Here is a 70,548-nt window from a genome sequence, read left to right as displayed (position 1 = left end):
GTGTTGTGGTAAATGTAAAATATAATGAGGATTTGGCTTGTTTTACATCTGTTTTGGTGTTACTTGTGATGTATAAAATGTTAAAAGGGAACGCTTTGTGTTCCTCCCGATCTCTGGGTCAGTATATAGTGCAAACTCTTGTTCCTTATGCTTGATTAAGTGGCTTTATACAAGCATGTGTGTGATTGTAGAAGTATACGAGGAGGGGAAAAAAAAAAGTAATTTGAAAAATATACCACCATTGGGGCCCCGAAGCAAACAAACATTGAAGTGGGGAGGGAACTAGGATGAGGGTTGGATTTAAAATAAAAATTAAAAAAAAAGCTTAATTCCGCAGGGCCTCTTGTACTCCTTAAATCAAGCCAAACTCAGGAGCCATAGAGTCTAAAGCCCCAAGGGTGTTTCTTAGTGCAGTGTTGTGGAAGGGGCACTCGTGAGCTGCTAGGCTGGGTCAGATCTTGTCTAATCCAGGGTCGTGTCTCTCATAGCAGCCAGCAGTGATTAGAGAGAATGTAAGACCAGGGCAACAAACCAGGAGAAATTCCATGTTAAGCTTTTGTTTATTTTTATTTTCATATTAAAAATGTATTGAGCCCAGATGACCCATAGTCTACTGGCTCTACTCCTCTTTTAAAAATTCACGTTCGGGGCTAAAGGAGTGTTGGATCCTGTGGTGCGGCTGTCCCTCTCTGTCCCCTCTGCATCAGCCTCGGTTAAGGTGCCTGGTTTTTATTGTCCTTATTCACGTTTCACACACGCTACTGCTTTTGCTCTAGTCAGATACAAAGGAATCACGTTGGAAAAAAAAAAATCAGACTGTTTATGCAGGCAACAAGTCTTGAAGACAGCTCCCTGTCAGACTTTTCTGAGGTCTGCTGAGAGAAAGGAGAGTATTCCTGCTGCTTGAGACACTCTCAATTGGATTAGATATAAACAAAGCAGGGGGGAGGGGAGAGGCATGATCCTCCACCAGAGAGGAGTATTTAGATGACCTGAGATATCTTCTGTTTCTTAATGTTCCTTGAATAGAGATGATTGAAATCTCTCATCTGAGCAAATATGCACAGAACACAAAATACAGTAGCAGTGACCCTAAATATATTAGAGCGCTCCGCTTCTGATCACAGCGGTACATCAGCTGGAATAGTAATAGGGAATGAATGGGTTTTGCCTACATGGACAGCACTGTTCTTCCATAATGGAAGGGGAAAATTGGTACTAAAAATGGCATTGGATCAAATTTTTGATGACTCTCAGTACACCTGCCTGTGACCTTTCCATCTTGTGGTTTCAGAACACTTTGCAAACCTGAATAAATTTTTTTTCTTTTTCTCACTGTCTCCAGAGGCTGGAAGTTACTGTCCAATACTGCATGTCTGAAAGGACTAGGACCATGTTCAATAGGATAGGTTTCTATTAGGCAGCAGACATTTTGTCCTGCACAGGAGTATGTGGACGTACGCATTTTCTCCATGCAAGCACTCGCACCTCTCAAATACTTGCCCTTCCCCTTCAAAGGAACCAAGATGTGGTCGGTACGCGTGTATTTGAAATGCCAGGTCGTGCAGAGCAGGAAAGAGGCTTGTAAACACACACCCACGGGAGGACGAAGCTCACCTGAACGTGTGCTAGTCCACTCGAGCCACGGGCAAGGAGAACATCTGCCCGAATACCTGTTTGGTGGGACCTTGCTCTGCGCGCTAGACCATGCTGCTCCTCCAGTGCACATAAGATGAATGATCAGGGTGCAGCGCGTCGGGCTAGACACAGCATGAAGTGCTCCTGTGTCCCTTTTCCTGGGGAAAAATGAAATAGTGCCTCTGTGGAGGGGAGCAGGGGGATGCTGGCAGAGGGCTGGTACCCGTACGCGTGGCAGGAATTTCCTTTCATGTGGTCTGATGTGACGTTAGCGCTTCCTAGCTGCCTCGTCAGTGCCTTTGTAATGTACTGGATCGACAAATAAATGCTAGTTCAGCTCAGCGTGGCTGTCTTCTCCAGAAAGCATGACAGAGAAAGGGAAGTTTGAGACGTCTGGCTGCAGCCCTGTCTTGGTGTCTTACAGCGCTGCTGGATGGAGTTGCTGTGAAGAAACTTTTCGTCTTGTCCCTGGAGGAGTTACTAAGCCCTGGGATGCGGGGGCGGGCGGCACTGATGCTCCCTGGTGCTGCGTGTGGACCGCTGGCATTGGTTATAGGATGCTGGAGGGGCTGGGCAGGGCGGAGGGGTTTGGTTTCAAAAGAGGGCAAAGCAGCAAGGTAGACTGGGGGGAGAGAAGTAATACTGTGAAATGGATTTGCGTGGCGCCAGCTTCCTATCTGAATTGGAGCTGTCAGGGAGAATGAGATCCAGACTCGGTGCTGTTCTCCAGAGAGAAGCGGTTATGGAGCGATTGCTCTGTTAAGCGCTGGCTCCACCTCTACGCCCCGGGTCTGGCTGACTTCTGCAAGGAGAAAACCGACAAGATCTGGCATGATCCCTCCTCCTTTCCCACTGGCTTTTCCTGCCTTTCTCCAGGCACTGATTTACCTTCTTTCACTTGCTGATTGCTTTCACCACCTGAGCGTCTCCCACTGCACCCTTCTTCTCCTGGCTGAGTTGGTTATCTTCATCCCACCCTTACCTGCCTCTCGGGTCCATCACCTTGCCCTCTTTTTCATCCTCAAGACTTTTCTGGCTCCCACCATTCAGCACACAGTTGTACTCTGATATTCTATTCAGTAAGTGAACACGCGTGTGTGTGTGTATTTGTCCCATACAGTGCAGGAGGGGGTGCGTGTGCGTCTTCGACATTTAACTCCCCGTGTTTTTTCACGCACTACTCCGTCCTCTGTTCTGGGACTTGTCTTTGGGGGACTCACAGCATCTCCTCCTGACATTCCCGTCCTCTCCTCTTTTCCCGGTGACTCTCCCCTGCTTCACAGGGGAGCAGGAGGAGAAGATGCAGAGCGACTCAGTTGCTCCTTTCTTACTCTGATGGAAATAACCCTGTCCTCCTGGTCAAAGCCCTTTTCTGGCCAGTCTGAACGGACTGGGAAGTACGGAGGAAGATTTTGCCTTTGGTCCAGGCCTTGCCAAGGTCTTCAGGGTCACTGCCAGATGCTTCCCCTCACCTCCTTCAGGCAAGAAAGAGTTGATCTTTACCTTAGCAGGAAGAAGTGAGGAAAAGCAAGGTCACGGTCTTCTCCTCAGGTCCAGTATGGAGGTATGCGTCTTACCTATTTTTCATCGCTGTTTCCGACAGGTTGACCAGCCTGGATCACGGCGCTAGGGACCTGAAGCAAGCATCCTGACTGATGCCTGTTTAGTACGACCTGACTTCTTGAGGAGAACAAGTATTTCTCTGAAGGCCTGTCCTCTCAAAGCAGCAGGCAGGTAAGGCAGACGGAGCTCCCAACGCTCAGGCGCTGCTGGGCTCTGCGCATCCCGCGGTGGGCTCAGGAGGGGATTTTTGTCCCTTCGTTTGGCTCAAGAGGGGCTTTGTCACCTCTGCCTGCTATGCCTGTAGGGGTGGAACCTTATGTTGTGTTTAGAGCACGGGGAACGTTTTTCGGCAGAAATGTGCTTTCAGAGGATCGAGACTGCTCGTGTCTTTGAGATGAATGCAGGCTAAAAGTGTGGGAGGAGTATGCTGAAAAAAGAAAAACGTTACATGTGAGGTATTAAAGAAACAATACTTAGACCTCTTGTTCTAAGATAACTTTATATTGAAAATTACCTTAATTTAAGCAGAAAACTTTTTAAGAAAAGGAATAAAGAATTGTATGTTGGGGGGAAGGGGTTAAGTACAAAGTTAATTTAATCATTTAATTTTCAACTGGGCAAGATGTTTCAGGTCATCCAAAAGTGAAAAAAACAAACAGAAAAGCCTTGCAGTTCTAATCGCTATGACTCATGGAAACCAGATCTAGAAAAGATGAGGCCCTTTAGTCCAAACCCTTAATCCCCTACTAGTATGTAACATCGTTCCCAGCAGCGTCTACCAGTCCTGTTTTAAATGATGGGATTTTCCCTTGTCCCCTTGGGATACTATTGCACAGTCTAATAGAATTAATCTGCTTACTTCTCTTTGAACCCCTGACCACTGCAGATGCAATTAGTAGTAGGCAATGGGAGGATTCTGTTTCCTATGCTGTATTATGAAGGCTTAGGGCTGTATTGTGCTAAACCAGACATCAGTTGCGAGCGTGTACGCATGAGTGTGGCTTATCTGTCAGTACTCATTACAGCCCCATAAACGTCTCTGAACTACAGAGTTCTCAGACTTACAGGAGCTTTTCTACAATCGTAATTCAGGATCTGATAAGGCACAGACTAATGTATTTGAACGCCTGTGAGAAAGATAGCACGATTGGAAACTAAAGCGAAATGCAAAGTCATATGCTGCTTGTGCTAGAGACTCTCGGAGGCAATTTACTTCTCTGTTTCTGGAGCATTCTCTGGCCTCATTTTTTAATTCTCTCTCAGGCAGCTTGGTAGGAACTATGTGAAATAGCTTTTTGCTGTGTATGGTGCTGCTGTGGAAGTACCGCCGCACCTTTCCATCTGTGAATTTCCTTCTTGTTTTAGATGAATGTTGTGGGCTTCTGCTGATGTTTACTGAAAGGCAAATAACCAGATGAATATAAAGTCAAATAAATTGGAGCTGGAAAATCGTATCTGGTCTTATTTAGTCTTGTCTCCACTTTACACAAAGTGGAGCTTCCTTCTGTGACATTTCACCTGTTTTGCTCCTCAAATTTGGAAGAGTTTTAGTAGTGAGAACTGTTACTTGGTTTCTAAAGCACATGGATGGGGTTTTGACCTGTTTACACCTGGAGACTACAGCAACAGCTGATCTGTACAAACTCTTTGTGTGGACGCTTGGATTCATCCACTTCCAAAGTGAATTAAAAAACACGTCCTAGCACAGAAAGTGACTGCAGTATAATTGCTGGCGGATGCTTGAATGAGGCTGCAACGTGAAGCAGGGGCAGAAGTCCTCAAAACCAGGCACGTGCCAGCCTTCCACGTGGGCACTGGCACTAAAGGAGAAGGTTACAATCCTGTTCCTCCTCCCTCCCAATAAATCCCTGGCTCTAATGTGCCATAGCTTTTCTGGAGTATTTCCTCAAATAGAAAGCCTAAATGTAAACTTAGCCACTGGTCCAGTGTTTCATTATCAAGATAAGTTAATTAAGCCTATTAAAATTTGACTAGATTGCCTGTGTTTGTCGGATCAGAATTTCCTAAATGCTGAAGATTGAGTTGCAAAGCTTTGATGTGTTCAATGAGTCCAGTGCTAATTTGCCCATTGTTTTTAATCAGTTGAAATTCTTTTCCAGCTTGGTGCTTGGCTGCTTCGTGTGGTTTTGCAGCATACTTTAAAGGATGACTGAAGCAAGGTGTAATGATCCGTAGCGCTTTAGATCATCTGCAGTTTATGTTCCCTGTCCCTGCTTTGCTAGTCAAGCTTTATGCCAGTGAAAGTGTCAGTAAACCCAAGGCAGATAGATAGGTACAGCTTCTCCTCCACTCTCCCCCTTTTTTTTTTTCCTTGAAAGTTTATCTTGCTGCTTGCTTTTTAAAAGCTCTGCATTAGCTGGGGGGGCTGTGAAGTAAAAGGCATGCTTTAAATACAGATGCTGGTGATAGTCCTTTCAAAAGCTGCATTTCTCAAGCTGGGAGCTATTGACCCCTTTCAGTGCAGTCACAAAGAAATCCAAGAGGAAATGGAGGGTGAGGGCCAGCAGGGAATATATATATAATTTTTTTTCCCCCAAGTCCTCGTCTTACTCCACCCCCTGCCAGGCTGGCTATTGTTTGAGACTCCACATGGGATACCAGTTGCCATATAAGGAAAATGGCATCATGCTACATTCTTTCTAAAAATTGATTTTTTACAGTTGCCTTTTTTTTTTTTTTCTTGCTGAAAGTTGTTCTGCTTTTGTGGAAGATCTGGGCAAAAGGAAAGCGGTAGGCTACAGCATGCATGTATACAGTCTTGGTCTGTGCAAAAGATTGCTTTGGTTCTGTTATCGCAGTTTAGGTGATTAGGCAAAGCAGAAATAGCAAGTGAGGTTCAGCTACTATGACAGGAGCAGAGGATGTGGCTGTGCATTTTCCTGCATCCCGAACTCAGTAATAATCCTCATCACCTCTTCCTTTTCTTGCTTAAGAGGATGCTCAGGCAGTGGGACAGAGGCATGGAGTGCCCTTCTGTGTCCTTCTTTATTCACAGTCTACCATTTATTCAGTCTGTGTTTGCAGTCCTGATGAAAACACACCTGGACTCTTACAAGGGGATCCTGCCTTTTGCTCCCAGGGTGTTCCCTACCAGATTGTCCCCATTTCAGTGCTTGAAATTTTAAGGGGAGAAAATCTCTTTCCACCAGTACTTTATGATTTGTGATCGAGAGCTGGGACAAAACCAGTGCTGCTGAACTGGAACTTCTGTTCTGACACCTGTGTTATGCTGAGGTGTGATTACAGAAGTGGAGAAAAGGAAAATACTTTCTATAAACACTTTTTTTGCAGAAATTAATTGCTTGATATTATTATTATTATTATCTGTGTATGCATTGGCAATATACACTTTTAAAAATGTTGAACAATTTGACAACTTTTAAAGAAACTGCAGTTTTGTGAAATGGAGTAAGGACTTTTTAAAGGTTCAGTGTTTTTTTATAAAATCCTGGAAATGGAGGCCACACCGAACAAAGGAAGCAGATATCATATTGAGAAAGTTCTAATTTTCTTTGATTTTTCTTTAGGCTGTGAGTTAAATTGTTTGGAGAAGCTGTGCTACTCTCATATCACTGCAAAATGAGTCTCCGAGAGACTCTTCCCGTATGATAAATTGTGCTTATACTAGAGATACAAACGCGGAAGCCTACTGGGCTTTGCTAAGGTGCTTGAGTTTGCACCAGTATGGCAGGGGAATGTCCTCACGTAGCTTTTTCTGCGAAAAAAGATAGTTTGGTGCCTCCCACACGCTGTCCGCTGTGGTATCAAGAGGAGATCTCACTCAGAGCGAGCGGTGCGGAATGATGCGATGCCCCATGTGCTCGGTTCTCAGATTACCAACGAAGCAGCTAACGACTTTTGACACGTACGTGGCTGTCGCTGGACGTCTGAGTTGACATTGTGCAGATAAATGGGACGCTCCTCACCCGACAGCTATTGTTCCAAGCTCTCTGCAAACGCCCAGGCCTTGTGTTTTGGTCACAGTCTGCTCACATTTATCACTGTCCTAAATCAACGGGCAACGATGATACGTTTGTCGTTGGGCGTGTTTATAAGTGAAGGACGAGCGTACGGCGTCGGCGATGGATCCAGAGGGCACGCACAGAACCTGCTGCCAGCGCCATTTCTCCAAGAGTCTTGCTCCCAGATTGCCCAGTAAGGACCAGCAGCCAACCTACGGGCTCCTGGAGCTGAGGAGCCCCACTCAGGATCTCGGCTGGAGGTTTCAGCTCTTTAATTTCTGCTGTAAGCTAATTTGTCAGGCTGTGAAGTGGCTGCTGACGATGCGGTGGGTGTCTCTGATGGGTCTGGAGGTGACACAAATGGCCAGAGGGCTCAAACGTTGCTGCAGCTCACTCTGCCAGAGGTGGATGGACCTTCGGAGAAGTCTTGCCCCAGCGGCTTGGAGTTGGTGCTTCTGGCGTCAACTGTGGCATGTGCGGCCACTGATTTTGGCTGTGCCTGTTTTCCTGTGGAGTCGGGAGCTTGTGACACATGTAAATGATAACGAAGGAGGAGGAAATACATTGTCATTAGAAATACATCTCTGTCAGTTCCTGTCCCTTAGTTCTAATCCTACAGTGGTAATTTAAAGCTTTTTTTTTTTTTGCCTGACTCTATCACGGGTGAAGTGCTTTGTCAAGGGAAAATGGGGTTTACCCAATGTGACAGGGCAGGAAAGCAAAGCTGCCTTTCGTTGCTGTGCTGAGTCCTGGATGGAGCGGCTGAGATACGGTGTCGCTCAGGACGGCAGCGAAGGCTTTGCATCGCTTATTTTGAGACCTACAGAAGTACATTTGCTTTTGATTTGTGAATTTTGAAAAGTACGGAGTGAAGCTGGGGACTTAGTTTAAGAGCTGCTAGAATTATTCTCTCACTGTAGAGATTTCTCAGGAAGCAGATACTTAAGAGGGGTGTATGTGCGTGTATTTGAAGCTTTTTTCCTTGGGCTTACGAGTAAGAGCTGGGATCAGTGAAAGGTGATAACTATGAAAATCACTAATAAGGACAGTATTACCCTGTAAGTACTGAAGTAGGTTTGGGGAGTTTTGCATTCAATTATTAGCTCTGTGCCTAGCCTGCATTCTGACAGTGGGAGTAGCTTGATACCCATCTGCCTTTTTTCCCCATCTGTATAAGGATGGTAATACCGCTGGTAAGTTTTGTCTTGTAGAAAAAGGTGATAGAAGTATTTTACTTTGTGCAGGAGCTGGCTTTGTGAAACTTTGCATTCCTTTTCAGAGAAACCTGAAGATGAAAAAGTTTTCATTCTGGAAGGTTTATCTTAATTTTTTTTTTTTTTCCTGTTGCTTCTCCTTTCTGTGACAAAGCAGGAATGGGGAAGGGAAGAAAAAAAAGAAAGAGGTAATCCAGGAATTCCCTCTCCTTACATGAAAAACTGCCCATCAAAAAATGTCTATACATCTCATGTGAAAAAAAATGGGAAAACAGTTGATTTTTAAACTTTCAGAATGTGAAAAAGGTTATTATTACTCTTGAATGCCCTGACAGGTTTTAAAGCTGAGGTTTCTTGCTTGCATTGCTGTGGCTATTTAGTGCAAAATCTTGAGAGCTCTTTTGTGAGAGGAGCCTTACACGTAGGTCAGCTGCTGGCCAGGCTTGCGCAGAGTAAAAATAATGATAATGTAATGGCTGATTTGTCCTTTGTAAAATGACTCATTCTCCGGCTAGCTTCTAACTGCTGTGAGCTGCACCCTTGGCAGACATCACATTTGTTGGCAGTACGGGCAGATAAGAAACTAGGGACTGAGCAGCCTTCGACGTGCTTGTGCTGGACCTTCGGGGCTCTTCTCCGCGGTCGCGTGTGGCAGGAGCTGTCAGGTAAAGATGACATGCGGGCGTTTTTTGGCCAGATGACATGGGGGGATGTAGTGGCAGTGCCCTGCCTGTGTTTTAGCATCAGTGCCCAGCGTGGGGAGGTCTTCAGCTGAACAGGGGACTGTCTGCAGCTATTACTGTTGGGAAAAAGTGGAGCGCAGCGCATCTATGAGTGGACCAGCCCCCCCCAGCAGCATATGGAAGAATAAATAAATTCCAAAGAAGTATGTTTAAGCAGCGTAAACTTCCTTTTTTAATCATTTGTGGAAGGTTTATTTTCAAATCCCCCAACACTCAACCAGGTGCTAATTTTCAGTTGGGCTGTAGCACTGGCTTGAAATTTTGAAGTATATAGGAGCTTTAACAAGCTCAGTCCCTCCCTGCGGCGTGGCACGAGCCAGCGCCTGAGCCCGGGGGGGTAGAAGGAAGCTTTTCCTGGGAACTGGCTGTTCCGTAATTGCCATCTTGAACTTTTTCTGGCACCCTTCCCTGGAGACTGTCGATGACAGGATATTAGAGTATATATCAGCTACCTGACCCGCTGGTTTCCCCATGTTCTGCGTCAGGGGTGGTTATCAGGCTGGGGCATTCCTGCATCCTGTCTGGATAGCGCTTGTTGATGCTAGAGACAGACAGACAGACACCCGCTGCGATGCAGATGACGTGTATGCTGAAGCAGAATTTGTCACTGACTCCTCAAACTGACCCGGACCATTTATAACCTTTGTGGCTGCAAAATACATCCAAGAGTACATTTCAAGGAGGCTAAAAATAATATGCTTAATTTTAATTTATTTCTCCCACAAGTATTCAGTCAACAAGAAGAAAAGGAATCAGTCTGTCCTTTTTTTTTCCATGCTTAAGTGTTCAGCTTTCAGAATGGAGCTGTAAGTTTATCACAAGTTATTGGCCTGTTAGTTGAGTTGGCTTGGTGTATGGATCACGTTACTGGAAAGTGGAATGACTTGCCAGAACTGCCTTTGCTTTTCCATTTCCCTTTCCATCTCCCCATTTTGCATGTTATCTGGTAGCAGTGTTGAAGGCCAAACTCTCACTGAACTGATTGGAACCAGGAGTTGGCATTCCTCTATTCCATCTCCTTCTGCCAAAAGCCAGTGTTTAAAATAAAGACTATACTTCAGACTACTTACACAAATACAATTTATGGTCATTTAAAATACCTGAAGATCAGTACAGCAAAGCTCTGATCTCCTAGTGACTTAGTATGACCACATGGTGGATAAAGTTGAGTACATTCAACAGGTCTTCATCCCAGGAAAAGGGGATAAGTGATGGTGGCTTTTCAAAAGGAGTAATGAAATGTTTTTGGGGGGGGTGGGTGGTGGTGTTTTGGGTTGTTTTGTGGTTTTGGTTTGATTTGTGTTTTTTTTTTTTTAAGATGTGCTTGGAATTACTCATTTGGAAAACTTAAAACTAGCTAGACGTAAGTGTAGACCTGAATCCGGATGTTTAGGACTATTGATATAAATCAATATTTAGGGATACTTAATAATCTTGAGTATTAGGTGTACAAAGCTAAAAGTGCTGCCTTAGCTGCTTGAGATCTTGGTCTTTTGCTATGTGTTTTTTCTGTTGATCAAGAAGAATGATGATGGAAAATGTAGTGATCTGATATTTCTTCTCCTGTGAACAGAAAATCAGCTGTGTGTATCAAGTCTGTGAATCACATCTCTGTAGTAGATCATATTTATGAAAGAAATTACACGCACATTTTTTTTCCAAAATCTTCACAAAGACCATAAATCTTCATAAAATCAAGTTGAAATTAAGCAAATAGTTTCAGTGAACAGAAGGGTTACATATATTTTTGTAAACATCAAAATATTTCCTTCCAGATTTTTTAATGCAACATATTTTTGTTTTAGAAAAGCCAAAGCTGATCCTTTCAACGTTTAAAAATGAAAACCACATTTTCCTATTAAAATTTGATCCAAACTTTTTATAAAAAGACGTTTTGGTCTGTTTGGTGTGGTGTCTTGCGGGGGCAGTGTGTGTGTGTTTTGTTTTGGTTTTTAAGTTAGGAAATGTAAAAAAAAACGTTTTATCTTAGATTGAACAAAATTTTGGGGAGTTGATGTGAAGAAATACTTTTGTATCGCTTTGTCTCAGAAGAAAAATCTTCCAGTTCAAACTGAAGCAATTCTACCCCTCTGGGGTTCTTTTTGTTTTGTCACCCAAACTAAAATATCTGTCGATCATCTTGCTATGTTCTTTCTGATGATACTGATGCAGAGTAATTTTCTTGGGTTTTGCTAATATAAAATTTGCTCATGCTCTATTGCTAGAAGAGTTTGGGGGTTGTCTGGCAGGAGAACGACCACTAGGGCGTTACTCTTGGTTCTGCAGGTGAGTTGCTTTTGTTGCTGGTCGTTGCAGGTAACCTGTTTGCTGTAGCTTTTCTTGTTCCTATTTTCTTATTCACCTCTGAGTTACTGAATACTCAGCTGCAAGTCAAGGAATAAAGCATGAGTGCTCATAGTTATCATTAAATGTTTTCTTTGCTAATTTTCTTTTATTATGTGCCAGCGACGTGCAGCTGAGGATTAAAATAACTGCCCTCAGCACCAGCAGTGGGCTCTGTTTGAAATCTCCAAAGGATATTGTTTATATTTTGCCTGTCTTGCCTGTATCCCTCGTATGATGCTTTCCCCAATGAGCAGCTCTGTCCTCCCCATCCCAAGTGATGCTATTACTGAGGAATGTTGGACAGATACCATGATACGCATACTGGAGGTGCCCCCAGATTTGGGGTTTGAGCTTGATTTAAAGGGGAGGAGATGTGGGAAGGGAATGTTGTTTTTAGTAGGGACCCTGGCTGTAGCGCTTTGCAGAACTGTTTTAAATATGCTCATCAGGCAGGGAGGTCTGTGGGTGCAGGGGAGGGCTCGGCGAACTTTTCAAATGTTTCCATGCGCTGCTCAAGGCTGCTGTCCCAGGCACGTTCTTCATTAGTGCTTCTGGGAAAGGCATTCTGGGAATAATCAATCAGCACCGCTTTGGGTTTCTTCTCCATCAGAACCGCTCTGTCGTGTCTCTCAGTGCTGCTCATTTTGGTTTTAGTCTCTGAACGAGGGATCGATTTGCACAGACTAGCACCAGGCAGGAGAGTTTGGTCTTGCAATGGGCTAAGCCATCTGGCCTGTTTCCTCTAAAAGCACTTAAATTGGTGTTTAAAGTTGGAGGTCCTGAAGAAGCCAGTGGTGGTAGGGCTTTGCTGAAGGGTGTTCTGAATGTCTCAGTGGTTTCTAGATCAAGATTAAGTTGTCCCTTTGGATCTTTGCTGTCACCTCTGATCTGGAGCACTCCTTGTCTCAGAAAGGACCTCCGTGCTTCAGCTTTGCGGCAGTGCCGTATCGCTGACCTGCGCCTTTCACTATCTTTCTTCTGTCTTTCCTCTGCCTCCAGATTCTTTGATGCAACTCAGCTCTGCTGCAGTCAACTGCTTGTTGTCTTCTTGCTTTTGCTGAGGCAGTGTTGCAAAGGGCTTTTTGCAAAAAGGGCATGTTAGGGAGGGAAAGGCTGTAAAGAAGATTTATGTGATTCAAGACAGTCTTTATATGTGTAAGAATTTGGGGGGTGGGAAAGCTGGTCTGATGATAGAGAGAACTTTGCCTTCCCTCTGAGTGAATCAGTGGGCGAACTGGGATTGAAATCCAGAAGCACCTGATACCCAGGTCTCAGCTCACACTTCTGACTTAAGCAAGTTGTAAAATTGGTGTAGTTGGCTGGGGAGGACACACCTTGTGTTGCAAAGGATCTGGCTTACTGGCACTAGAGCTGCCCTTCACAGGAGTAGTGGGGATTGCATGCTATGAATTAATCAGCTTGAGGACACCTGTATAATGTGCACTTTTGCCAGTCCCTTTTGGTGTTCCGTGTCATTGCTCACAAAGGAGCAAAGAAGGACTGTACTTATTTTTCCCCAGAGTTCAACTGGCGGTGACGCTATATACCAGGGAGGTAGTTCTTTACCTCTCTTAATGAGTAACTTTATACTGTCCTGTCTCCTACAATAACAGCTGTCGCTACTAGAAGGAAAAGAAGCTATCTGCCAAGACAGTGAGGCTGTATAAATTGTTAAGAGAGGAGGGAAGGCACGGACAGGGAGCTGAGATTAGAGCAGGAGCCATGCAAATTCCCAAACTCCAAAGAGTGATCTTAGCATTTCATGCACCCCTAAGCAGTGTTTGTTGAATGTTTCTAGTCATGGTGAATGAAAGCAAAAATCCTGACTGGATGGTACATCACTACTGTGACGATGAGGAAGGTTAGACTATCTGTTGTGTTTGCTCTACAGTGTTGTATCACGAATGATGTTTACGGCCAAGATCCTCAAATGTTGACACAGCTTCAGGTAAGGTGGGAAGGGGCCATCGTGACCTCTTTTTCATACTAGACACAGGGTTTCTTTGAATCAAGTCTGGTTTGAATCAGAGCATCTTGATGCAGCAATTTGTCATACGCTTCTTTCTTCTATTCATGATCGTTCTTCCCTGTATATCTGCAATTATGTAATGTCCATATGGCAGCTCCAGCAATTGTTTGGGAGGCAGCCGAACGCTGCAGAAGCTCTATGAGTATACTTCCAGTTCTCTGTCAAATAACTTCGTCCTCTTCAGTTTGTGTTTTGCATACCAGTGGCCTGGAGATCATCTGTGAACCGAAGATTCTCAGGGACCAGGTTTGTGTGGTTTTTAGCTCTTGTCCGTAACTTTCTTAGTTCCTGGTGTTCTTTGGTCTTTCCTCAAATACTGAACCTCTGCCAAAGTAAGACCATCCCAATCTGTCAACATCAGCTGTACAGGGGAGGAGAGTGGCACAGGGCGTCATGAGTAAACCTGCCCAAAGCACCGTGAATGAAATCTGGATGTCACTGAAGTCAGTGGTAATGCTCCCACTCACCTCCCTGGCACTAGAAGTTTATCCCCTTACCGATTAAGAACTTTTTCCCCTTGTGAATGTAAGGATTAATGGATTGTTTGTTCTCAGCTGACCTTTTCTCCCACAGACCATCTTTGAAGCCCAGTGGTGTGTGCGTGTGTCCGTTAATCCTGACATTGGTAGGTTTTGCCCAGCCAAAACACAGCTCCAGGAATTGAGACTGCTACCTATAGGTGGCTAGTAAATTTGGAAAGTTCCTGCAGCAGGAAGAGGTGGACCTAGGTGAGAGCATCCACAGCACTGAGAAATAAAAGCAAAAGTCACAACAAGTTTTGCGGACTGTCCCCGGCACCTTCCCAGCGAGCAGTGCTGGGAAAGCAGGCAGCCCCAGGGAGACCTGGGGACGTGCTTTCGTTGTCAGAAGGTAGTTAGAGGTCTTGCTTTACTCTCTGCCTGTATTCTTTAAAATTGGGAAGGCTCCTTCTCTCCTGCACTCTGTGAAGTCGTGGGGGGGTACCTGCCCCAGCTGGTCCTCCTGTGCCTTGCAGAGGTTTGCAGAGCCGCAGCGATGCTGTTGCCTGGATGCAGGGCAGTTCTGCATCTCAGCCCCCCAGCCAGGACCGGGGGCTGCAGGGGGAGAGGTGGGGGAATTAAGCCCTGTGTGCTTGAAGGCAGGAGCATTAAGTCCACCTGGTGCAGCTTGTAAGCTCAGAGTTTCCTTTTACTTTGCTATCATTATTATTATTTATCATTATTATTGATAAGAGAAAAGTGCAACCCAGCTGCTCGGTGCAGAGATCTGAGGGCTCCCGCAGGGTGAAGCGCTTCATGCTGCTTAGAAAACCAGCCATTGTGCTGTCTCTTGAATAAGCATTTTATTTCACATGCTTGTTCTGAGCCTCCTGCTGTTGCTCACACTACAACTGCTGACAAGTAGCCTTCCTGGCAACATGGCATCAGAGCCCATGAGCTGCCTTCCCTCTGGCTGAGACCCTGGGAGAACAATATGAAGAAGACGGTGACTGTTGAATATTTGAAATGAAGTATTTCCTCTTAAACATGAAACTGCTCTTTGTGCTTCATACACATCACTGCTTGGTGACAGCAATTGGCCAAGTCATGCATTATTCCTGTGTTCAGATAGGACTGTGCTAACTGCACTGCAAGAGCTTTCTCCTCTCTCCTTGGCCGAGCACATGAAACCTCACCGTCAGCAGGACACCCACTTGTATAGCACATGTGTAAAACGTCCGTGAACTTTACTAACTAGGATCAGTCAAATTTTAAGCTCAGTTACTTTAAATTCGAGCTAGTTCATATTGTAACACAATGTTTTTTGCTGTGTATGTCTGTAGAGCACTGTGCTGTTTCAAGCAACACTTGGGAACTGTGTCAGTGAGCATTAGTAAAACAACGGTAATTAACCTTTAGATTGAGGTAGCACGCAAGATCTCTTATAATGAACCAGGGTCCCCTGGTTCGAAGCACTGTAAATTTGCATGACAGAAATACTGTCTGGTCTAAGAACACGTACTTTAATATAAGATGAGAAAATTTAATGTAAGATGAGAAAACAAATGAGTATAATGCAGTGGCGGGGGAAATAAACGCCTGAGCAAGACCACACTGAAGTCGATGACCTTTCTACTGACCATACTAGGCACTGGGTTTGGTCTTAAATAGATTCCATGTCAGGCTTCTAAAAACACATTATCATAATGTCCATGGCATGGAGCTCAGCAATGGACAAAGTTTGTCCTACATGAAGATTGGCTCATCTTCATTGCTGAAGGAGCACAGCACCTAACTTTGAGCTACTATTAGAAACAGAATTGTTGGAAGACTGAAAACCTGGAGGGTTTCAAGACAGATAGTAGAAGGTTGGGAAACTTCGAGCACTTTTTCCGAGGTCTTTAGAAAGTATTATTTATGAAGGTATTTGCATCTCTGCAAAATGAGTGCAAAGCGATCGATGACACAAGCGTATTGTTCTGATGTTGTAGTTTGCACTTTTTGTATTTCTATTTGCACATGTATGAAGAATGGCAGAGGATGAAAGATGTGTCTCACTGAGACTCCTTGTGAGGCGACTATTGAAAGGCCAGGCTGGAGGTTGGAATCTGCTTTCTCTTGGCTCTGCGTGTGTGTGTATAAATATACATATATACAGACATATATATGTATGAAAATACACACACAAAGCCACTGATTGTCAGCAAATAACACTATTCACAGGAGCTTAGTATCTGCTGTAAGCAGAAAGGACAAGCCCTTCTCTCCCCTACTGAAGGCAGTGTTAGACATGAAATTGCTATAGACTGGTACAGCGGTTTTGTCATATAAATTGTTTATTCCTCTCTCCTTCCTGTCTTCATAAATAAATTTGTTAGGTGTTTTACCAGCTCATTTGTTTAGATAAACCAAGTACATGCTAACTAAGGGTATCAATAAAATGCTGTATCTTAATCAGATGTTAGTATTAATATCCCTCTGGCCTGTTGGATTAAGCACTTTACACCACATAAATTTTCCTATTTAGAAGTAAAACCACACCCCTTTCTCCTCCCTGATTGTTTTTTTTTTTTTTCTAACGTATACAGTAGGCAAAAGGGCTGCGTAATTTCTGGAGTGAACAAATAGATGCGAGGAGCGGGTGTGCACTCTGGTTCCTGCTGAAATGAAGAGTAGAGTAACATTTTTGGGAACTGTATTAGCGCGAAGGAGCTTTAAAAGACAGTGACCTGAATGGAGATTGAGATTCTTACCTCTGTAGACAGGTCTGTGTGAATGGCAATGGCGGGCTGAACATCAGTTTTATTGAGAGAGTAAGGAATCATCGTTACTTAACTACCTCTTTACTGGGGGAAAAAAACCCCATAGCTCACAACATAGAGGAGGACAAATAGTTGTGGAGCTGCAACAAATTCTGACTGAAAAAAATGTTTGAAGGAATTCCAAACCAGAGTTAGCTATGCCACACCACCTCCTCTTCTAGCCAACTTACAGTAATAAGTGGTGCGATAGGAATTCAATTGAACATGTGCAGTATTGAAACATTGAAAAAAACCCGAACCCGATTTCAAGTTTTCTTTCAAAGAAATGTTGGGAGGGTTTTTTTCCACAGCATGTAAAATGGGTAGATCCAAAGTCTATAAAAAGCCTGACGTCTAGGCTCAGATTTTTATTTAGTGAATCCACAGGTACGGTATTCACTAAAGAGTTTAGCAGTGTGTTGAGCTTCAAATCCTTTGAGAAACTAAAAATATGAAACAGGCCAAAAGGCAGCGCCAGAAGAAGCATAGTTATTTTTGTAAGGTTAAACAATTAACGCCTCTTTCTAGATTCAGCGCCATCCAGAATTCAGAACTTAAACTAATGAAAGGGAAATGGTACAAGATTAGTGGACTTTTAACTGCTGTCTTCCCTCCAGCTGTGGGACATCAAAGATGTATAAGCCTTCATTTTCTGTGGCTTCACTGAAAATGCTCTCTTATCCTTCTGAGTGATGTGGAAGGGATGGGATGTTACAGCTGTGTTTGGGCATGGCCTCAGTGCATTTTGCTGGTCTTTCATGACATTGCAGAAGCTTCTTTTGTCCATTATTGGGGGGTTTTTTTGTTCTTTTGAGACAGTTTGCCTGGAAAACAGTAGGTCTTGGTTGCCTTCAGAGTGACTTATGTGATGATGATGACTTAATGTAGTGGAGAAGGCATATGCATACATTTGGAGTTGGGTTAACTGAATTACATTTTTTTAAATGAGTATGAAAGTGTATCATCCTATCTGAACCAAACCCACCCTCAAATCACTAATTAGAGGAAAATAATTAGGTTTCAATGCTAAATTTAGATTCAACTGTAGTTTACAGGAGTGTTTTTTTAAAGAGCAGCCAACAAAAGGAATCTTGCCTCTGAGGATCACCAGGAAAAAGCCTCTTATCTATTATGGCTATGTAGCAACCAACTCCAGAGATGAGTTGCTGGAAGTGACATGCCTGATTTATTGCCCACTGCAGCGTTGAGAGTGTTTGCAAGCTGAAGTATCTGTTATGGTTAGGATGATTATAACGGAGTTTTATTTTATTTTAGAGAGAGAAAGAAAATAAACGCTTTTTTGTGGCTTCCGGACGTGGGTGACTTCTGTGGTTACTTTTGGGTTTAAGCAATGTCAGCCTGGGCTCCTCAGTGTCACTTGCAGTTTCCCTACAAAGGGAGCTGAGGCTGGTCGGTGGGAGGAGAGCTCGAGAGCAATGCCTCAGCGCTTGCCCCATTGCAGTGGAGCAGCAGACAGGTCGATCTGGCAGGGCAGAAAATTAGGCTGTGACCCTCATGGGAATTTCTGAGCAGCTGGTTAGGATCCATGCTCCTTGTAGAAGTTTTCTGCTGTTTCTGGTGCAGTTGGATCGCAGTTGGAGAGTATCTCTCAATGTGCAGTTGGAGTGTTCTCTGGAAGATGCTAAGAGTTAGCTAGTTAGTTGTTTTATATACTATTCACTCCAGTACTATCTGTCATCCTAAGTTCCCAAAACGCTTCCTAACCTCTATACAGTGGAATTGCAAGTGGCCTTTTGAGTAGGGACATAAGCAAAACACCGATGCCGTTCGCTGAAGAACATTGCTTTCCAGACTCGAAAGACTAGGAACTTTAATCTGTGTAAAACATTGCATCATCTTTAAGTCAGGGTTGCGCAGAAAAGGTGTGTTCTGTTTCATCTATCTCATGAAGCAGATGACAGGTTTTGAAATTTTAGGGAGATTCTCTTCTCGTCTGTTGTGGTCCAAAAAATATAAACCCTGCTATAGTTTTAAGAAAAGCAACAAATCAAAAAAAAAAAAAGATATAGATCTCTCTCACTACAAGATGCCTTCTTCCAAGAACCACCTTGGTTTGGCCTGGTGAAATTTTTAGGTCAACAGCCTAGCAATTTGGTTGCCTGTGTTCCCTGGCAAGAACTGGGAAGACCAAGAATGTCAGCCTGAATCTTCCATGTCCCAGGTTAATGCCCCATCATCCACACCTCTGGCTTGTTAAAACTTTCTCTCTTGTTTTGATAAAAAGTTCCATCCTGGATTCACAGAAATACCACAAAATGCCTGGTTTTGAGCCTTAAAATGAAGCAACAATTCTCTGTTCCCAAAGCGCAAGAAATTCTCAGCTGACAGATTCAGGCTTCATCTGGAAGAAGCAACAAACTCTCAGGAAGTCCATGATATTCCATCATGCAGAATGATAGGAAATAGATGAGTAGTCCCCGCCAAACTCAGCACCAGTAGAAATGCTGTCCAGGTAGTTGCATTTGCAGAAGGTTAGAGTTCTGTGGTATCAGAAACTAAGCAGCTGTTCATGTATCAGTAGCTCATATATCAACAGCCCTAGATAAGCGTAAGATTTCACGGTGCAAAATCCCACTTGCACACAGTTTGTACTGGAAGGCAGTCTCTTTTTAACTAAGTAGAATGGTAAAGCTGTAAAGGTGAGTTGGGCAGCAGAATCCAAAAAGATGAAGAGATTTCAAGAAGTTACAGAATACATCTCAGAGTTCATGTTTTCAGCTTCTGGCTATGCTGTCTGACAAAGAATTTGCAGTTCAAACCTTTTTCTATCGTTTCTGTTTGTGCTGAGGAAAAAGAAAAAAAAAGCTAGTGAAAGCAAATTCCTTCAGATAAGATCCATCTCTTTATGCTACCTATATTGCCAATACAGATTTGTGTTTTGCATAGCCCTGGGTAGAATTAACTGGATATCCAGCATAACCAGAGAACATCCTCACTAGGCTGACTAATAACGAAGAAAAGATGAACTATTCTCCTACAAACTGTCTTTTCACTGTTCTTGGCTGATCCCCTCCTGCTTTCTATTTTAATATCCTTGTCAGCCTGCTGGCAAGACGCTGAAGCAGCACCAGCCATCCAGTTAAAATATAGAGTAGCCAGAAGTTTCAATCAACTCAGATTTCCTCAAACACTTACTGGACATTCATTCCAATTCCTATAAAAATGTCTAGGCAACTCGTTGCTTAGTGTTTCACCTCATTTTGTAGCTGCTACTTTACAACACTGATTTTAAAATGTAATTTTACAAGTGTTACTTTTACTGACTATATTTTCTTTTTCATTGTGTGTTTTTAAACACCAAGAATGTGAGCAAGGTGGAGAGGGGACCAGTGTTGGAACAGGTAATACAGTGTTCTGGTCATTCTTGGTTCTGCTGCTGTTAAATATATTTCCACTGCTTCAGGTGATTTGCTGCTGTTAAATGTATTTCCACTGCTTCAGGTGATTGTAAAAAATAGTATATCATGAATATTCCTAATATATTCAAAACCCAACTCATTATTTGGGAAGAAGTGTTCTGTGTTTTGTCAGATTGACTAGAGCTAAAAGCTTTGCTGGTCCTATAGCTCTGGGAAAGAACTTCCTCTTTTCCTTGTCTGAGAAAAGCTGTGTAGATACAGGAAAGTACCTCTGGTAAATCAAACCAGACCAAGAAAGAGGAGGGGTTTTCCCCTACAGGCACTTTTGCCTTTCACGAAGTTGTAGGGTCCCAGGATCCGGCAGCGAGGTGGGTGCTTCAACGCAAGACATAGAAGTATTTTTGGAAGAGCCTGAGCAGAACGTGGAACCAGAAGAGGAGGGATATGGTGTGGGGACCGAGTGCCGCAAAAAAAGCACTGCCTGTCCTGGGAGCTGTGCGTGATCCTCCCCTTTGATAAAAGGAGCTGAGAAGGGAATGACAAAGGGGTTTGTGCTTTAGAAGGATGGCTGGCTCTGTCCCCTTTGCAAACAACCAGCACGTCTCAGGTCCATGTCTTCTGTGCTTCCTACTGCTGGCTTTCCCGATCAGTAACCTCCCCACACTTCCCCCATAAACTTACGAGGAAAAATTGGGGGGGGCAAAATGGTTTATTGAAAATCTTATTCTGAGTGGAGCTGCATTAATAAGCCTGATAAAAAAAACCTACCCTCAACATGATGAAAAATAAATCCCACTGAGCCTTCAGCATCCTGACTGAGTCACTAATTCCCCAAGGCAGAAAACAAAGCGAGTAAAAAAAGTTTGTTTTCACATAGCAAAGCCAAAACACGTCCAGTTCTGATTTGAGATGAGTCCTGGGAGACATCTCTTCTTTAATGTAACATGGGGCCAGGGTAGGTGAGTTGATAAACATACAAATTTTTTTTTTTTCTCATCCTTTAGAGAAAACATCTATTAATTTCAGTGGGACTCACGCTCGCGTGTGTTTTGTGACTGGAGCTGCCCTAAAGTGTATGAGGACCAGCGAGAGCTAGGACTAGGGCGCAGGGAGGGTTTAGATGCGTGAGTCAGATTTTCCACAAGCGCAGCTCCTCGTCTGGCTCCAAGGGCCAGCACCAGTGGGACTTTGTCCTGCTCCTTCGTCCCAGTCCGGCTGCCTGCACGGGCTCTCCCCATCACTCCTCTTCTGATGCTTTTTGCCCCTTTGCAAAGTCCCTGGCAAAGGCTTCGGCATCATAAGGTTTCTACAAATAATATCTGCAACTCATGAGGGAAACAGCAGAGTGCTCCTCTGGTTCCCTGAGGCTTTATAAATACTTTCCCAACTAAAGGCAGTTTATAAATCTCCTCAGCTCCAGAATTGCACAAGTTTGATGGAAATTCTCCACTTATGATGGGATAAGAGAGCAGAGAGCGAGACTTTGTGCTAGCAAATGACCCCTGGCTGGAAGCAGTCTGTTAATGCTTTTAAATGAACTACTGCTGCACAACCCAGGGCTTGAGCCAGAAGCACAATAGAAGGTGCGTTATTATTACTGTTCTGATTGTGGCAGATAATTTTCCTGTTTTCATTTACAAATTTAATGGTTTGTTAACAGTGTCTGATTTGGGAATATAATATAGTCTATCAACTAAGGGTGGCATAATGGCATTAATAAGGGTAATTGAGGTTGTTGCTATAATCTTGTTTGCTTTTAGGTTTGTTAATTGAAAATGACTTATCTTAATATATGATAGAAACAATGTTCCTCTATGAAGCCTGGGCATCTTGAAAGAAAAAGGGATGCGTCAGTCTGCGCTGTTGAGACGTTGTTGTGGTATCTGTACAGCAGCGAGCATACAGAAGTGAAGCAGCCTAATATCTGTCAGGTATTGTGTGTCTGGGTTTCTATTTTGTATAAATAACAGCATGTGCTGTTACTTACGGCTGCGTGTGTCTCTTGTTGCAAGACTTAGTGTGTAAGACTGTCTGGGATATGTGCTATTGATTAGAGAGCCCTTACGGGAGGGAATGGAAATGAGACAGACAGGCTGCTGAGTGTTTAACCCTGGAGAGGAAACTTGGCATTTCATCTTCTATCAACGTTTGCCCGTAACTACTATTAACATTAATTATGGAGATACTTATGTGAACACCCTGTTAGCCCTAATTAGTGTTAATGGAAGATACGTGTGGATGTTAACAGGACAAGAGACAACCAAGCTTCCATTTCTAAGGTTAAATATTCAGCAGCTCCCTCTTAGACATCTCCAACATCCTATAATCATGCAGTCAGACTTATGCAAAAGCAGAACAGTTTCTCCTGCCTTTTTTTTCTTTTTCTCCCCTCCTCCCCCCCCTTATGGCCTTCTTACACTATTTTTGCTTAAATTAAAGAGCAAACAACAATGTGGCGGGGACCTCAGTTACCTTTACTAATGTAATTATGGTACCTCTCCTCTATTCATAGTGCACCTTAGAATCAGACCTTATTAGCAAACCATTTGCTGTCCCTTTTACTGTCCTTTTAATGAATGCTAGTAGAGTCACTTAAGAGGAGCTGGAAGGACTTGGCTTTGTTTTGAACAGAGACCTTGTGATAAAGAGCTCGGGGCCTGAGCTCTTTCGTAGGTCATGTAATATCCGAGGTCTGTAAAGTTCCTATCGCTGTGCTATTGTTTGAAGCTGTAAAGACAAAAAAGACCTTCCTCTTGCTTGCACTCGTTAGCTATCTTCAGTATTTCAAAACCCAACGTCACTGAAGAATTGAGGCTGCAAAATTTACAGGTTGTCTCATTATCCTGCTGGTGTGTGTGATAACACATCCCTGCCACTAACCTCTGCCCAGCAGGTCAGTGTCCTTGTGAAAAGTGGCTTTTCAGGGCTGACTTGGAAACTTGTAACCCTCCCTGAGAGCCCTGAGCCTGCCTTAGGCGCTGTCACACACTCCTCGGGGCAGGGTGTGCTTCCTTGTGGTCCATTTCTTTTACCACGGACATACGTGATGCTCTCGGATGGTGTATTTTGCAAAAAGTGCATTTCCCCCCCCCCGCCCCGATGATCTGCTACATAGTTATGGGGCTGCCTGTTCATCTGATCATCTCTTATTACTATGCAAGCACAGTGCAGGGGCCCTTTGAATACTGCTTCATTGCAACCTTACGACTTACAATCTGTAGCTCCTGGGTGCTTGTTGGCTGGAGCCACGGGAGCAGCGTTACCCCAGGTTTCCAGCTGCGGTGGCTTTCTCCTTTTTCCTGAAGCAGTGCCAAGCCTGAGAACATCTGTGCTTGGCTCAGGTCTCGTTTGCAGAAACTGCCTAACAGCCCGTTGCTGGCTGAGGTGTCTAAAATTCACGCATGCGGAGCAGCAGGCTGCCGACGGGACTCTGGGCATGGGAGGAAGAATTCGACTTCTAGGGCTGGGTGGGAAGTGGGTCTCTGCTCAGGTTTACCTGGAGGATGAGCTGGAGGAAGGTTGGTAGATTTTGGTTTAGCCATTTGTTAGTTTATTCTCTTGGTGTTTCTATCTGTTTTTCCAATTGTGTCATAACAAGTGCCTGGTTTATTTTGTGGTGGTCACAGAACCTGTTCATCTTTGTAATTAATACTACTTTCTTGACTTAATATGTAAAGTAATGCTTTCACAGGTCAGATCTACATGGACTTTTTCCCCCCCTTTTTTTTTTGTTTTGTTTGTTTTGTTTGTTTTTGTTCACAAGTGTGTATTTTTTAATGGCCGTGTAAAGCTTAAAGCGCCCTTATTTAAACTGGTGGTACAAAAAGGCTTTTGATGGTATTTTGTTCTGGGATTTGGAGTAAGCTGTATTGGTTTGAGAGCTCTTGCTGGACATTGTTTGAAGTGGACAGATGCTAAGAAACCTTGTTCTATGCTGTGCAGCGTTGCTAATTTAGCTCCTACCTGCATAGTGAAAGTGGCAAAATCCCCTGCTGCAATACAGCTTACTCCAGTTTATGGGAAAGAACAAATTTTTCTGGTGTATCTACATTTAGATCTGTTAACAAAAAGGACAGATGATACATCATTTTTAAAAAAGGAAAAGCCCCCGCATTATAAAGTTTCTATTAAATTGCTTGCTAAGCCTTCAGGTACAGTAGGAAAGAAACTGATGCTGTAAAGGGAACATAGTCATGACATATCATTTTATTTCAGCTAGAAAAATGTGGCCTCGCTTGGAGCAGAAGGTGCCTCTCTGATGAGGCCGTGGTCTAGTTGTGTGGTTGGGAAAATGAAATGCAGTCTGAGCGAAGATATTGTCAAACCCACCGAGGTTAAACACCCTTTGCCCCAGGCGAATTCCCTTGTTTTTATAAGCCGCTACAGCTAGGCTGTAAAATGGAGGTCTCCAAGCAAAGCTAAGGTAATAACCACAGGTGGTAACTTAAAGCTGCCTTCATGAACTAAATCCTGCATTTTCTGCCCTTACAATAAACAGAGGATGTGTGAAGTAGATTCCTCCCTATCTTGCTTATGACTCATATAAATGTGTCATATTTCTTGAAGCAGATAATCAAAATCTTCAGCCAAACCCTTGCACATCGATGCCTTAATTAAAATCAGGTTGTTTTGTAGGTTAATTGCTGATACCATATCCACCAGTGTAGTACTCACTTTTTCCTGTTAAGTGGCCGAATGAGATCTGACACTAAAAAAATATTCCGTCTTAAGATGGATTTCTTTTTTTTTAATCTCTAGACCAAACAGTAGTCCCGTTGAAGGGACTAATTTCAGAATCACTGAGCCAATAGTAAAGATTTAAGTAGCGAGGAAGTAGTTATTCTGGGTGTTTGGTATAGGCTTAGTAGTATTACATGGATTTACAGAAATGAATCCCCCCGGTCAGGACTGATAGATTCTGTAGTTACCTTGTCACCTCTGACGTGCCTTCTTTACCAGAAGGATATCCTGGCTATTACCCCAAAATGCTTTGGAGTCACCTAATTCATCTGTAATCTTCCCAGGATAACAGGGAAAGCAGCAGATAAGTATTAGCTGAGAAACCTGAACTGTTTCACCCTGGGATAATGGAAAGATAATATATTATATGAGAAGATGTCATCTCACCAAAAAAATGAATTTCAGGAGCTGGTATTTCATACAGGATATGTAAAGTGCTTAAATGGGGGCTTGCTTGGTGTACGCTTTTATTCTTTCATTTATTCTTTTTGACTCACAGATTGGATGCTTCTGAGCAAAATCAGATTTGCTAAATGACAATTCGCATGCAAAAATCAGATGACAAAAAAGATGAATATGGTATACGATGTATGGTGCAGATAACAGTGTCAAGACAGTGCGTTGCAGAAAAGAGGGGAAGTTAGGAAATAAAAGATAAATTTCTTGGGGGTAGCGGTGGTTCGGTCAGTCAGGGCAAGGTGAGCCTGTGCTCGTTTCACCAAACTCCGGGGGAAGCCTGCACATCTCGGTGCACTCACCCTTCTGGGGCTGAAGGGGCTGGAAGAGGGAAACTTGGCTTTTTTGATTAGATGTGCCCAGCTCCACCAAGGAGCAGCATTTAAATTGCAAAACCGGCAAAGGACAAACCGAATCAAAGCTGTTCTGCTGGTTTTTACAGGGTGGGCCAGCATTGTCGCCTGCTTTCTGCTTGGCGCATAGGGAGCGTGCAGGTTCAGAAAAGGAGCGCAGCCTATGGAAACAACAGATCCCTAAGCACATCTCCTGCCCCTCTTATTTCTCTGTGCATCTCCTGTGCCTTGTCTTCCATCTCGTCAGAGTCAAGCTGTACTCACCTCTAGGGCACCTGGGTGCACAGCTTGAAAGGATGGAGGCTAAACAGGGGCCCTGAGCAGAAGGAGGCTGGTGTCAATAAATAGAAACAGAAAAATTGGAAGGCCAATTTACACGAGTGCACCCTGGGTCCAGATTAATACGCCTCATCCAAAAGATGCAAGAACAAACCTGTTCTCCAAGGGCTGCAAATAGGCGGTCCCTTATTGAGGGAAGTTTTGCACTCCAGCTTTTCCATTTTGTATATCAGCTAATTGGAAGTGCCTGCCTCAAACTCCTGATCAAGTCTGGGCTGACTGGAAAACTTCTGTTCCTGAGCTGCTTCTGAGGGAGCTGCTGTAAACCCTGCACTTTCTAAAAGCATTCCTATGTCCACCCCCCCCGAATTTATTAGCAGCCAGGATACTGATCCTTGATCCCAAATGCCCTGAAGACTCTCGTGCCTCTGCTGACCTCCTGGAAGAGCTAGTTCTCACTCTTGTCAATGGGAACAGTGGGCAGGGGGGTGTGGGCTGCTGTGGTGCTCACCCTTGCTGCTGGTGTGGGATGAAGTGTAACAGGTCCATGACATCTGGTGTACATATGGCCCTGTGTACCCACGAGGGTTACGTGAAGCAACCAACAGCCACCTCCCCTTGATGTCACTGGGAAGTTTGTATGTCCCTCCAGTGTGTGCTGAGGCTAAAAGGAAGATTCAAGCCATAAATGAGGGCAAGGTGTGTTTTCAGGTGTTCCAGCAATCACCAGGTTGCTTTTGCCCTTCACCTCTGAAAATCCTGTGCTGGACCTTTCCTTAGCCACAGTCTAGGTGCTGGGAACAGAGCTGGTGCAAGAGTAAGACGACAGTGGCTCCAAAGAGAAGGTGAAGTTTCAAAATATGCTGGGTTGGCAATAGCTCTCAGCTCCTAACGAGAACGCCCTTTCCCCCCAACACACAAACGCCTGTTGTGCAACCTCCGTGTTGTCTGGGAGCTCTGGGGCACTGGCAGCGTCTGCTTACAAGATGAAATTTGCTGTGTCTCTCTTCCTATCAACAGATCGCTGACTTGGGATTCTCCTAGTGAAGAGGTGCCAGTGTGAACCCACAGGGGAAACTTGGAGGGAGTGTCTGTGTGAGGGGGGCAGGAGAGCGGTTTTGGAGACATCAGCTCTAGATGGATAGTTTGCAGTTTTGAGCACACCCTTGTGGGGAACGTGGCAAAGGTGGAGTATAAGCCATCTGATATTTTTCTGTCCGGTTGTCATGAGCTTAGAGCTGTGCAGTTTGTATGAAGGACCCCGTCTGGGGTTTTGTACCTGAACGTTTTTAAGTAATGCTAGCGTTCACTCAAAGTGCTTGTTTTGATCTAAAAATGACTGTATTTTGAATACTGTCTTTCTGGGCACTTCTTTTCTCTACTGCTTTCAGTACAGGCAGCCTGGCAGTCTTATAGGACACTGAATTAAGTCACTCAGACTCCATGGGCGGCAGATAAGTGTTGTTGTTAATTATATTAAATACAGGGGTGGAGGGAGGGAGCACCAACTTGAAATGACTTGCCGGAGTCTGTGAGTTTCTGTGAGAGATGTTAGCAGAACCGGAGCTATAAAGTGTGGTGTGAGCACTAGATGGGACCACAGAAGCTGCCCAGGACACTTGCTGGGTATCCAGGAGCAAAGCCACGTCAGCTTTATAAAGGACACTGAGCTTCATAAAGGGCTTTCAGACTGTAATGTGGAAAGCAATCTAAGGCCTAAGTGGCGTTAACGTTCTGATGCAAGGTGCTTTGCGTATCTCAGACATGCAGAATGGTGACCACAAAGCTTATTTTGAAATTTGCCATATAATTTATCGTCAAATGTGTTTGCACAGCTAGATTCCACAATATTTTCAGAAAGATTCTTCTCCCCATGCTTACAGCAGTGATGGGAGAAGAGGCTGTTAAGTGCTGTATCACTCAAGACAACTCTTCTTGTCTCTGATGCTGAGCTCAGAGCAACTCTGCAGCCTAACTGGGAGAATGCTGGGAATTGCTTGAACATCCTGTTGTTCCTTACATGTCTCAGCCTAAACCAGGGCTGCTTTGGCTATTTGTGCTGCAAACTTGGTTTTGATACTTTAAAAAAATATGTGGGTTATTTTAGCTGAAAGGCAACATTGCTTTCAAATTTCATGCTGATCAAGAACAGAGACATAGCAAAGGTGGGGGGGTATAGTGAACTTTAGCCACTGAAATCTGGCGTGATTTTGCAGTCAGAATTCAGCCCGGTCCTGACTGACGTGGAGGTTAGCCTGTGGAGTCCTGTCCCTTGCAGGAGATCTGGTTTTATCAATATGTTGTTTGTTGTCCTCTCTAAAAAGGTTGCCTAGACTTTGTAAGAATAAGAATTGCCAGGTCGGGTCCGACTGTGTTCTTGCTTCTTTTGTGTGTGAAGAGCAAGACATTCAGCAGCCCAGCTCCAAATTGGTTTTTGTACCATTTTAAGGCCATGCGAGCTGCCTTACTGTTGGTGTTTTGGATCATGCCTTTGTCATTCACTGGTACATTTGGAATTATTCAGCTCCCCTGAGTTGAATTAGGAGAAGTTTTATGTCATCAGTTTCTAAGTCCTGACTTCTAGCAGGTATAATATCAGTGAAGACTGATGAGTAAAAGAAAATTCACTAGCACCAGGAGTATTTCCATGGTTAAATTTGCTGTTTCAATTTTGAAAAAGTTCTTAAGATACTCTGTCAGTGCATGCCAATTCTTACATATATGTATGATTGATGGTGCTTCAGGTTTTGCCCCAGGCTATTCCCAGTCTGCTTGCAAGTGATGCTGGTAGTGAAGTTTCCACTGCTGCCCTTATGTGTGATTTAGATTACAATAGAGCTAAAAACATGTTGGCCCTGAACCACTTCACAACAAGAGATACAATCCGCCCCCCCCCCCCCCCCAAGCTGACAAACCTTGAAACAAAGCCTGCCTGGGGAGACTTTGGCACTGTATTAAATAACCTTGCTGAGAAATGGTTTCTCATAATTATGGCCTTCCTAATAGGCACCATGGGTAGTATTGACACAAAGCTATCTGTATTACATGGTTTGACCTGCTTTAACCCCAGCCAGTCTCCTGGAGATATAGAAAATATCTGTTCCATACAAAGGTCTTGTCTTTCAGGCAAAGCAGGAGCGGTTTGTTTAGAGTGCTAGCTTTCGGAGAGGAGATGTTATACTTTTTGTGGGTAAAAGTCACCCCACGGAGGCTATCTGAAAGCCTGTGCATCCATGTCAACAGCACGTAAGCTGCTGTCTTTGTATGCCAAAACGAATTGCTCCCAAGTGTCTCCACTTAAGACCGCTGTAGCTGCACTGCGCTTAGGCAATAAGGATATTTTGGGAAAGCGTATATATTGTTCATGATGTTAAGGGAAAAAAAGGCATGCTCTTTTAACTTTTTGCTGACATGAAATATTTGACCCAGATTCAAACCTTAATGAAGACTAGATTTTGCTAGGTTTTTATGTCCTTAAAAATTCCATTGTTTTGTGGGTTTTTTTTTTCCTTTCTCTTCTGAAGAGGTTTTAAGTCTGTCAGGCTAATCCCTAAGTGGGATCAACCTCTGAGCAGTTAAGTGGTAAGGAGATTTCCATAGGGTTACTTGGTTCCCCCTCCCCACCTGTGCAAGGATAAGGTTATTGTACAGGCAATGTTACAGGTGGCGAAGGAAACGAGTTTTCCGATATTCTCCCCTCAGAAGAGTAAAGCTAGGGCCTCCTCAAGACTCTCCAATGTACATACCCCTTAATGCCTCGTTTTCCTGCAGTGGGAAAATGGATGCCTCCAACCCCAAGAGCCCCCTGAGCAGGCACGGAGAGGTGCCTGGAGGCTGCGTGAGCCCACGCCATGCTCGGAGCAGGACCTGGAATTAATTCCTGGAAGGGCTGAAGCGTGCTCGCCTGGCCTCGACGGCGGCAGGGCTCCCAGTGATGCTGGGAGAGATGGATGTGTTGCCATGGCGCTGGGAGGTATCCCCAAATCCCACCGCTCCGGCAGCTGAGTCGGCTCCCAACAGCAGCGTGTCCTAATTGCGACTGTGCGGCAACAAAACAAATACTCGGAGATTTCCATAAAGGCTATAATCAAAGGAGCATCCCTTGCTTTTTAATATGTGCTGAATGGGTTCATTTGTAAGCTTATTACGACTTCAGAGAGAAGCTATTAGGGTGATCATTAGCTGCCTGTGCGAATAGCAAGGAAAACTGTGGCACGTTCCAGAATAAGCCCCTTTTTAATGTCTGCACTTTCAGATGCGTTAACAATAACCAGCCATGCTGTCTTTCGTGTTTCCTTTGCCCTGAGTAAGGACAAAAGAGAAAGGAGAAGGGGAACAGCGAACTGTGTGCTTTCAAAATAAGTTCAGATGGAGAGAAAAACGAGGTGTTAAGAAAGCAGCAAATTCGCTAGTATGACATTGTGCGCCTTGATGCAGTATCTGTTATCCATTGGGAAAGCAAAAGCAGCTGGGAGCCAGCTTGTGAGTCTTGGCTCGTATCTCACTTAGTCCCTCTACTCCTGTCATCTACGTATGAATTGTGCTGAGGGTCTTTTGTCTGCCTGGAACCTGATCGTTGCTGGAGCGCTTAGATTATACATCTTTTGAAGGAAGAGAGAACATTTAGAAACACGTATGCCAAGATTATGGGATTTATTAACTCTCGTTTATTTTCTTGCAGAACATCTGAAGCTGTATTGCGGGCTCTCGCCATGGTTCTCTCGCTGCTCCTTCTCCTTCTTACTCTTTCTTAATCAGAAATCAGAAATATCTGTAGCAAAAGACGTTGGATGGTTGGTGTTCATACCTTAATCGGGACAAGTGTGGTTGAGATCAGTCACATTTACCTTTCGCACCACATTAGCTGAACTTTTAAGTCTTAGAGTAAGTTAAAGGTGCTGATTACAGTGAAACTCAGTTAAGTTTTGCACATGGAATATTCGGCATATGTACCAGTTTGGCTGTAAGCAGGGTAACTTGGACGTCATGTCTGCCTCTCCTCCCTAGGTCGTTTCTCATGGCCTCTGTTGCATTCAGGTTTTCCTGGACATACCACACCTATAGCTTGTGAAATGTATTTGTTTTCTAGGTAAATAAATCACTCTGAATTGTGAGCTCTGTGGGATAAAGAATTTCCTATTGTGTTTAGAATCCATGGCACTTCAGGATGCATTATTCTTCTTGTTAATGTTCTGGCCAACATTTAAAAGATGGCCAGAATCAGATAAATAGTGCCACTTCTCAGATTTCTAGCAATACTATTTTCTGGTTTATTTAGTATTATTGAGATCCCTCATTTAAGATCTGCTTTTCTTACAGGATGTTTTTCCTAATCTTTGCTTTTCTAAACTGATTAAACCTGACTAAACTGACTGGTTTTTGCATCTCTGTAGGCGGTTACCTTGATCAAAGAGAGTTTATTTTTCATTTTGTAAAATAGTTAATGCATTCAAAGTTCTGTTTGGGATTTCTTAAAAGCAATTAAGATTATTAGTCCCCCAACTAATGGTGTTAAAGAGTGGGTTTCTTTTCTCCCCACCTCCTCCTTATGAAAAAGCACCGAGAACAACACCAACAAAAAAGAAGTTAACCTACTGATCTGCAGTTCCCTTCTGCATTAAAACAGACGATAAAAGCAGGGGTTTCAAATTCCCTTGCCCGTGCCCCTGCCTGTCTGGGGCTGCTTTTTCTTGCTAAGGAGCGATCATCATCATCTTTTTGATGGGACAAGGCCCTGCGCCTCATAGTAATCCATTTTGATTGCTTCCTTACTTTAAAATCAATCACTTTCCTCCTCTGCATTGTTTCCCTGAAGCCTGCAAAGTATCAGGAAACTTCTTAAAATATTGGAAATCGTGGTCTGAGGAGGATAAGGTTGCCACAGCAACTGCCCAGCATTTCTGAGATGTATTCCTGCCTCTTTCAAAATAATCATGAATGCCACAAACTCCTGAGGCATTTGCTGCAAACAAAGCAAGGCTGTAGCAAAAGAGAATGGAAAAGAGCACGGAGGAGTTGGTTGTTGTAAAGGTGAGATGTGTCAGGCTAAGGGAAAAAGTGTCAGGCATTTACACTTTATGTTAAACGCCCTAAGTGTCTGGAATGCTGCGCAGGCATATGGAGTGTTTCAACACTCGGCAGTATCTGACATGGCAGTGGGTAATGTCACTTGGCTCACGATGCAACTCCATGATCCACTCGAGAGGGTGACATCTCTTCCATCCTGAAGGGAAGTATTTTCAGACATAGGAGGCCAAAGTTAGCTGCCTCCCTGTTGGTATTCTAAATAGGCTTCTCTCTGGGACAGAGATGCCTGTCAAAGAGTGTAACTTGTCAGCCAGAAGTAATCAACTTTTTCATGGCTTTGGGACCGGTCTCAGCACAGACTGGTAAACAGAGGGCTGCACTGAGGGTCAGGAGATCTAAAACATCCATTTCCCCTTTAGCCTTGGTTTTCTTAATTGCTAAAGAGAATTAATAGTGTTATATTATCAGTGCATATAATCTTTGGGTCATCTGTTTAGAAAGACAGACAATCAATACCCATATGGTTTCATTGTAATGTGGTTAATACAAGGGGAAATACACCTGTGAGCTATCTGAGGACTTTTTTTTTAAGGAACAGAACTTAAAAGAGTTGCAGGCTGTCAGATGCATTGGTTCTGTATGCAGTATCTTCTTTCCTGAGATGGCTGATGGCTGTGTGTGAAAAGCTGTATGAAAGAACCAGACATGATTACCTATTGAACTTTGCTTGGGAAGGGGCCAAAGTGAGCTGTTCGTGTTTCCAACAGCACCGTATGCACATTTGTACTAGTTGAAATGGAGTGGTTTGTGGCCTGATGCTATATTGGCACTTCAAACACGTACCGTAGCACTTTTCCAAACATTACAACATTTAGGAGACTAGGTGCTGCTCTGGGACGTCTGAATTTCAATTTTGAATGTCTGTGTATGGGTGGGAGATTTTACCTCCGTATGATTTCAGGTATTCTGTGCACACATTGTGCAAAGTTGCAAATACAAAACATAGACGGTAAGTGTTGTTGTATTGTTGTTGTTGCAAAGCCGGTGTTATTTATGTGAAGCTTTAAGAGATTCAGTCCAGCCCTCTTTTTCCTCCTGCGTGTGACCGATGTGCTCTTACGCACCATCTTTTTGTGGCAGAAATGCGTCTTCGTTAAAAGCAGACAGGCAAGAGTCGGGGTGGGATGTGGCCCAGTTGTCCTGAACGCTCCACTTGGGTGGGAAACTTAGGATAGTTTTAGCAGCAGCTCAGATTCATTTGAACACCATCCCAAGCCTCATATGATTTTAGTGTTATAAAAGCCAATCGGGTTATTGTTTTAAGGTACAAGATGCCCCTGAGGGCTTTGCTCACTCGACTGTACTGAGGAATTAAATGCTCTCAGGCAGTGTAACGACCTCATTCACTCCAGTGTTGCAAGGCAAGGCAGTCATCGCCGGTAAATGGGCCCATATTACAGTGACATTAGCATTTTAATGCAACTAAAGAGGAGGTAGATTGATTGTAATTTAGTATCTAGTTGCATGGCCTTGTGCAGGTCCCCTCATCGCTGCTCCACGGGGGCTGATTATAGTTACACAGTGCACTTTGGAATCTAATTGGATTTACATGCAGTAATGTAGTCGTGTCACAGCAATGACTCTGCTATGCAAGCACTATGAAATTCCAATGCAATTAGTTATTTATGTAGGAGCAACAGTTACAGGATAACGCATGGGGCTGACAGCTTGTGCCAAGCTCCAGTTGAGGAGCAGCAAATGTCTTCCTTTTTTCTGAAGCCATTGCAAGGGAATGATACTATTCTGATCCTGCTTCCACAAAGATGTTTCTCCTCGCGCTTCACCATAGAAGCACTGACCTGTTGCAGAGATCCGGCAGGACATGACTTCTGTCTTCTTCAGCTTCTCCTTTGGCTGTGAACGTATGGGCTGGCGTGTGTTTGGGTTTCTCTAGATCCTGCAAATGTGGTGACCAAAGGGGACTGGAAGGAGCTAGAGGCACTTGTGAAGCAGGACACCTGTAAGCCGTTCACCTGGTGGCCTTCCTGCACTAGTTAACGTGCAGGAGACTGGATTTCTCCCCAAAACAGTCCTTGCTTCTCCATCTTGCACCCTCCATTCGTTTCTTGTTTCACTTGCTACCTGTTGAGCATATCGGCCCCTTTTTGCCCCCTTTGCTCTGGCTCTCCATCTGCCTTTCTTGCTGCACGAGACCAGCAGGCGTCATGAAGTTTAGCCGCTTTTCCTTCGTCGAAGTCCTGACCGAGAGCCGCTCGAAAAGCAGCGAAAGCGTAGAGAAGGCAGTGCTCGGCGAGACTCGGTGCGGTGGCTGGAGACGAGCGAGGACGACGTGCCAAATGCAGCTGCCGAGGCAGCGCAGCCCCGAGGAAGGAGCCTTGGCCTCGGCCGTGACTCCGGCTTCCACTGTTTCCCCAGCGACTGTAATTAAAGGCATCAGCTTGCTCGAGTCACAATTAGGCACGGTGGTTTTGCACTTTCTGCAATTCTCCCTAATGACAAAATCGTAGCTATTAACCAAAGAGAGTCTGTTTGGCAGGGACTTCCTCCCCTTTAGGGCCGTGGAGTAAGATGGAGCATTGCTGTTGTTTGGCACCAAGCACGCTCTTTCATCCCTTCTGACGCAGCACCTGCTGGTACCTACTGAAGCATTTAAGCTCTTTCTCTCTGTGGTGCTGTAATTTCTTTAAAATGTTGTGACTTAAGAGGAATAAAAAAAATAAAATTCCTCTCCCACGCAGACCTTTGAGGGCTCGTGGGGATGTAATTATATGCACACGCAGTAGGAGCAGGAATCCTATCATTCTGGTTACTTTCCTAATGATAGGTTTATATAGGACACTGTCATCTCTGCTTTAAAGTTAGAGCTGTCTTCTCCTGGCAACAGCTGTCCCAGGATAGTGGCATCACAGGACAGGTCAACTCAAGAAATTGTCTCAATTGCATATGCGAAACACAGGGTGAAGCGTCCCCGTAGACAAAAGAAAAAGAGAAAAAAGTAAGGGTGCGCACTGGGCTCTGTCGGAGAGGGTCTCTCTACTATGGGGCAGTCTACGCTGGCTCGTAGAATCTCCGAGCTCCTCTCCGGTGGTCCTTGCGCCTTCTGCGGCCACCTGCCAGCTGGCCACGTCGCATCCTCTGAGCCTCCACACAGGTGGTAAAGCTGCGGTGATCCGGGGCAGCCTTCTTACGCGGCGTTGTAAAGTGGGGCAGTGCAGCCGCTGCTCGGCAGATGCCTTCAGAACTGGGCAGCGGAGATGGATCGATTGGTTTATAGATGTTTGTACGCTCCAGATTTCAAAAGGGAAGCCGTCCTTGCTTATCATTCAGAGATGTAGGTCCACAGTGACAGAGGAAGGACATTAAACGTGAGGGATTAATGCAAAACAAAAAGTCTATGAATATTCATTATACGTTTTATATTATAATAGTTTCAGCCACCTTGAAACTCTTTGTTCGCTTCCTGCCAACAACAAATGATAGACTTTTACTCACAGAACTCTTAATGGGAGGCAATTTTCAAAGGCACGTTCACAAATGTTTGTGGGAAACAGATGTTAAGTGCACCCCCTCCAGAAATCACGATGAAATGCTGGCAGTGAGAGAGCAGGGACAGACCCAGGTGACTTCTCTGATCCCTCCTAGGGAAGCGGTGGCTTCAGCAGAGCTGTGAGTATTCCAAAACGATTTGCAAAGGACGAGCGAGTTAGTGTCAAGCAACCCTATGTGAATATTGCACCCTTACGGCACGGGGCACTGTTCGAATAGCTAGAGGCTGCCCCTTCCCCGCAGACCCTGCAGTGTCGGATGGGTGGAAAAAAACCAGCCTGGGAGAGGTTGGCAAGAGTCAAACAAGCACGCTTTGCACGTTCGTTTGTAGTCTCACCTCACCTTTGCCCAGCCAAAGACTGTCACCAGCGTTGCGCAGGCAGAAATCGACATTTACGGAGAAAATTGTAGCCGTTAGCTGGTGGGCAGTGGCGGTCTGCACCCGGGTCCATCTGCCTGCACCGGTTTTTCCAACGCCTTTGGGCAGGCAGTGCGGTGGCTCCGCCGTTCCTCTCTGTTGCTGCTTCCCAGGCAGTGGCAGCGAGGCGGAGGGAGAGGAAAATAGTTTGCTCAACCTGGCGTGAGAGCTGGCTGGAAGAACGAAGGATAGCGCCCGTGTTTCAGGCTGTTGCTCCTAATGGCTGGGCTGGGCTTCCCAAAGATGCATTCCATCTCCCTTCCTCTGCCTTTTCCATTTTCCCAGTAAATGGGCTGGAAAGTCACAGCAGATTAAAGTTTGTCTAAACCTCCTATAAAATATCGAAGGTGCAGCTGATATTAATCTAGTCCTGTTGTGGTATGAGGTGCATGTGTAATGGGACTATAGATTTACATGTGGTCTGTGGGCATTTAAAACACCCCAAAGGTTGTTAAAGAGATTCTAAGGAACTGGATCCCTCGCTGGGTATTAAAAGCTCTTCATTAGTGCTAATGTACACTAAATTAAGGTGGCAATTAGACTGAGCATATTCATCAGGATGGTGTGTTTTAATAAATTGTGTATTTAACATGATTGCATTTTATTGACTTCGGCAGTAATTGCATATTTTTCTCTTACAGGACAAGCTTGACTGGAAAGAGATATATGGGACACACAGACAATTAAAGACTAGAATAGACACCGTGCTTCAAGTCCCAAGATTTGAGAAGGTGAGCCTTGTTTACAGCTCTTTCTTCCCGCATGCCAGATGCTTTCTCTGTATCTCTGTCAAGGCTGGTTAGGTGTAGTTATTGTGTGCAGAAGCGGGGTAAGAAATACACAGCTCATCTGCCCTCGTATCACCTGCGAGGTGTACTGCAGCGAGTTGTCCCCCGTCGGTCTCCTAATTATAAACTGCCCCCATCTCCGTTCTACCTAGAGGAGCAGACTGTGTGGAAATAATACTCTAAGAGGGTTTTCTGGAAGGCACCACCTGTTTAGATATGTTCTCTTAGCAGACCCCTCCGCTTTGGTTGAAAGGAGTTGGATGCTGCTTGCAGAGAGTGAACACAGAAATCCTCTTGGGAAAGGGGTGCTCCGTGAAGGAAGGCGAGCACGCTGAGCCAAGCCTCCTTACCTGCAAGCCAAAGGGTGGGCTGCCGTGTTGCTGGGGAAGGGATGTAATGGAGACATGCCAGGCTGTGGTGGCCCAGCTTAGAGCTTCAGGGACATTTCTAGTGACATCTCAGCTGGGACAGCCTCTAGAAATTGATGCATTGACTTGGAAGAGAATCTGGTCCACGTTTGCCAATTCCTTTAAAGGCTGTCTGGCAGAGGTTCTGGAGAGCTTCAAATATGTCTTCTGCTTTTACTTGGTTGCATTGTGCATGAATATGAAAGTAGGTGTGAGTTAGCACCATTTGCTCCTCAAGCTGTTGGCTAATATTTTGTAGGAGGTACTGCAGAACCGGTTCTTAGGTTTAAAGGAAGCAATGGATCAGTTTGGTGGACAAGGTCTTCACGCACATTGACGGCAAAGATGTTTATGTGAAAAGATACATGGACAATGTGATAGAAGAGAAGGGACTGAAAAAATGGTTTGCATGAGAGTTGGACAAGGTGACCTCTAGACGTCTCTTCCGATCTTGGTTATTCTGTGATTTCTTTCAATTATTCGAGATGGGGAGACTGTGATGAGCCATCAGGCAAGTGCACAATGTTTGAATTTTATGTAGTGAAATATGAATAGTCTGCAGAGGTATGTTAGGGATGGGGATTACATGGTTGGAACGGTAGGCAAGGAAGATGGTTCGCACACTTGTTTGCAGTAAAGGGTCGGAGTGGTGTGATATGGAAGGTGCAAGGACTGAGACTGGTGAAGATAAGGTGCTCCTGAGAGTTTTGATAGACTGGGGAATCTCAGACCCTGGAGATATTCAAAACTTAACTAATATGATCCTGAGCAACCTTCTCTAACTTCGAAGTCAGATCAAACTTTGGAATTGGCCCAGGTTGGAGGCAGTGGGTGTTTGTACTCAATGACATCCAGAGGTTCTGTCTGACCTAAAATTTTTTGGTGATTCCATCTCCAAGGCAAAGGTAAAGGAGCAATTGAAGTGAAACCATGGTTTTCAATCCAGCGTGAAAGGGGTATGGTGGTAGAAGGAAATGTCAGTGGTAGCAAAGAGAAACTTGGAAGCAGTTTTTGGGGGTGTGGTTGAGCAGCTGCCTGTAGATATGTGAAGTTCAAGGTAGCTGCAAGGCGTGCAAAAGCAAATGTCAGAGGGAAGGAAATAAATGGTGGCTGGAGAACAAAAAAATACATTGCCTTGAAAAACTAGACTTTATTCCTAACTGATTACAGCAGCTGGGGTATGTTTCCTGGCTACACTGCTGGGGATTTTTAGCCTCCCCATCACTTTGCAAGATAAAATTCATATTAGGGGGGGAGAAATGTAGAATAATCTGCCTAAGAAAAAGCTGAACATTTATAGCTACATTTCAGACAAAAACAAATGCGTCTCATATGTCTCACAGGTCTGAGATGGGACAAGCCAGGGAAAGCATCTGTCAGCCGCTGTCTTCTGCAGTTCTGACTGCTAATGTTTGCTTAGCATTAAATGTCTCCTGCAGAGGAGAACTTAATCTGTCACAGATTTGGGGCCTGGAGGAGGGGAGAGAAGATATTTTTAAAAGGTAGATTAAGACATATGCGTTCGGTTTTTATTGCACTTGCATCAGCGTGTAGTCGGAGTAACTTACAAGATTTGCCTTTGGTGTGTACGGCTTAAAAAGAAAAGCGGAAGGAAAAAGCAGCTCTGTGGGTCAGCATTGTCCTTTCATGTCAATTATTTTCTCCACGCAGCCTGTCATCAGGGACTTCAGGTACTTTCAGCTAATTAGTAAGGCAGCAGTTGGCACAAATGGTTTCATAATTACGTTATTTGTAAGTAACATTATTTGCATTTTGCTTGCATTGTTTGTAAATAGCATTAGTTATGTACTCTTCAAAGTCTAGAGCACTACTGCATATATGAACTAGACAGTAATATGTTTCATATATGCTGGAGTGCTTGAGCTCTGACATGAAAACAGTTTTTAAGTGCTACGTAAGAGGTCAGATCATGCTTGTGGTTGATTTGCCCTGTTTTAATCAGTGCAATCACAGGATCCAAACGGTGACCTTGTGTGTGCTGTTTGGGAATCTGGGTACCCAGCAGAAACTGGAAAGGGTGTGTTACGCTGGTATGCGTGGGTCTCTCCAGGCTCTAAGTTCCAGCACTGAAACAGTTGTTCAGAGCTCCTGTTTCTCAGATCAGATCAGAGGGTTGGCATTTTTTTGGAAGTTTGCATTGAGCTCCTTTGATGCGGAAGCTCTGACGTGCTCTGTTCTTGGCTTTGCCAGCCCAAACCTCGCACTGCTGCTACCGACTTCCATTTGCACATCCTGAGTTGAAGGACTTTGGGATTTGTAAACCCCCCTGGGTGTGTTCCTTTCTTGAAGCACAGCACAATTAGTAGGGTTGTGCTTAGTTGTTGCTTCGCTGTGTGAAGCGTGGTGGGTTTAGGAATTACAAATCTGAGCCCAGCACCACCGCTGGGGACAATTTCTTGCCCAGGCAAACAAGGGAGCCCTCGTTTGTGGAAGCTGAGTGTGCCCGTGTTCGTGCTGCTCCCGGGTTACTGTGGCTGCGTGGCCCTGCCGGTGAAGTTTTCAGGACCCGATTGCTCAACGGATTCAGAGTCTCCCTTCCCTGCCCATGCCTAGAAAATATTTTAACATACTGAGTGGATGCATGGGCAGGAGCAGTGCAAGGGATCGTAGCTTAGGTTTGTCTTTGAAAAGAAGAGGAGGCCTGTACTCAGCTCGTGTAAATCAGAGCAGACTGATTGCAGAGGAACCAGACCCAGACATGGAAAGTCAAGTAAGGCAGGAATGTGATTTATCAACTCTACAAGGCAGCAAGACAGCGTTAGACTCAGGAGCTGCTGCTTCTTGGACCACAGGCAATGTTTTTTCATGTGGGTGCCTCTGCAGCGAGATGAGTGTGAATGATGTGAAGTGGCACAATACGGCTAAACTGGTTTGCTTTTTATTTCTTTTTTTGGCTAAGGCTACTATGATATGGATCATGTGGGTGAGTGCTCAAGGCATCAGGACTTAGAAGTTTCTCAGATAACTTTCAGACTTTGGCTAATATACTGAGATTTAGCCATCCTTTGTTTCATTGGAGCATAACTTTTTTGTGTGGTGATGGGAACATCTAGGTGCCACTAATTGTGGAGCTCTTGAAGTTCCAGTATCCTATCGATTTGTCTGTATTTTCATATCCCTCCCTACTATAGTGTTCAAGCTCATGGGTTAGTGGAGGTGAAGGTCCACCTTTCCCATGGAACTGAAGAATTCCCTCCCCAGCTCCTTACCTTTCTGGACTTCAAGGTCTCCTTTCTCTGTGAGATTTGCAGATGTGGCTTTAAACACCATCAGAAACCCGTGGGCATCTCCTCCAGGCCCATGTCAGAGCTCTGCGCCCCACTCCATCTCCTGCAGTTGTGGTCTTGGCCTTGAGTCTCTCTGGGCCAGAACAGTTGTGTATCAGATGTATAAGAAAAGAAACTTTGCGAAGAAAAATACTGCCCTTGGTCTCAGGTCCAGATTCAGGTTTGTGTTTCTCCAGAAGCGAGGTGGACTGTAACGACGGGCTTTGTGGATCTTCTCAGGATTCCTCTAGCAAAGGGGATTCCCTGGGCAGTACCCCACCAGCAAGGCAGGCTGCTCTCCTGCCCCAGGTACGCGAAGATGCAGAGGGAGAGCGGCCGCACGGCCGCACGAGCTTCTGCGTTGCACCGTTAGTGTCTCTGCCTGTTTTGCCGCTAGGAAGGAACTGATCCGATTTTTAAACCAAGTCAAAGAAGTGCAGCGAACACATGCTGTGTAACAAAAATCTGGCTCTTACCTCAGGCAGCCCCTTGCTGGGAGCTCTGCCTGCCATGGGTTTTCTCAGCTCTTTGGCTAAAGCAGAGCAGTTCCCGTGGTCACAGAGGGAAGCACCCCGCGAGGCTCTGCAGCGCTCCTGAATTTTTTTGGGTTAACAAAAACCATGAAGGAGTGAAACAAAGAGTTTTATTTCTGGCCTGGTGAAAAACTTGGATAATTTCTGTTTTTTCTTTTAAGTGAATTGAATGTACTTTGCTAACATAGCATATCATTGGATGCAGGTCTATTTAGGGAATGGCATTCGCAATGGAGAAAGGGAAAGAGATGGGTTAAGAAGCGTGTGGGCTTCAGGAAGGCTTCTCTAGGGAGCTAAGCAAACTCGTGCCTCTGTGTTTGCATATGTATGTATCCATCTGTGCACGGTGCCATAGCTGCATTATCTTCTGTTTCAGTTAAAGTTTTACTATTTTATGTATCTGTTTGTCTGTCCCTCTAGGGTACTTGGTGATATAATTGCATATTGGGAGACACAGTCACATCATTAAGCAGCAAGCAGAAACTTTCTTCCAGTGTAGCCTCACCTGGTCAGGATTTATAGCTGCTCTTCCAATAGAAGTAGACTCCTAAGCAGTTTGTTGTCTAATTCAGACACAGAATTTCAAAACTGGTTAAGATTCCTTAGCGTTTTTTCCTGGTCTTAAAAGCTTATCAACGTTGATCCACGGGGTCTGCCTGCAGAAGACCTGTGCAGGATGGGGTGTAGAGGTCCAGGACTCCCCTGGCACAGTAACATCTCACACTGCCTGACAAGTAGGTGTTGTGCCCCAGGCTGAGTAACCGTGAGGACAGCCTCCCCATGTCCACACGCTGCAGTCATTCCCAGCCCAGCTCCTCCAAATGTCTACACGTTTCCCTGAAAACGTTGTCCGTGTTTATGTGGCATTCATTCTGTCGAGCAAGCTTGTGTGGAGCTAACTCTTCCAAATGCTTACTTGTGAGTCTTTCAAATGAGCGCAGCTTATTTTGGCTCCTGTGTTGATACGACCTTTTTTTGGCATGAAGTACACATGTACATTCAGTGCTTCTTGGGCTTGACAGGCTTTAGGGGCTGGGAAAAAAAACAGTCTTCATGTGCAGAGGGATATTTTTTCCCCCAGCATCTCACTCTGCAAGGAAAGCTAGACCTTTCCTCTCCTGCAGCCTTCCTCTTCACATCTGCATTTGCCTTTAGACCTGGCAGAATGCAAAGGGACTTAGCAGCAATCGTTATCTCTTAGTAGCCTGTGCTATGTTGCTTTTTTCAGGTGAGAAATGAGCTCTTCTGTGTAATGAACTCCATGGGATCTTGGAGAAAATAGAAATGGAGGTAGGATTGTGTCACTGCAATAAAAAAGAATGAGCGTGCTAAGGAAATGCTGGTGTTTTGCAGGAAGAATTGGATCAAGGAGCCTGAAGATCATGGAGGGAGACTGTCTGAGCTGCATGAAGTACCTGATGTTTCTTTTCAATTTCTTTATATTTGTAAGTATTTAGAATCCACTTTCTTTCCTGAATCCTCCTGTTTCCAGCAGCCTGCTGCTCCCCGGCAGGGTAGGCTGTAATTTGGTAAAGTTGCCACGGTACAGAATATCCCCTCAGCTCTGCACTGGCAATCGTTGAGGGTTTTGCAGCATCCAAAGATGCTCAGACATTCAGCAAGCCAGCACAGTGGTCACTGCTGCCTGAGTTATTCTTGTCCTTGGCAAGGGAGACCAGAGGGAAAGCTCTAACTAGTGGTGTACGTGGTCTATCCTTGAATAGCAGAGGAAACTGCTTTCTAGTCCTGGGTGCCCCGCTGAGGTTTTCACTAGGAAACACAGTAATTTTCCTACCACGCGTAGAGTCATTCTTGGTGATGCTGTTGCTCTCGTCTTTGATGGGAAGGGTGGGAGCACCCAGCCACCCTGGCCTCTGTGGTGGGGATGGTGCACGTGTGCCTCTTTACTGGGCTGACCGCTACAGACGTGGCAGCAGCTCGAGACGCCGTCTTTCAGCATTAGGGAGGGAGTAAACAGTTGGTAGAGTGACATGTCAAGGAAGAAAGGTGGTTTTGCTGCAAATGGCTCGTTTAGTGAGCAAGAGATACGAAGAGTAGCGTGTCAGCAGTCGCCTGCTCCGCGGAGAATATATGCCGTGGAGAAACACAAATTCTCGAAGTGAATGCCTTTGATCGAAAGATGGCAATGAATCCAGTTTTTCTGCAGCATTTGTTTTATGTTGACCTATCTCCCTCTCTCTCCTCTCCTTGTGCCGTGACAGCTGGGAGGAGCGTGCCTGCTGGGAGTCGGGATCTGGGTCATTGTGGATCCCACAGGTTTTCGAGAGATAGTGGCTGCCAACCCCCTGCTCTTCACGGGAGCGTACATCATGCTGGCTATGGGAGCAATGCTCTTTCTGCTGGGTTTCCTCGGCTGCTGCGGTGCCATCCGTGAGAACAAATGCCTGCTGCTTTTTGTAAGTGTCCTTGCAGTTTCTGTTGGCCTTTTGGTGCTTCCCAAGGATGGGGGTGACTGGGTGGATGATGCTGTGGTAAGTGCATGAATGGGTGTCTGTTAGTGTAGCCATTATTCCCTTAGACAATAAATAGGCTTAGGGTACTTTTACGCACAGCTAGAAATACAGGGAGTTTGCTTGTTCCCTATACCAGATTTGAGCCCAAGTGGATATGGAGTCTGGGAGTGTATTTTGACCTTGTTAAGCTTTGTTTCAAAATGGTCCTATTTGGTTGTTTGGTGTTTTCTTTTTTACTTTTATAAAGTGACCAAAAATGGTCCTCTCTTGGCCACCCAAACCCCACTGCTCCACTTGTGGATTCACTCCTCGGTGGTTTACAACAAAGCAGAGGGAACAAGTAGAGCAAAGCATCTGTGTAACAGAGCCCGCACGTCAGCAGAAACGGCCAGCTCGGAACAGCGTGCTGGCCTGTCATTGCAGCCCTCAATAGCTGGTCGCTCCCTTACGCAGGCTACTCTGCTCCTAAAATGAACCAGATTTGATATCTTTGGGCAAATTTTCCCCGGAATGACAGGGTTAAATTTCAGACCGTGTGGTCATCAAGTAGTATTTACAAAGAGCTAGCCTCTAAAATAAATCACTTTTGACTGACGCCATGAGTTCTGATACTGCGGGCTTTCCAGCCATTATCTCTTACTGGAAGGCATTACCAGTTATGTATTAAAAGACAAAAAGATCATTAGTTGTATTTTTCATTTTTGTCAAAAGTGACCTTTTGTTTCTCCCTCTGGGTCTGTTGGGGCTTTGGGTTTGTTTTTTTGTTTTGTTTTGTTTTTTTTTAAATCTTGATCTTGCGGTGTTTTGTTACGATTGTAATCTTGCACAGCTGCTTCATGGTGCAAAAGAGGCTTGTCTAACTTTAAACAGAACAGGAAAGTTCTCTTTCTTGAAGGCAAAACCATTTTCTAGAGATGAGTGTGGCTTCTCTGAGATAAATTCTCTCTGGCCCTTGGCTGCCCCACCCCTTGTATTCATAATCTGCAAATGAGAGCCCCTTTTCTGGAAGCCTTTGTGGGTTTGATTTCTAGTGACTCACCTCAGAAGTAAATCAGAAAACCAAATGTAACACCTGTGAAGTCGTGGAGATCTGCCCAGAGGAACCTAATAAAATGCAAAGGATCAGGCCCAATGAGCCTGAGGTTACTTCAAAGCCTGTCCCTGTCAGATTAAGAAACTAAAAGTTATGTTTGATGAGAAGTATTGATTGTAAGTGAATGGGAGAGCTGCATACAGATGGGGGACCTGGCTGGAGGAAGGAAGCTCTGGGCCATGCTCTTTCCTAATTTAACATCGCAGAGTTTCATCACTGTTTGAATGTTCCTCCTGGTGTTTTAGTTAATGCTCCAGTGCACTCGATTTTGTGGTTATTACTTTTCTAACTCTAGATATAGTTCTGAGCCCTGCTGCTTTATTTATTTACATTTATTATTATTTTATTTTATTTTATACTTGGAATGTGAGAAATACATGGGCTGGAAGTAATGCCCTAGACTAGGAGAAACTCTAAAAGGAATTACTGGATGAGGAGTTAGTCTTCCACTTTGCTCAGGTCTTCCGGGGCTTCTAGTATCAAAGTCAACTCCGTTAAACAACCTGCCGTCTCATGTCCAACAGCGGTGAAGCACTTGGACAAGGATCTGTGCTGGTACTAAGTGAGAAGAGATATGTGGCTATTTCTGCTTTTTGGGGGGCCACACCAGCCGATGTTAAAACACATAAAACACCTGTGAAACCAGAAATCTGATGGGAGTAAGTTTTAGGCGCTGAAAAGGCAAACCATTCATGAGCATGTGCCAGAGAGACTGGGAACACCTTGCAAAATGGAGAGTGTTAGGCTTCAGGGGGTGGTACTTAGGAAGAAGTTGCTAGATCAACTCCACTTACAACTTGTTAAAGAATTCATGAGCCGGAGAGCAGCTTGAGTGAGATTTCACAGTGATGCATAATGTATATCTGAAGCTTTTAGTCCAAATGTAAACAGAAGATAGAAGGGACAAGACAGACGCACAAACGCATGTTGTCTAGGTTCTGGCTTCTGTGTTTGCAAGGACTTTTATTTTTCATTAAGCTGCTTGTCTTTTGGTAAAAAATCACCACTGTGGAACCTAACGTTGCACTAAGCACAAGGCTGTGAACTGTTTCTAGATTTCCCAGCATTTGGCTCAAAAAAAGCAACAAACACTGGCCTGCAAATGAGACACCGAATAACTTCTGGATTGTCCTAAAGACTCTCTGACTGCAAAAGAACACCATGAAAATCAGAATCCAAAGTGCTGATGAGCATACAACGTTGCACCACGGGACTGAATTCAGCTTTGCAACGAGAACAGTCCACGTTAGCTTCATTTGGCTTAGTTTTGAGTGCAGACGTCCTGTTTTGCACTGTTGTAAAATGGATGCAGTAGCCCCTGAAACTTTTCAGCGTGAAAATGTGCGTCCTTCAGGTTAAAGGCAGTTGCTGCTCTTTTTGGAACATCATTGCTGAAACTGGAACAGTAAGTGAGTTGTGATAAAAGAAAAGCAAAGCATTGATTTGTGGAAACTTCTGATAAACCTGTAACCATCACCAGCAGCTGAGGCAGGATTTTTGACCAACATGTGAGACCCCACTCCTTCGGATGTTCACCTTGGATGCGGGGGGTACCGTGTTCAAGTGTTGGGTCTCAAGCATGAATTTGAATGTGAGGCTGCTGTGTCCCATGCATTAACCAGCTGGCTGTTTAGTGCTCTCAGTAATCAATTTAATTTGGGGAAGCAAAACATAATAAGCAGATTTTGACTCTCTTTAAAATGCAGAATGAGAGCAAGTTCTGAAACACTGATGATCCATCTTCTTTTTCTCATCAGTCCTAATGGCTGCTCGTGTTTTTTCTACAGTGACTGTTAAAAATCTGTAATGCAGACTGCACAATGTAAGTGTAAATCAGTTTGGGAATGATAATGAAGCTTATCAGAGATAATCTGGGAATGGCTGCTTCCTTCTACTTCTGCACAGACCTGTGCTGGAGCTTGGGTGAACATGTGTCTCCCAGTAATCAGTAAATGAAATGCAATTAGCAGGGCGATGGGATTAATCACTTGATCACCACCTTAGACCTCTTAGTGACTATGCTGAGATCCCTTGATGGATGATGATGTGAATTTGCAAAGCATCGTTCATTCTCATCACTTGTTCTTTGCCCTCCTGTGGTGAAATTAAAACAATTTCTGAGCAGCAAAAAAAGAAGCCACGCAGAAAACTCCAGCAGTAAGAATAAATTAGAGAGTTAACTAGTTCAGCAAAATCGAGCAACAGCATTCTGTTAGCAACCGAAGTCCCTGCTCATCTGACTCTTCTTGTTCTGTCATTTGAGCCCAGGCTCCTTTTCTTTTGTTTCCACTGCAGAAGCAGGAAGAGAAATGGGACAGGGTGGTGCATGCACTTTTCCCGTGGGGAAAAATCGCTTATAGCTCTGATAATTGACAGCAAAACATTTTGCCCATTCCAAGCAGGTAGCTTGAATTCTCTCTCCATTACCGAAATGCATGGTGCACAGCGTTTCAGACACTGTTTATAAATCATTGCTTTGGGGATCACAATAGTACTTCTGGCCCCATCTGCCTGCCTTCTGTTTCAGAAAGACTTTCAATAACCTTCTCACATGAAAAAGAACCATCCAAACTTCTCTTGTGTTTATTTCTACTTGTTGCTTCAATCAACTTCACTGGTAACATGTACCACATGTTTATTACTCTCCATGTGATGTGGTCTTACAGAGTTCTCTGTTCACTCCTGTTTTTCTCACATGGTGCCAAAATCTGAGTTCATTTCTAAATGCTGACTCAGTTTTGTAAAATCATCTTTGAGTCTGTGGGCTAATTCCTGGGATCCTTGAATTTTAGAAGGGCTCATGCTCAAACGGTGATTTCTCTTTGTGGCTATAAGAACATAAACAATATCCATCTAGTTCAGACTGTGGTTCCTCAAGCTCGCTATTTTGTCTCCAAGAATGGAAATAAATGCCATTTCAGGAGAGGGTGTGAGCCTAGCCACTTTCTGCTCTGTTCCCATAGTTGTTCCTCAGCACCAAAATTTGTTGTTTTAAGGATGTTACAGGGCACATCACTCCCTGTTCCTTTTACTATTTGTTATGGACTGAAGCAGCATCAGACTAGCACGAGGCATCAATGTAACTGAGAATCGGTCCCAAAGACAGGTTGAGTCCTGAGTTCTTCAGTGTCAGTCAGTGCTTTCCCACCCTGGGAGATTTGTTCCCTTCAACACTCTTTTCCCCTCTACTTGAATTTTACCTCCAGCTGTGTACCAGTTTTCTGTGCCACCTCTGGGCAGAAGGATCTGAGGTGGGAGCCCGCAGGAATCCCGGCGCTCATCCAGGGTGGGGAAACGCTCCACAGTACCCGAGTGCTCTGGGTAGATGAGGTCCCAGGGTCAGCACCCTCACAGCAAGGCGTCAGCCTCTCTGGGGATGAGACCTCTTAAGTGCATCTGATTTACTTCTGTGGGGTGGGTGGTGAAGGCACGGTAAATCACTCAGGCTTGGTAACATCACAGAAACAAGAAGCCTTTAGTAAGACTGAAGACCGGGCTTGTAGACCAAAGCAGCAGAAGGTTGCAAGGGCAACAGGATGAAAATACAGTTCCAGTTTAAACTGAACAACCATGTGCCTCTGTTTGCTTTCATTTCTCTTCCCTAGAATTATGATGACGCAAGTGTAATGGTTTTACTTCAAACTGGATGCCTGTTTCTCTTTTGCTACCACTCATTCTGCTGGCTATTGCTTTCTGTCAAGGCTGCAGTGTGCCCTTAATTTAAGGATATGAATATGCACACCTTGGATGCTACACAAGACATACTGTACTTGCATAATCAAATTAAAACTATGATAGTGTGTTATCAACTTTCTGTAGACGTTCTGCATGGTTAATACTTAACTCAGTGCAACCCCGTTCTGTGGAGGGGGATATTAACCAAGGCTAATTTTGTCCTGAAATGCAGAATATTCTGAAAAGAGTCCATTTTTGGTCATAAGTGTAAATATTTGAGTATATGTCCCACTACCTCCTTCCATACAAAATGAGCTATGATCATATTACAGTAAAATTGTTCATGTTGTGATGAGGGGTGTGTTTGCATATGTAGGTGTATGCATGTGATGCATGCACCTGTGTCAGGACAGTGTAACCCTGTACAAGCATCTGCTTTTTCCATCAAAGTAGGCTTTACTGTTTTAACCTGGTGCATTTATCAGGGGATGCTGTGGGTCCTGTAGTCTTATTCCCTTTAACCCATTAGAATGAGACAAAAGTGTCACAAGCTCCCATGTCCTGTGACATGGTCAGAGAGGGGCTGTGTCTGCTCCAGGTTACTGTCTCATAGGTTTTTTTTAATTGTCAGGGGAGAAAAAAGTTTCCTCAGTTATTTTTTCCATCTCTTTGGAGACTAGCAAAACCCTATGTTCCTACTACCTATTGCACACACCTAATGGTATGTCTGCGGTTTGTTGTATTTTTTTTTTCATCTTCTCTCTTCCAGTTCTTCATGTTTATTTTGTTAATCTTCCTGGCGGAGCTTTCAGCTGCAATCCTGGCTTTTATCTTCAGAGAAAATGTAAGTATTCGATGGTGGGCAAACTCTGAACCCCAGTGGGATCGTGCCCAGCTGGAATGGTGGTGGCTGATTCGTTTGTAGAGCAACTGTTCGTTTCAAATACCAACAAACCTGCTTCATTACTACCCTCAGTCTGCAGAACTGCCAGCAAGCCAGTGAATGCCAACTAACCTGGTGTGTGCAGGGTGCATGGTTTATGTACACAGGAGATATACGCTGGGGGACTACTTAAATCCTGACATTTTTAGAGTCTTCCTGATTCTTTTGCAGCCAAACCAGCTGCACATTCCATCAGAGAGAAGTTTTATAATAAAGTCACAGTAAGGTTAAAAGGAAATCTTTCCTTTTTTCAATATAGCATGTATTTAATGTTAATATTAATAGTGAAACCTCCTGTTTCCCCACAGAGCCAATGCTTGCTCTGCAGTGCAGAAACTCTTTTGTGCATCTTCTAATCATATTCATTCTTGAATTTTCATGTTCTGATGCTCACCAGATTCCTCTCAATGCTGCTTGGAAAATATCCTTCCTGATCTGCCCTGGGCAAGTCTCCCCATGTCCCATTTTGAGTCCCATCAATGGATCCGTTGCAGATTGCCCTGCTTACAAGTTTGTGGTCCTTCTCACTGCAGCTTCATATGATGTAGCCTTTCTCTACTCTGCTGCTATGCATATTATATGGCCATCATCCCTCCCCTATGCTAGTTGTAAGCTTTTACTACACTAGTAGTAAGCACAGCCTCACTTGTTTCTCTAATCAGCAAAGGTTTGTGCATTCTTTTCATGTTCCCACGTGTGCAAAGGAGAGCCTGACTGAACTAGGAGCATCCTTCTCAAGTCAGCCCAACTTTGAAATATGACTCTGAGTGATGGCTGTGAAAAAACATTGGCCAGTAAAGGTGGTCAGTAGTGACCGTTAGGATTTATTTTATTTGGCCTCTGCCAGCAGTAAGAGAACATACAGCACATTCGCTCTGCTGAACGTGACAGAAATGTGGCATAAGCATAGAAGGGCCATGTAAAATGATGATTTTCTTGAGGCAGGTTATACTTTTAATTTTATTCGTATAAAAAGATATCGATAAGCAGAGAGTCAAGACTTAGGAAGCTCACAGCAAGACAGTGTGGTGTTTGTGCAGCAGAATGGTCTTGGGGGGAGGTGGTGAGAGGATTTCCCCCCCCCCCCCCCTTTATAAGCTGATGGTCTTTTGTCTTTGCCTCAGATCTGAAGGCAGTGGGGAAGGGAGGGCACAGAATGGGTGCCCCATTCCAGCTTAGTCTTTGCGACCGTGCCCCCATGGGAACAGCTACTGCTCCGTAAATCGGTTGCAGCCTGGGGGGTCTGGTGCGTTACGGTTATTACAGCTCTGCTGTTAGGAGTTTTTTAGAGAGTTCCTTTGGTTCAGCACAAGCAGCAGACCGCAAATATGTTACCTTGCAGGATAAGGTCGCAGTGGTTATTCTAGACTTCTGTGGCATCTGGCGGTGTTTTGTGAGATAAGACTTGAAGGGGAGCAACTTCTATCTTTCTTGAGCTTGTCTCCTTGTTTGTGTCACCAGCTTCCCACTCTGTCAGGATGACTGACAGGAAGGGCTTAAATGGGAAGGAACGAAGAACGTCAGATCCCAACATAGCTGGAGATAGCTCTACGCAGAAGTTAAACTCAGTCTGAAAATTCTTGTGGTTTGTTCTCGCCTCAGGTTTCTTCTGGGAAAAGAAAAACAACAACAAAAAAGCAAAACCACCCAAACCCCACCCTTGTTTTGCTGCTGCTGTGTATTTTGGTGGTAGCTCCTCTGGCTTGGTAACTACCTGTGGCTAATTTTGCTGTCATCTTTGGGTTAGGGTGAGGCTGGATGGCCGGACAGGTTGTCCGTGGGGACAAAGGTGGTCTTTCAGTGACCCCGTGTCGGGAAGAATTCTTCACAGTAGCAATTTAAGGTCAGGTTCAGATGTGCTTTTCTCTTCCCCGTGAAACGAGTTACTTTCAAGGCGTGTGGTGGTAAATGCACATTTAGGCAACCTAAATTTCTTGGAAGCTTTCCAAGTGGGTTCCTGTGATGGTCATTGCACCAGTCCATATGGCTGTGGCCTCACTGGGTGCATAAAATGAGACAAAAGAGAAAGATATGCTCTATCTGTTCACTTTCCAGATAATGTTCAGTACAGCTTTCTCTTGTATAGTGTTTTACATCCAAACTAGCTCCCAGACACTCAACAGAGTTAAATTATTAATAGCTGAAGAAATGAAGAGACAAAAATAAGGGAGAAAAGAGATGTTTTCAGCTGAGATTTGACATGAGAGGAAGAGTCAGTGAAGCAGAGTGTGGTGGTGGGGTGAGTGAAAGTGGTGTTTGTGGTGGTGAGCTACGGTGATCTTCAAGTCCGGTTGCACTCCCAAAGAACTGTTTAGAAGCGGCCTCTGAAGAGGAGAACTGCTAATCAGCTATGGGAGTACCAGAGTTTCTCTTCCTTTTTAAAGGAGGTTTTGGAGGGTGGAGACCCTTTTGCATCTAGAAGACGCCCCCATAAAATAACGTCTTCCATGAACAATACAGAGAGGCTGTGAAAGAGCTACTTGACTTACGTACAGGAATTGCTCTTCATGTGCCTTTTGGAGGTCTGGATGGGAGAAACCCTGAAGGGATATTTGACTCTTAGTGAATTGTCTTAGCAGGCAAGAAAGCAGGATGGTAGGAACAGTTGAGTCCAGTGGCAGGGGTCTGGATGGAGTCAGGATGTTTGGATTTTTAGCCCCAGTTCTGACACTTAATAGACAAGTCGCTTTGGTTCCTGATACTTCTGTCTCCTCAGACATAAGGCAAAAACTAAAGAACATGAACCATCCATCCCTCAGTTGAGCAGCTGGGGGTCTCTTGGCTGGAAGGCACCATGGAAGTGGTGACTGTACCTACCCTGCAAGCACTGTACTGTGTCAGAAACGTTAGGATGCTCCAGGCAGATGCAGACGGACAGGAGTGTGTCCTGTTTTCCAAGCAAGCAACACAAAGCCAGCTTCTTGCACAGCGTTCAGTATTCTTGAACACAACACTGAGAAGGCTGCGTGACCCTCCTGGCCAGTGCTGGCACACTTGCGTTGTGTTCCAGAAATGCCCTCTTTTCGTCAATCCCCTTCATCTGGCTGCAGTAATCCCAGCCAAGCTATATTTTGAACCAGTGTGACAAAACAGCCCCACTTTATTCACTAGCACGTAAATGTGTGCATGCATGTGCTTCTTCTGTATGGGAGATGTTCCCCCCAGAACAGCTAGAAAAACCACAGCTGAATGGGTCTTTATCGTTTGTGACTGTGGCTGACGTACCTGTGTTGTCAGAAGTGTGTGCGAAGATCTAGTTTTATTAGTAGGTCCTTTGCTCCCTTCTGAATAGTTCTTGCCGTAGTACTCCACTGTGCACAGACTTCATCAGTGCTGTTACTAGCTTCAGCGAAAGGGGGGCTGTGGGCATGTGAGCAGGACTGTCTAACTGACTTTTATCCTCCTTTGTCAGCAATTTTTTAAAAGAAGAAAGATGCTTCTGCTGATGGATTTTTTTTTTTTTAATTTTTTTTTTTTTTACATTTTTCTGAACTTCAGATGCTCAGGACAAACAGTTTAAGAGCAACAAAATGGAATCAGTTATTTTCCTGGCAAACTTACCCTTGCAGCACTAGGCTTTGTTTTACGCCAAGTCTCGTAAAAATCGCACACAAACTCTGAACAATTTCCTCTGGGGTTGCTGCTGTCAAAATAAAGGTTTCACTTTATATTTAAATGACTCTTTTGTTTTAGGCCCCGCCAAAGGCAGTCGGCTGGGATTATTACCAACGGTAATATCAGTTTCAAAGTCCCCGCTTTAGCAACAGACAAGCATTAAAAAAAATGTGCTGCTGTCTCTGCAGGGTAGGAAGCTACGTGGATAAAGTATGCAGAGAAAGGGAAGGAAAGAAGAACACTGAGGATGTATTTCAGCATCTTCTAACCTGACCTTCCCTCAGGGTGCCAAATTCCCAAAGGCAAATGCCATGTCCTCTGGTATTTTAATATTCAAAAGCAAAAAATGAGTTAAAATGTCCCATAAAAGTGATTTAGGAATTTAGTGGCATATCTAATTAAAAGGTAGTGAGATTGAGCTGCCTGCATCATTCAAGTCTTTGTGACAAAGTTTTACCGGTATTGATACAGTCATTAAATTTGGCCTTAGTTCATATTTGTAAAAGAGAAGTCAATATTAAGTGGTATTTGGAGGTCTTTTAAAAAGTCACTACAGCTTTCTCTTTTTTTCCTTAAATTTTGTGATACAGTTACAAAGGAGACAAGCAATTTTGTGTTTATGCTTTTGTGCCCATGCATACATCTCATACATTTGTATATGTATGTGCGATATTTCACATTGCATATCAAGAACCTGAAACCAACTTGTAGCAGTATACGTTACTGCATGTGCAGTGCTATATGAACAACAGGGGGAAAAAAAAAAAAAAAAGGGTCTTTTTCAGGCAGCTTAATTCCTGATCCTGCAAGTATGCAACTAGAGCAGTGCTGTACCCAGCCGAGTCCAACCCCCTTCACTGAGGCTTTGCAGTGGGAGAGAGATTGTGCCTGTGTGGATCACAAATCACAAGGTATTTTGGAGAAGGGACCACACAGGTCAAGACCTGTTGGGAAACCTGAAAAGGGGATTCCTTGAAGTTTTCATCCTGAAGTGACAGAAAGGCAGCAAGGTTGAATTGGGGTGTTCAGTTTAACAAGGCTATTAAGTTTGTACATTTACTAGTCCTCCAGAGAGTGATCCTAAGTAAATGTAATTTCAAGGTGTCTAACTTCTTGAGAAGACTCTGAGCCAAAATGTTCGTTCACTTTTTCTTTTTTACTGTAAATGTAACAGGAGTAAATGAAATTCCATTTGTTTATATTGTTGACCTTAGGAAAAATGTTTAAATTATCTAAACATTGGAAATATAAAGACAATTTTTTTTTCTTCATGTGTGTGGGTTAGTTTAGATAATGTAAAGCATTGTCAGGGAGATGGTCTTTTTCCAATTCATGAATTGAACACTTCATATTCATTATGTTTTTTACTTCCTTTTCATTCCCAGAAAGTTTCATATTAGGGCTTCATTCTGCTTTCTAACACATGGAAGTAAATTCAGAGCAGTTCCCTTGTCATTAGTAGGAAGTTAACTGGTTTAAAATGAGAAGTGAGGGGAAAATTGTGCTTTGATTGCAGACCTCATGAAGGACAGTAAACTAAAACTACTATTCGGGTGTGGATTTGAAGAGATTTCTAAAATCTGGTTTAGTCCTGTTTCAACTTAGGAAACACTTTCAAATAGCGTTGAAAATTTAAAAAAAACCCCAAGCTTTAAGTGTAAACATGATCTTACTTGTATAGATATAATTCAATCCCTGATTTTTAATGAGCGACAGTTTTATCCAACAGGTACCATTGACCATGGATATAGTTATGGTTCAGCCAGTGGCTTTTCCCATGTTTCCCCTCCGAGGTTTGCAAAAAAAAAAAAAGAACAAACCCAAACCAACCAAACAGCCCCCACCATTCGCAGAAGGGAACTTTGGGAACCGCTTGGGAAAGGTGTTGGCGGTAGCCTTTACATTTCCACCTGTCTGTGCGTTTCAGCTGACCAGAGAGTTTTTCACCAAGGAGCTGAAGAAGCATTACCTGAGGAACAACGACACGGACGTCTTCTCTTCCACCTGGAACTCCGTTATGATCACAGTAAGTCCGGCCGTGGCCCGGTCCCATGCTGCCCATGGCCAGCAGCCGTCAACACGGTGCTCAGCCCTCACCCTCAGCTCACTTAGGGTCAGCCTGCTTCAACCATCCTGTCGCATCAAGCGTAGCCCCGGGGTTTGTGGCGGTGGTGGGAGGGAGACGAAAGAATTCGGCTGGCAGCCGGTCTTTCTCAACTGCGTCAGCCTTTGTGGTTTCCCAAAGCCCGAGGCGTTTGACCTGTGGGTACGCCCAGCTTTCGAACAGCGGGCACAGAAAGCTGCGGAGCTGTCTCCAACTGAGTGTCGCCGCGTTTACCGTGGACCTTTCACCTTGCAGACTACTTCAGAACTATCCCGAGCTAACGGCAGCCCCAAACTGGTGCTAACTAATGGCTTTTTGTTAGCTCTTGTGAAACGAGTTGGTAGGTGTCAGATTAAGCAAGAGTGTGCCTAACGGTGTATTTTCAGTATAGAAATATTAGCCATCAGAATTGACTTTGTTATTACAGTCCTAATCAGGCAGGTTACAGATGGACTGTCATTGGAATTGGAGTTGCTATTATCTACTGCAAGAAGGTGTGTGTGTGCGCGCGTACAGATGTGAACCTAGTGCTCAGTACAGCCCGTGGTGTATCTCTTCAGGAGTGAAGAGCAGGATGTCAGGCTCTGCAGATGAAAAGTCAATTTTAATCTTAAAAGAAAAAGATGATTGCTGCCCTTCATGCTGATTCAGGGCTTTAATAAAGACATTTCCTTTTGCTGACTGAAAGGAGACAGAGTCAGAGTATGACTCGAATCCTTAAAAAGGACCTGACTTGAATCGTAAAAAGGGACTTTACTTGAATCACCTAGCAGTGCCTTTGAGCAGCAACAATTCTGGCTGTTAGCTATGGGGAGGGCGGGCAGTTGGGAGCCTGGATTGTACTGCTGGCTCCCTTACAGACTTACTGGGTGATCTCAAGCAAGTCATTCTGGATGTGCTCCAAAGCCCTGCGTAGTTCGTGGCAATATTCCCAGCGGTACCTTAGAGTCTACAGTACGACACGGGAACAGTGGGACTTTATAAAAAGGCTTTGATGAAACAGAAGCTCCAAGGTACAAGCACAGCCCACTTCTTTGGAAACAACAGTTGTTTTGTCTCTGCTTTGACTAAAGCTTTGATCGCTACAAGAATAGGTCTTTGGTAGATTTCTTATCTCTGCTTTCAGGGCAAAGCATCATCTCTGTCTTCCTTTCTTCTCTGTGTCGCTCCCTAGTTTGCCTGCTGTGGAGTGAACGGACCAGAAGATTTTGAAGCTGTCCCTCATCTTCCATACTCCTCTTTGGAAAAGGCGACACCAGAGGCTTGTTGCCAGCGAGAACTCCAGAGCCGGGAAGGAATGTTTGTCAACAGGGAAGCCTGCCTCACAGGCGTCGAGAGGTTCCAGAACCGACAGGTAAGGGAAGCTGAACAGCAGGAAAAGGAGTTTCACAGTGGGCAGCGAGATGGCTGCAGTGGTCGTGGGTAGCTAGTGAAACTGGCACGTTGTGCCATTCTGCCTGCAGCTCGCATCCTAATTACACTTCTGCTGATAGCTTTTGAAGTCATGGTACATGTCTGATTTTGAAAATCCCCTTTCCCTGTGTGCACTGCTAAGTCTGTGCTGTGCTGTATCAGCAGAAATAAGAAGATATTCCCAAGGGATTGAGAGGTGGAGTGGAAATTTGCATCAAGTTTTATTGTGTTTCAGAAGGTTAGTACTATCTCTGAGAAGTTAATTAGCAAGCCAGCACAGGTCAGGGAGGACGGGATGGAGTTGGCTCTTACTGGCTGCGCTAGTGGCTCCAGTTTCGTTCACAAAGATTCCTCATCAACGACATATGCAACCGAGAGATCGAGGGTTAAACAGCCACAGAAAACCATGTCTGTTTTCCAAGGAAGAGAAGTGTTGGAAAGCTGCATTTCTCTGCTCTTTTACTCTTTATAGTAGAAAAAAGGCATTGCTTTTGCCAGGCCTCTCAACTTGGCAATTTTTCCCAATACTGGACTGGAACAAGACAGTTCAGCGTAATGTCATTGACACTGATACTGCAGTCATGTTTCCTTACAATGTCACCGAGATATGAAATTGAAGAAACTTTCTAGCAAAGTTCCCGACTGTGTTCACCTCAGCCTTAATAAGCCAGGTGAGCTCTGTACTGACCCTATGTACAAGCCTCCTTTTCTCTCCAGACTAAGCAGCAGTCCTCTTCTCAGCACTTGGTAACAGATTGTGAAAGAGAGTAAAGGAGTTTGGAAGCAGCGTGTGAGCTCTTCCTTGCCTGGCAGCTGGAAATGATTGGCGAAGGCACTTTGGGTGAGACATCATAGCAGACAGCACCGTGCTGCTTCTGCCAGGTCTGATTGCTGTGAATAGATGGGGAAGGGAGAGGGAGATGACAAACAGCAGGGAAGGAAAGAGAAACGCATTTTGAGAACGGGCGTTAAAGCAGATAACAGATTTAGCTTTCCCTGAGTGGTGATGCTGAGGTTTACCACTTCTATGGAAAAGGAAGGTTTCCCGTGAGCCCGTGTCACCGTGATATTGGTGGGAGAAGCTGCGTGCACAGCGAGTGTCACCAAGCACGCAGTGAGGCACTTCTGTAAAATGGGATAGACGCTCCCAAGCAACTGATGGCCGAATTCAGACTTTCTGGGAGCAAAGTCAGGCTCCTGGGACCCCGTGCTGGTAGGACGGTGCTGGCCATGCTTGTGCTCACCCCTGTTCGTAGCCAGCTGAGCTGGAAGTTGGGTTAAGGTTGGAGTTCTGGCAAGCACCCAAACATTTTGTTGCTAGGCTAGATGCTTTTCCTCGAAAATTGGGCTGAAACGTGACCAGAACAGAGCTGCTGCTGAGCTGTCCCGTGTTGGCCAGAGCGTGGTTTTAACAGCTCGGTTACTGCCCCAGCGGTGTGGGCTGCCTGGGTCTGCCTCATGAGGGGGTCCTCTCTGTGCTCTCCCTCACTCTCGTCTGGTTGTGTCTTACTCACAGTGAGCCGGGTCTGGCACGGACACCGGTACGTAACTGTTGTGCTGTCTTTGCGGTTCAGACGCTTTCTTTACGGGTGGAAGGAAAAAAAATCAGGTGATTGAAACGTCCCAGCAGTATGGATGGGATTAAACGTGTGTGTGTGAAGTATATGCTCAGTGGGGAGGAGAGCTACCTTTTACATTGGACAAACTCCAATCTACTTTTCTCTTTACGTGTGACCTATTTGCAGAAATTTGCCGGTGGGTTGGAATTTTAGGCCGTGAGAACTGAGGCCGGGATAAGCTGGTGATTTCCAAAACCATCCAGAAACCATGGTGGAAGATCTAGCTGCTGTTAATTTTATGAGCTATAATAAATGACATTAAAGATGATGGTCGCTATGCTGCATCAGTGGAAGGATAGCTGTAGTGCATGGCCCCGAGTTCGTAATGAAATTAATTCTCCTATAGCCAGAAGATCGGCAGGTGTTCATCCGTGCTCCTTTGGGGGAAGGCATGGAGAAAAGGTCCTGGGGTGTGAAAGAGCTGCTGGCTATGAGAGAGGATTCAAGAATCTCCTGCCTCGGCTTTAAAGAAACCGTCCTTTTCCCTCGCCAGCCCGGGCTGCCTGTCGTCTGCCCTGAGGGTCCTGTCCTCTGTGCTTAGTCTCTGCCCTTTGCAGAGGTGGTGCCTCTCCCCTGCTGCTCCTTCTGCCCTGCAAGAATTCGCAGTTCCTCGTGGTCAGCGAGGGGTTGTGGATGTGAACCCTTCCTATCCCGCTACAACAAACCCTTCCCCTCCCCGGCTCTGTCCCGTGGGTCTCTGCCTCCCGTGCCGTGGGGCTGGGTGAGGGAGCCGTGCTCGCGGTGCCTGGATCCGAGAGCACCTCTCGTACTAACGAGGGCTACGCTGTGAGAACAACGCGATGTGCTGCTCGGGCACGTCTCACCACTATTTTATCCTTCCTAGGGCTGCTACACTGTGATCCTGAACTCCTTCGAGACCTACGTGTACCTCGCAGGAGCCCTTGCCATTGGAGTGTTGGCTATCGAGGTACTTACGATTGCGTGACTAGAAGAAAAGCGGTGTCGGTAGATGTCCAGCAGCCAGGCAAACGGGCAGGTGCTCCCCCTTGCCGGGAGAAAAACCGCTCCTGCAAAGCGTGAGCAGGTTATTGAGTTGTGGTTTTAATTGCCCGGGTAGTAGTAGTGCCAGCTCGCGTTGGGCTCGCTGCAGAGCTCGCACCCTGCCACGCTGGCCACGGGGGCTTTGGGGACCCACCGCCTGCCCCGGGACCCCACGTAGTCGCTGCCCTTGTTGCAGTAGCACCCCAGCGAGCTGACTAATCTGTCATTTGGTTAACGTGTTCAAACTCTGCCTCTGCTTTCAAAAGTTCTGTTTAGAGGCTGAAGCTGTATTGGCTCCAGAGCATCTTCATTATCCTGCATCAGGACCTGCTTTTTGGTGATGTTTCCCAGGAACAGGCTTCCACCAGACATGACATTAGCCCAGAACCGAGGTCCCAGCAGCATCGCTGGGGCAAGGCTGGGTGCTTTCCCCTGTCTTGTGCAAAGGAGAGGGATCTGGGCAGGGAGCCCCAGCAGCCCCCACAAATGCCAGGCTGTTCCCGTCCCAGGCGGTGGCAATGATGTGCCGAGCAGGGACCACAGGTCCTGCTCCCTTGCGACACCGAGGGCAGTTTGGGAACGAAGCCAGGCTGGCTGCTGTAACCACAAACCGTTTGGGGGTGGGCAGGGGAAGGAGGGGAGGGATTGTCTTCAGGGGAAAAAAAAAAGAAGTTTTGCCACGGCCTCCTCCCCTGGGTGGTGAGAAGGGTCCCCTTCGCTGTGTCACTGACTGCTGGGCAGGAGGGAGTGACGGGAGCGGTCCCAGGGCCAGGGAGGGCTTTGCCGATCTTCTGGAAGATGCAGCTGACTCTTGTGGTTCTCTGTTTTGTTTTTGCCCTTTTCTCCCCCCCCCCCTTTCCCAGCTGTTTGCCATGATCTTTGCTATGTGTCTCTTTCGAGGAATCCAGTAAGAGGTGGCCCATGAATCACCGCGTTCCCCACGTGCTCAGAAGAAAGAAGGAAAATCAGAAGAAACAAAACCTGAAAACACCCAAAAAAACTTTATTTTTTTTAACAAAATGGGGTAGGGGGGAAAAAAAAAGAAAAAAAAAGAGGGTTGTAATATATGAATGACCAAAAGGATTGTACTTCAGGGGCTGGAACTTTGAGGTGATGTGCACTACACTGTACACCAGACCCTTGCCCAGAGCCACCCGCAGCAGCCGTGGAGCAGGAGCCCAGCGCAGCCGATTGCACTAGAGACTGATGGAGCCGGTGGGGGGGAGCGGGAGGACAAGTAGAGTTGCCTCTCCCGCAAGGCTGTGCCTACCGTTTGCGACTTTTATCGTGCTTTAGACAGCAAAGGACTAAAGAACAGGCACGCGAGGGCTGGATAAGGCAACAGGTTGCCCGAAGTCTGTGACTGTCCAGGTGGGTTTGCAACAAGCGGCGGTGGCTCATCTAAGAAGTAGGTAGTCATCGTTTGCACGGTTCTGGCTTTAATTCCCAGCCACAAAATGAAAACACGCGTTCTTCAGTGGAAGCTTTGCCCCTGTCACCTGAAACTTGTCAGAGAAGTCAAACACTTCAGTGAGGCTGGCTTTTCTCTGGAGCCCCAAGCAGGGGCAACGTGGTCTCACTTAGCGATGGGACTCAGCTAAGGCTGGCTGATGGTCAAGAGTTTGGTGCCTACCTTTCTGTCTTTACTAAGATTTACTGTTCATTGTTGTGAAAAAAAAAAAAAACCCAAATGGTTCCCTGCTGTGTTCCCATCTCCTGGGAAAAATAATGGCTCTGGTCAAGAATCATTGATACTGCTACCTTCCTGAGAAGGGGAGGAAATAGTCTTTAAATCTTGTCAGACTTTGCCTTTCCCTTCATACTTGCAAAAATGGTTTGTGGTGCTGTTAGCATAACTATTTGCAGTGGTTCTTACATGCTTTCCAGCCCTAAGGGGAGGTCCAGGCATGGCGCTGGATGGAGGAGGCTCAGGTTTGTCAGCCGCTCCCATGCTGTTTGCCTGAAACAGTCTCGTGGCGTCATTTCTGCTCAGAAGATTTCCCCCGAGATTCTCCCCACGGGCTCGTGACGAAAGCATCAAGTCAGAATTGTTGTAGTCTGCCTGTTAGTTGAGAGTGTTTCCTCCCTCGAGATAGTTTGCCATTTCACTAATGCGTCATCTACTTAACCATTTGGAAGTGAACTTGAGAAAGACGCCTGGGACTGGACCTCGGTCAGAGATTACGATGGAACTGCCGAGGCCCCAGGCAGGCTCTAAGAGCACCCAGCGTGCAGCCGAACTGGTCCAGCCGCTGCTCCCAGTGGTCGTGGCTATCGACCTGGACAGGTCACTGGTTTCTCTCCTCTGGAAGCATTAACCCCTGTTGCCTTAATTGTTCATCGGGTCACACCCTCACCCCAAACTCATTTGACTTGTGGGGGAGGACAGAAGGGGCTGTGGTTTCTTGTTTAGCTTAGGTCTTTTTACGGATTTTATAGGCTCAGATTACGGAGCACTTTTATATAGCCAGCCCCTCTGAAAGCTGTAACCGCTGGCAAGGAAGGAGAGAGGGCAGAAGGCAGCAGCGAGGAGCCGAACAGTAACCTCGTGCCCGTGCCCTGGCTTTGCAGCAGCAGGTACGTTTTTCTGGCTGTTCCCTTACACCACTGTGTCCCTTGAGCTCTCCCAGTGGCACTGCACAGGCTACAGGGAAGGAAGGAAAGCAGCAGAAAGCCCGGTCCGTAATAGACAAAGAACCTGGTTAAATATCTGGGTTGGGGGAATGGGGATGCTATGGAATAGGAAGGAGGCATTAGAGCTTTTTCAAGCTTCATTTGAGACCAGCAATTTGCTCATCAGCAGGAGAGGACCTGGGCAGGTAGAGCTGCAGCCCCCCCGTGCCGCAGTCAGCGTACTCCAGCAACAAAATAGGCAGCCAGGGCTGCCGAGTGGCCTCAGATGTTGCATTAAACCTTGTGGAAAGCTTTTCTGAACTATTTCCCTCTGGACCTTCTTTTAATGAGGCATTTTAGCATTAAATTCTGGTCTGTTGTTTAGTGAAGGAAAATAGTTTTGCTAGCCAAAAACCAGCAGTGTTTGTACCCAGCAGCAGGTGCTGCGCTCAAGATAGGAAAAATCTGTTGCATCTACTACTTGCAGGGAATGGGCTGAGCAGAAGCCGAGCTTATCTGTTCTGCTTCTGCCTCAGGAGCTGGTGTCAGCGACTGTTCTGGGAGAGCAATTCCCAGGGGAGGAACAAAACCATCAGCAGAGATGGTAATTTGGCTGGAGGTGAGTGAGAGAAGCAGAACTGCCCTCCCCCAGCCTCCCAGTTTTTTTCCTTTTCCCTCAGTTTATTATGCAAAGGCCTGGCTGTCTCAGGTCAGAGCCTGGAAGGCGAATACCCTGATTTGTGCATGGTGGGTGGCTGAAGGAGGAAAAAAAAAAAAAAAAAAAAAAAGCCTTAAAGCCTTTTTCTGCCACCAGTGGCATGGGGGAAAAAAAACCTGTCGGAGCTGGGGGAACCAGACCGAAGCAGCCAGAGTGCAAAGTGATAAATAGACACACCTGAAGTAGGATTGCTGCTGGGTCATTTCTCTTTGCCTTTCCTAATTCTGTACTCATCACTTCGTCTGTTTTTAGCTTTCTCACTTTCTCTCTCCCTAACGGTAGTCCCTGTATCTTTTTAAAAAAAAAAGGATCTCTTATTCATCTGTTACTCTGGCCTTTGCACAGCTGTTTTTCCTCTCTTACCTTCACTGATCCCCTATTGCTCTTTTTTGGATGAAGACTTCAAATCCTCTCTGCAGCTGGCTAGCGGGCCACTGGGAACGCAGCTTGAAACCCCAGGCAGCACGTTTTAAATAAGAACTGGAGATAGCTGTAAAGAGACGTGCAAATCTGAGAGGACCTGTGGAAGTTGGTAACAGGCAGAATGAATTTCCCCTGGGGGAATTTAATGAACAAGCAAGCCCAGAAAGCAGACTCCTGCTGTATGGCAAAGCATGTAAATTTGTTGGTTTTTGTCCCTTGGTTACGTGGCTGCCCCCTCTGTTGTACAGTAGTTTTCAGAACAGTAGGCAGGAGAAGCGACTGTATTTTTATATTTGTTTTTTTAACAGCTCTGCTGAATATTTTGGGGTCGGGGGCTCAAGTTAGATTCACTGCTTGCTGGAGAGCTCTGGGCAGGCTGGGGACCAGAGGGAGCTGTAGCACTGGGAGCGTGGCCCAGGCACCTTGGTGGGAAATAGGAGAGAGCAGCCTGTGCCTGTAAGCCCACAGCCCCTCTCAGCACCCCTGCCTCCTGGCTGTTATTTAATGCTCAACTGACTGTCACGAATGCCTGGGAAAAGGGCTGCGTGTGAAATAATGTTTGAAATCTATTTTAAAAAAAAATTGTAAATGTTCTTTTTATTAGATAGTGGAGCTAATTTATCCTGTATTCCCTACTGTAATGCTTTTTTATATTGAAAGGAATTTTTTTTTTTTTTTGGTAATATAAACCAGAACACAAGCCTGAAGCACTCTCTGCACGGTTTTTGTGTGCGTTTCTTAAAAAAAAAATAAAAAATAAAAGAAAGATATTGTGACAGTGAAGTGAAACAGCTTTAATTTTCACTATTTGCTTGGTGTTAAGTACAGTCACTTTCTTACCAGAGGAGAAAGAATAAAGTCAGGTACAGCAGCTAAAATGAGGTATAAACTGAAGTGTCCCCTTCTCCCCTGCCCCCCCCCCCCCAAGTAAAAACCCTTGACCAGAAAGGAGAGGCCAGATTAGGACAGACAGAGCCTCTCCTTTGTCACCAGCTTGCCAGATCTTGGTTAGGCATAAATAAGGCGATGTAGGGAGTTATGTGAATTATGAGCTTTCTTCACCCTCAAAAGCGAGGGCTCGATGAATGCAAGGGTTTGGGTCCATCCTCTGGCAGAGAAAGGGGAACACGACTCCCAGCCCTGCACAACCTTATACAAATGCAGGTAATTCATTGCAGTCTCCCTTGGGAGATGATGTCAGTCCAAGGCCTTTTCTCACAATTTAGCAGATAAGGAAACTGAGGCCCATGGAGATGGATGTTTCTTCTCAGCAGATCAGTAGCAGAGCCTGAGGTGATGCCTCGGGCTTTTGATCCCAAATTACATGGTCAGCTGCCACCTGCAGCTGCCACGCCAACCCTTCTGTCCTTCGGGATGCGGTTCCGTACAAACCTTACAGCATCCTCCTCCCTTTCCCCCCCAGTTCACAACAGAGCAAAGACAACCCGGCACAGTTGGTTTCTGGCAGCACTACAAGATCCTCTGCCTGGGCTCCATCCTCAAGCCACCCTGAGAAACTCCCTCCTTGACCTCACCTGCTCCAAATTCACCTCCTCCAGTGCACCTGGCCGTGTTTCTCCTGCAGCACCTTGCTGGTGAGAAGGGACCATGCCAGGGGACCACAGCCTTTTTGTAGCCATTGCCAGGCAGGGGCATCCATTTGCCCCTTTTCACACAGTTGTAGAAGAGGTGTAGAGCCCCAGTCTGCTTCCATGCTTTCTACATGACCCACTTATAGCAAGATGGAGCAAGAAGCATGAAAATAAAACAATTTCTTCGTCTCTCCCCTTCCAGGACTAGGTACCAAGTAGCATGAAACCTCTTAACATCACCTCTCCCCCGGGCTTTGCTCTGTGTTGGAGCAGAAGACATTGACTGGCAAAACTAGAAGCGGCTCACTGTTTTAAGTTTTGCAGAGGCAGCTGCTAAGCAGGGAACCAGAGGAATCTGACCTCACCCAATGTAGGAAAGCTGTAACCGCTTCCCCCGCCTCCTACCCGATCTAACCATCAAGAAGTCTTTGGAGAACTGCTCTTACATAATGCAGTAACTCATTTCTCCGACCTGCTGGATGACATTTTAAGGTACACTAACCAGCCATCTACAGACCAAGAGTCATAACTACCTTCCTAGGACCTGCAGCCAACACAGACGGGAGGCCAGCATTAAGATGACCCTCCATTTCCTTCTTCTGCAAGATCGCTTTTGCTGTGGTCAGTTTTACTTGTCTTTCCTAGAAACATCATTTCCCACCCCTCCCCAAAACCAAAGACCAGTCTGTGTATACATTCATGTGACCCCCCCAAAACACAAAGAATCAAGCTTTACGTACCTATACCAACAACTACAGCCGAAGTGCTGCACTGAAGCCACAGCAGCTGCCCATGCAGGTGGTGCGCAGGGGGAGAGCAACATGCCACGCTCCAGCTCCCCCATGCAGCACTGCTCAATCAAATTTGTGATACTCTCCAGGCTGCGCTTGGTCATTTATTTCCTCCCTCAGGGGAAAAGGTTTCCCTCTTAGAGCCCAACTCTTCCCCCTGAACAGGAAGGCTCCTTTTAAATCTAAGTTTTAGTTGCTCAGTATCATATTTTGGACATGTTGAAAGCAGCTTGGCAGGCATGTGTTGTTGGGAGGCTCCAGAATTTAGCCTGCTGTTGGATGTTGCCTCTCCCTTTGATTTACTTCTTAGGAAAAAAAAAAAATTACAGTTGTGATGTTTCCTGTTTCAACTATTATCTCCAATATTCTTACCTGACAGACATTTTGCATGGCCAGTAGGTACAATGCACACGGTGTCCCAAGTTTATGCATCTGCTTCTAAATGCCAAAAGCACTAACACAATATACAGTAACTACCCACTACCTTCTTCTAACTCTACGAAGATATTAAACAGCAATAGCCATAGATCCCAGCCTCAGCAGTGGCTTGAGGGCTGTTGTTCACACCAGCACTTCTGTTTGCGTAAGCATCTTTCTACTGGGATTTTTGGGACATCAGCTCTATTCCAGGGCACGCTTTGATCCAGTCAACAGTAGCATGTGAGTAAGAAGTCCATATCCTGTACACAGACCTTCTGGCTTTAGTCCCAGCTGTGGACAGGGATAACCTGCAAGGAAAGCGCTAGGAAGTTGGGCAGCCAATGCTAGTAAGCCCAGGAGGTGTTGGCGAAACTGGCCAGTGAGTACTAAAGCACATTTAGTCCGTCCTTGAATGAGCTAGAGAAGGCAATGATGCCTTCATATGCCTCGCTCCTTGCTGTTCTTCATCCCAGTTAAGTATCTTAATGCTACAAACTTTGGTCCTCTCTTCTCAAAGTCACAAGAGGTGTGATGCCTGCACATCAGCAGGGCTGGAACACCATCTCCCACAGCTGAGGCTCATCTCTAGAGGCTGCTCACTGACCCAAGCAGCTGTACCGATGCTCGCTCTGCTCTTACTAGTGCTAACCACATCAGCATTCCAGCCCCTGCTTAACTAAAGCATCAGACACCATCTAACAAACATCCACCACCGCTACTACCATCAGTAAAGCTGCAAGTGTAGGAAGTGGTCCGGGGTGAAGGGAACAGGACCCCAGCCTGGAAACGGCACGAAACATAGTAAGCAAGGGGATGTCTTTGTGCTCAACAGGCTATTTCCAATCGCCTCCTTCACTTCTCACGTGGTGTAGTTCAAGCTATTCCCAGTGAAGGGAACAAGCAAGGGCTCTCCCTCTTCTTTCGCTCTGTCTCCTGCCAAGCTTTGCACAGCACCCGGTGCAAAACCGCGAACGGTGGGGGTTTTTTTCCTGGCAGCGAGGAAAGAAGAGCTGTTCGCAAAGCGCTGAACTCGACCTAGCCCCGTCCAGCTCCCAGGACAGTCAGTACTTGCTGTAAAGGGAACGGGCTGTACACGAGGGCATACTCCACCAGGCAGGGGCAAGGCTTACCAAGGGTAGCCACTGAGTCCTTTCCGTCAGTTGTCTTACCGCCCTGTCTCCTCAGGGATTTGGTTTCAATGTGCTGGTCTTATTTTGTGCTTTGTTCCAGCGGGTTCAGAGCCTGTGCTCCCATCGGCCAGTTCCCCAACCCTGGAAACCGGCTCTTTTCCTTCAGCCTGCCAGGCCCACGCACCTCCCTGTGCCTTCCTCCCACTGCTCCTCGCCTCCTGCAGAGGGGCTGGGGGGTCCCACCAAACGCTGCTGCCCCCCCCACCCCTGGCCCATTTCACCTGGCAATGCCACCAGCACCGGGTTACACACTGATTCATGCCGGTAAGTGGAAAAGAAGGAAACCACTTTAGAACCAAAAGGGACTAACAAAAAAAAAAAAAAAAAAAAAAAAAAAGTTATAATTATAATGCAAAATTACCGACACAAACCCCCCCCCACCCTTCCCATGACAAAAAGCCCAGGAATTAGACTTTCTTGGGACGGCGTCCAACTTGGTAATAATAATAAATGCTGATGAGGATGAAGAGGGCTCGGCTGACCAGGAGGAGCACGGCACCTGTAGCTATCCGGCTACTCTCAACCAGGGAGACAGTGGTAACTGGAGGAGAAGGAGGGAGACAAGGCAGAGGTTGGTGATGAAAAAACAAAACGGAGAGAAATAGCACAAAACTGTTTTCTGCTGCCCTCTAATGCAGTGTCTTAGCAAGACCTGCTGAGCCTTGCAAACGCAGCAGCTTTCAGCACAGGCTCACACGCACCGTGAACCCATGGCAGAGGCTCTTCGCTGGCTTGATTTCACAGCCCTGACGTTAGCCACAGCCCCCAGAGCTCTCACTTACAGAAACCTTGCTTTAAAAGGCAGCCCCACATTCAGGCAGCCACAGCCCGAAATGGTCACGCAGGCAAATGCGAGTTTCTGTTGTGCTCAGATGCTAATTGTGGAAGCTGCAGGTTCCTGAGTTTGCTTTGTGGCTTGACCGCTTCAGCGGCGATAAACAGTTTTCAACTTTAGAAGCATCTACAAAATATGCATAGTCCATACACACTACCTCTTTTCCGACCATCTCTCTCCTTTTTGGCTACCCACACATAGCTACCTTATAACACAGTTAGTGAGCTACCAATATACACATACAAGAACCCCCTTCATTGTTAAATATAGATAAGCTCCCTAGAAACAAGCTGAACTGTTATTCTCTGTTTTGGTAAGACTGAACATGCCCCTTCTTTTTAGTGTAGGTTGCTACAGTCTGTTCTTGTTAGCCCCAGCATCTAGGCAGCCCGCTCCAGATGACCTGTGCTGGCAATGGAGGCCAGATGTTTTTAGGGAGAAAAATAAATGAATCGGAGGAAGATGTTTCCTCTGCACCTGGGCACCCTTGAGTGAGCAGCCCCGGGCAAGGAAAAGGGAGAGCAGCTGGCAGGGAAGGTGCTCCGGGAGCCAGGTTATCTATCTTTGCCAGTCCTGCAGAGCAAAGGAGCCATCTCCAGCACAAGCCAGGCACAGCATGGGGACAGCTGGGTGTCCCTGTGCCCGGGCAGGCAGCAGAGACAGCACCTTCCCACCAGCTGAGTCCGCTGCGGCTCCCAGACCCTCACCCCACACCTCCTTCAGCCTGCCATCCCCCCCATCAGACCCAAAGGTGCTGCTCCAGTTTCGCATTCGATCCCATCGCTCATGCCAGTTGTCCTGCCCACCTCTGCTTCTCCTTCCTCCCTGCCCGGTGGGGGTACACAGCATGTACCCCCCCTCTCCATCCTTCGCCTCCTCCTCCTTCTCCCTCCTGGGTGGCTGCAGCTACTCACCCAGGAACTGCACGGCAAAATAGCACGCCTCCGTCAGCAGGGTCCAGCGGATAATCACTTTTTCGGCCGTGTAGAGAGCGTTCCACATGATGAGCGAGATACCTGGGGAGGGACAGCAGATCACCGGGAAGGAGCAGCCCACCCGCCTGCTCCCATTTTGGCCATGGTGAATGGAAACGGAAAGGTTTGGTGAATGGAAATGGAAATGGGAAGCGTTGGTGAATGGAAATGGGAAGCGTTGGTGAATGGAAATGGGAAGCGTTGGTGAATGGAAATGGGAAGCAGTTCTGCTCTCCCCGGCCGCTGTGGCCGCTGCATTTCCAGCCCACCCCACGAGGTGCTGCTGCAGGCTGCAGGAAGGAGCCGGCAACCCACTCAGCCCCAGCAGCCCCCTCCACCCCCAAAAAACACCCCCACGCACACCCTGCCAGCACCTGCCTGCCCTTTGCGGCGTGCCAGCCCCAAAAAAGAACCTGGATGGGCACCCAGAAGGTGCAGTCCCTGCAGGCTGGGAGCACTAGCAGCTGCAGCGCAGGATGCAAAGCGATGCAAACCCCATGGGTTTAACTCCTTTGCTCATATTCTCTTCTACACCATCTCTCTAGGCTCCCCTCACCTTCTTGTCCTTTGCCCCCCACCTCTTGGGACCCTGCCGGGGTGCCCCTTCTCTTCTCCCGCTCCCACGAGTGGGGTCTGGCCCCAGCTTCAGCCCAGCACCCCATCATCTCCCACCCAGCCCACCTGCAATCTCCCTTTGCTGGGGCGCTTGGGATACTCCCCCCAAGTATTTAGAGCATGCACAGCACCTCCTTACCCTACCTGCAGCGAGCCTCAGCCCCTACTAGGAAAAAAAAGCAGCAGCAGCTGAGCTTTTCAAAATAACCCTGAAACAATTTCTTTGCCAACAGCAGCTGTTCTGCTCTCCAGCTGCAGTTCTCTGGCTGGGCACAGACTTTGCCCCCTCCTGCCATTTTTGGCCTCTCGTCCCCTTATTCGACGGGGCAGCAGCGGCACGGCACTCACTGAGGAGGGCTCCTCCGTAGAGCCGGATGGGAGTCTTGCTGCTCACCGATTCCTCGTCGAAAACGGCGTCGTAGAGCTGGTCGGGGAAAGCGAGGGCCTGGCAGAGGCAAGGGAGAGACTCAGCACCCTGCACCGGCCAGGGCCTTCAAAACGTGCCCTCTCGGGCAGCAGCGCTCCGACGTCAAGGCTTTATGGGATCGGAGCCGCCGGCGAGGAAATTGGAAATTAAGGAGGCGCAAGAAGCGTCGGTGTGTCAACTACTGGTTTCTACGGCCGAGGCTGTGCGCCATGTGTGGTTTATGACCCTGCTAATGAAAACAGACTTCGGTGATGGGAACAAACCGCCAAGGACGCCGCTAGCAAAGCCCATTACTGAGACATGGCGAAGGCGAGAGAAAGCGGCAGCAGCTGCTGGAGGCAGAGGAGGGGGGATAAATGCCAGGGGGACCGAGGAGCCACGCCGGGACACCCCTTTGGCAACTGGGAGCTGCTGGTGCCCAGGACCACGTCCCTCACTTACCATGATGGCGACCCCGGAAAACATGACGGCGGAAACCAGCTGCCAGACCCTGTGCGAGAAGGAAGACGGAGGGCACGGCGTCAGCACGGGGGCGATGCCGTCGCTCAGACTTTGTAAAGCATTCCTGGCCGCCCGCTCGGTCGTCAGCCTTCATCCTCTCCCCTGGCGCAACCGAGGGCAGCCACGAGGCTCCCGTGGGACGACTCGGCTCCCCGCATCCCAGTAGCTCCAGCCTCGCTGGCGAGACAGAGCCAAAATCCTCCTCACCCAAGCAGAGGAGGGAAGCGACCCTGCCAAGAGGACGGCGTCCCCGCGGGACGCGACCACCCCGTCACACTCGAGACCAGGAGCTTCTCCAGCCCCACGTGAGCCCCTCTGGTTCCCAGCACCTGCTGTGGGACAAGAGCTCAAGGGCCTCCAGGATGATTTACGGGGGAAGAAAGCAGAGCTGCTCTGGTCCCATGGCCCCCAAAAAGCCCCCGCAGGGAGCAGCGATGCTGGTGCAGCAGCAGAGCCAGTGTCGGCAGCCAGAGCTGTCAGGGATGCTGTGGCCGAGGGCCC

At 45.9% G+C, this 70,548-nt stretch overlaps 2 protein-coding genes across 2 annotated transcripts in view; one reads left to right on the top strand and one right to left on the bottom strand.

The window, feature by feature from the left end:
- Window positions 1-36,651: 36,651 nt before the first annotated feature.
- TSPAN18 (tetraspanin 18) lies at window positions 36,652-59,898 on the top strand. The gene is made up of 8 exons (XM_010580169.1): window positions 36,652-36,726; window positions 42,364-42,455; window positions 43,233-43,427; window positions 49,022-49,096; window positions 54,738-54,836; window positions 56,089-56,268; window positions 58,791-58,874; window positions 59,812-59,898. Exons 2-8 carry the CDS (start codon window positions 42,393-42,395, stop codon window positions 59,857-59,859), a joined length of 744 nt encoding a protein of 247 aa, XP_010578471.1. The 5' UTR covers window positions 36,652-36,726; window positions 42,364-42,392; the 3' UTR covers window positions 59,860-59,898.
- A 7,121-nt stretch (window positions 59,899-67,019) lies between these two features.
- The window catches only part of TP53I11 (tumor protein p53 inducible protein 11), a 5,023-nt gene continuing 1,494 nt past the window's right edge, over window positions 67,020-70,548 (bottom strand). The window contains exons 3-6 of the mRNA XM_010580168.1: window positions 69,988-70,036; window positions 69,468-69,564; window positions 68,445-68,546; window positions 67,020-67,236 (exon numbers count right to left, since the gene is read on the bottom strand). Coding sequence (XP_010578470.1) covers window positions 67,103-67,236; window positions 68,445-68,546; window positions 69,468-69,564; window positions 69,988-70,036 — 382 coding nt within the window. The 3' untranslated portion in view covers window positions 67,020-67,102. The remainder of the gene's footprint in view (window positions 67,237-68,444; window positions 68,547-69,467; window positions 69,565-69,987; window positions 70,037-70,548) is intronic.

Source organism: Haliaeetus leucocephalus, unplaced genomic scaffold (genome assembly GCF_000737465.1).
Source record: "Haliaeetus leucocephalus isolate CR32 unplaced genomic scaffold, Haliaeetus_leucocephalus-4.0 Scaffold696, whole genome shotgun sequence".
Lineage (NCBI taxonomy): Eukaryota > Metazoa > Chordata > Aves > Accipitriformes > Accipitridae > Haliaeetus > Haliaeetus leucocephalus.
This window is presented reverse-complemented; position numbering and strand designations above follow the sequence as displayed.

Bases quoted from the DNA above. Each gene is read 5' to 3' on its own strand.
- TSPAN18 (XM_010580169.1), top strand. From the start codon at position 42,393: ATGGAGGGAGACTGTCTGAGCTGCATGAAGTACCTGATGTTTCTTTTC. The intron at 54,837-56,088 runs GTAAGTCCGGCC...GTCGCTCCCTAG, and splicing joins GGAACTCCGTTATGATCACA to TTTGCCTGCTGTGGAGTGAA. The intron at 56,269-58,790 runs GTAAGGGAAGCT...TATCCTTCCTAG, and splicing joins AGAGGTTCCAGAACCGACAG to GGCTGCTACACTGTGATCCT.